Here is a 72,089-nt window from a genome sequence, read left to right on the forward strand (position 1 = left end):
GATTCCTGCAGTTCTCTTTGAGTGTTCTCAGCCTGCTCACGCCATTCCTCCCTTTCTCTTTGAGTATTCTCAAGTTGTTCACGCAAATCCTGTATCAGTTTTTGAGTAGCTTCCTCACGCTTATGATATTCCTGTATAAACTTCTGGGATGCCTCCTCTCTCTCCCTATCACGCTCATAGAGAGTCCTTTGTAAGTTGTCAAGCTTCTCATTTATCATGTTTGCCACCAGTGTTTGTAGAGCTATTTGGGAACTCTCCTCTGGATTGTTCATTATCTGATCTGACCCCTGATTATCAAGATTGGGAATTGAGATGCCCGAATTTGCCATTTTTCTTGTGTTTTTCCGGCTTACTCTGCCCATTTGAGATGAAGATAGTACCAGTTTTGTGCTAGAACACTATCTTAAGGCAACCATCAACCAAAGTTTGTATTTGTACAGTCAATAGTCTACAGATACAATCTAGTTCAACAGATACATCTATTCAACATCAAACAACTATATTTTAAAGGACTTCGAACCGCAGAAAAGAATTTGGAAAACCAGAAATTTTTAGGGTTAGGGAGAGATGTGGGTGAAAAATAGGAATAGATTGGTGTGGGGAGGCACAGGGAGAGTTAACTATGTCCTAATCACAAAGCAGGAAATGGGTTGGGTAGGATGCAAGTAGAGAGAGAGAGAAAAAGAAGAGAGGGATAGGGGAATGAAAAGAGACCAGAAAAAAAATAGAAACGTAAAAATTAATGTTATTGTAGAGATTAAAAGACCATCTATTTAGAGAGGAATGTGAATATGTTGTGAGAAAGGGAGGGACATAGAGGAGATGTGAAAATACTTTAAGGATGGGAAAGGGAGAAGAAAAGATCAGAAGTTCAGTAGAGCTAGACAAAAAACAAAAAGATAATTATGAAAGAAAGAAAAAGAGAAAGAAGATAAGAAAAGAAAGGAAAACGCTCATTTACATATTCCTAAAATAAAAATTATAAGAGGAGAAAAAAAAATTTACTGGAAACCAATTATTTTTTCAGAAGAGGCAAAAATTAAAGATTAATAAAAGTTTTAAAAGAGAAAAAAAATTATATATATATATATATATATATATATATATATATATAAGGTAGCAAAAAACAAAAAACAAACATTAAAAAAGAAAAGAAGAAGAAAAAAAGAAAGAAAAGAAAAAAAAAAAGAAAAAAAAAAGTCCTTTGATTTTTTTTTTTGGGGGGGAGGTGTGGGAAGAATCCTGCATCTCCCTTTTGTCTGTAACCAGCCGTTTGTTGGAGTCTCTGGTCGGCTTGAGGTCCTGCGGCTTGATTGGTTTCTTAAGTCGGTTTGTTGGAAGAGGCAGAAAAATGCTCTGCTTTACCCAAGATTTTGAGATCCCCCTCCCAGGTTAGTTTTCTAGGAGGGTGATCTGCTTTGAGAATCACAAAAGAAGGGGATGCAGTGGTGAGGCTAGGTTCTGGGTAGAGTTGAGGCCTTTCAACAATCAGTAGCTTTTTCCTGGGGCTGTTTGTGCAAAAACAAAACAAAAAAAAAATCTCCCAGAGCCCAGCCTGGAGCCGTTCTCAGGGATTCTGTTTTTCAATTGATTGTTGAGGCTGCTAGAGGGAGGGGCAGCCTCTGTCTCTGGTTACCCAGTGAGTGCCTGAGCTGGGTGACTTTTCCCTGGATGGAGCTGAGTCTGGCAGGTCACTCCGCCGTTAAGTTCTTGTGACCTGCTAAATGACTCGTTTTATTCCAAGGCCTGGGTTGGAGCTGGCAGCTCCTCCGAGCTTTGTCGGTATCCAAGATGGAGATCACCGGTGCTGGGGGGGGAGGGGTGGCCTTCCCTCCTCTGCTCCCTAAGAAGGAGTGAGGAAGTCGGGCTTCTACTCACTCCGAGTCTTGGATCCTGGGTCGTCTCTGGTCTGCAAACTGCAGGGTGAAGATGTCTGCTCTTTGTTGGTTCTTGCTGGTGTTGAGTAGAATCCGCTCGCCTGCTGGGTCTGGCTCCTTCGTCCCGGACTCTCTGTGTGAGCGCTCAGGTATGGCCCCCAGCTGTGGTCTCTGCCGCTTGCGACCCTGCCGCCGCCGCCGCCGCCGCGGCCGCCTTGGCGACTGCTGGCGAGCACTCAGGTGCTTCTTTTTGCCTTGGCTTCCCCTCTCTTGTCTAACTCTCTGTCCTGTGATGGCACACTTGGTGTGATTCTCTGGCTTAGGACTGTTCACTAGAACTCTAAAGCTGCTTTCTATGCGAGAGCTTGTTCAGATTCCAGTTTCTCCTCCGCCATCTTCCCGGAACTCCCTCAATGACTTTTCATGTCTTATAGATTCCACATTTGCTAGTAATTGTAATAATAAACTACCACAGATTGGGTAGGATTAACACTGTAGATACATTGCCTCTAAGTTTGTGGAACTAGAACTCCAAGATCAGAGTTGGCTTCTTCTGAATCCTCTTTCCTTGGCATACCCATGGCCTTCTGCTTTTCTTGCAGGCGACTTCGATTTAAATGCTGCCTTTGAGATTCTGTTTCCAAATCCATTCATTTTCTAAGGCAATGGGTTGTTGAAGTTTAGTATGATTTCAGTGGGACAGTATCGAACAGATAACATATTACTTAACGGATAGAAGAAAATCTAGAATTAGAAATTATTTGAATTGGGCGTGGAAGTTATGGCTATACCTTAAAAAATAGGAAAAGAGATAAAGATTTTATTAGAGCTTGTAAAACCAGTATGAAGTCTTTACCTTAGACAAGCCAAATTCTTACCCTGTCACACTTAAATTCCTAGTGATACTGGGGGATTGAACCCAAAACCCTATACTTGTAAACAGCATCTCTAGTACTGCCATACCTGCATATTGTAATTGGATTGTTTATTTTGAAGTAGTATCACTATGCCTGGGCCTGATTAGACTGCAGTACTCCTAACACAAACATAATTCATTGCATCCAGCAAATGGTTAGAATTTCTGAAACTTCTTTTATTGTCTGTGCTTTCCTGGAACTGAAATTCTGTAATCTCTGTTTCCCAAGTAGATAAGATTACAGGTTTGAGCCACTTTATAGAGTAAAAGTATACAATTTAGGGCTGGGAAGGTGGCTCAGTGGTTAAAGCGCTTGCCTTGCATGCCTGAGGCCCTGGGTTCGATTCCTCAGCACCACATAAGCAAAAAGAAAAAAAGCCGGAAGTGGCGCTGTGGCTCAAGTGGTAGAGCACTAGCTTTGAGCTGAAGAGCTGAGGGACAGTGCCCAGGCCCAGAGTTCAGGCCCCATGACCGGACCCAAAAAAAAAAACAAAAAACCTTGATATTGCCTATATTTGTGCTTAATGTATATAGTCTACCTTAATTTTTGTTTAGTACTCTGAATTGAAAACATTGATTTTCTTGGTATGCATGGCTTTGTTTTGGATGGAATCCCATAACAATAAAAATATCTCCCAAAAGTCTATGTCAAAAATCATGGAAAGGAAGGCTTCAGTTGGAAACAAAACACTGATCCTTAAGTTATAAATGCAATATATTTATTATGTTAGTCAATGCTTTCTTAAATATTAGAAGAGAAGGAAGGCAGAAATGTGAAATATGTAAGGTATAATTTTGATAACCTACTGGGCATCTATAGAAATTCTGTAGTTTTCACTTTATGTTATCTTCCTTTCTTAAAGGTTGCTTTATTAGAACCCTCTGGGTGGATCATGGTTGGACTGATTGGTAACCTTCTCCAGGAAATTAAGCTGATTTTAGAAGGCTGATGGTGTGGGAAATAAAGGAATGATCAGAATGAGCACAGATATTGTCACAGAATGAGCCAACCAGGTTCAACTGCTGAACAGCAAAACATAGCAAAGGTTCAAGTCTGATGATCCACATTGGAAAATATATAGATAAACATACATATACATATACATATACATATATATGTACATATACATACAAATATATATTTACATATGCATATACATATACATACACATACATACTTGAAAAAGTAAATATCTGGTATAATATAGGGAATCTTGGCCTGACAAGTATTAAATTATATCAAACTGGTTGCACGAAAGGTACAGTAAAATATCAACTGTTTAGTATAGATTTTACATAGATTTTGTAAAGGAAGAAAATTCTTCTTTCATTTTATACTTTACAAATATCCATAGTTTTTTTTACGTTTTTTTTACATTGGACTAGGAGCATCTATACAATAGTGAGAATTGGAATTACACGAAATATGCAACATGTTGGTTCAAGGATGTAATCTTAGCTAGTTAAGAAACGATCAGATAAGTTTATGTCATGCGAAATGAACCCCAATATAAGAATTCAATTTGTTTTTCTTTCTTGCGATTGTTTCTAACATATTTATAAGATGATTTACTTGTTGCTTTGTATGTCCCTCCCCCATGGTATAAGCCCTGTTTTCTTTTTTTCAATTTAATTTTATTTTATTTGTGAAAATACTGTACAGAGGAGTTACAATTACATGGGCAGGATAATACGTACATTTCTTACCAAGCATTGCAGCATCCTCCTTTGTTTACCCTTCACATCCCTTCCCAGCATCCTCCCTCCCCCCCCAATCAAAATCCTTCTCCTTCCCCCCCTTCCACACCCCCCCCCCCGCACCGACATTGTAAAGCTCGTTTTGGACATGACAACTTGTACTTCTCATTGTGGCAACAGGTCCACCTGTATAGATAAACAACTGGTTTTTCCCCATCTCCTCCAAAAGTTATACTGACATCAAATATAGTGAAAACAGGGGTTATACTGTGGGGGAGGGACATACAAAGCAACAAAGAGATAATCTTATAAATGTGTTAGAAATACATGCATGAAAGAAAAAAACATTAAAATACAAATCTAAGGGTTCATTTTCCTGACATCACATTATCTGAACTTTTCCGCTTGACTCATACATCTACTAGATATTACAAATAAGGGAAACCATGGGACCTATGTTTCTTTGGGCCTGGCTGACTTCACTTAATATAATTTTTTCCAAGTTTTTCCATTTCCTAAAAAATGGGGCAATGTCATTCTTTCTGATGGAGGCATAGAATTCCATTGTGTATATATACCACATTTTCTTGATCCAATCATCTACTGAGGGGCATCAGGGTAGGTTCCATATCTTAGCTATGGTAAATAATGCTGCAATAAACATAGTTGTGCTGGTAGCTTTAGTGTGGTCTTGTTTGTAAACATTTGGGTAAATGCCCAAAAGTGGGATTGTTGGGTCATAGGAGAGCTCTATGTGAAGTCTTTTGAGAAACCTCCATACTGCTTTCCAAAGTGGTTGAACAAATTCACATTCCCACCAACAATGAAGTAAGGTTCCTTTCTGTCCACATCCCCTCCAGCATCTGTTGTTGTTAGAGTTCTTGATTTTTGTCATTCTAACTGGGGTGAGGTGATATCTCAATGTTGTTTTGATTTGCATTTCTTTTATGGCTAGGGAGTTTGAGTATTTCTCCATGTGTCTATTGGCCATCCTTCTTTCTTCATCAGAGAAGTTACTCTTTAACTCTTTCGCACACTTATTTATTGGGCAGTTGTTTCTTTGAGGATTTGTTGTTGGGGGGTTTAATATTTTGAGTTCCAAGTATATTTGAGATATGAGACCCTTGTCCGTTGTATGGCTAGTAAAGATATTCTCCCAATCCGTGGGCTTTCTATTGATCTTGCTAGCTATGTCATTTGCCCTGCAGAAACTCTGAAACTTTATGCAATCCCATTTGTCCAACCTTTCTTTGATTTGTTGTGTTTCCGGGTCTCTATTCAGAAAATTTCGGCCTGAGCCAAGGAGACCTAGGGTTTCTCCTATTCCATCCTTTAATGTTTTCAGAGTGTCTGCTTTGAGTTCAAGGTCTTTGATCCATTTGGAGTTGATTCTGGTGCAGGGTGATATAAATGGATCTAGATTTGGTTTTCTACATGTAGTTAACCAATTTTGCCAGCACCATTTACTGAAGAGGCTGTCTTTCTTCCATTCTATTGTTTTAGCTTCCTTATCGAAGATTAGATGGCTATAGGTCTGTAGGTTCATTTATGGGATTTCAATTGTATTCCATTGGTCCTGAGGTCTATTCTTATGCCAATACCAAGCTGTTTTGATTACTATGGCTTTATAGTAGAGTTTGAAATTTGGTATTGATATTCCTCCATCAGTGTTCTTTCCATTGAGGAGCGTTTTTGCTATTCGGGGTCTTTTATTGTTCCATATGAATTTTTGGATTACCTCTTCTATTTCCTTGAAAGAAGTTGGAATTTTGATAGGTATTGCGCTGAATTTGTAGATAGCCTTGGGAAGTATTGCCATTTTCATGATGTTAATCTTTCCAATCCAGGAGCATGAGAGGTTTTGCCATTTTTTCAGTTCTGTGGTGATTTCCTTTTTTAAGATTTTATAGTTTTCATCATAGAGGTCCTTCACTTCTTTAGTTAAGTTAATTCCTAGGTATTTTATTTTTTGAGGGGTTATTATAAATGGAGTTGCTTTCCTAATTTCAGCCACACTTTTCTCATTGTTGGCATACAGAGAATCCATTGATTATTGGGGGTTAATTTTATAACTTGCTACTTTGCCAAAGTTTTGAATCAGCTTGAGTAATTTGGGAGTGGAGTCTAATGGATTCTTTAAGTACAAGATCATGTCATCTGAAAAGAGGGAGAGTTTTATTTCTTCCTTCCTTATTTGGATCTGCTTTATGTCTGCATCTTGTCTTATTGCTGTAGCTAGGGCATTCTAATACTAGATAGAAGAGAAGTGGAGAGAGTGGGCATCCTTGTCTTGTTCCTGAGTTAAGAGGAAATGGCTTCAGTTTTTCACCATTGAGTATAATGCTGGCTGTAGGTTTGTCATATACAGCCTTTATTGTATTGGGGAATGTTCTATGGATTCCTAATTTTTCCAAAACCTTCATCATAAAGGGGTGTTGGATCTTGTCGAATGCTTTTTCTGCATCTATTGAGATAACCATGTGGTTTTCTTTCTTGCTCCTGTTGATGTGATGAATAATATTAATTGATTTGCGTATATTGAACCAGCTTTGCATCCCTGAAATGAATCCTGTTTTATTCTGGTGCATGATTTTTTGGATGAGTTGTTGATGTCGATTGGCCAAAATTTCGTTGAGAAGTTTTGCATCAATGTTCATCAAAGAAATGGGTCTATAGTTCTCTTTCTTTGATGAATCCCTGCCTGGTTTTGGTATAAGGGTTATGATGGCATCATAGAATGTGTTCGGTAGTGAGCTTTCTCTTTCAATTCCATTGAAAAGTTGGAGGAGTATTGGTGTGAGCTCTTCATTGAAGGCCTTGTAAAATTCCGCTCTAACACCATCTGGTCCTGGACTTTTCTTAGCTGGGAGGACTCCTATTGCTGTTTCTATTTCAATGCTTGATATGGGCCTGTTAAGATAGTTTAACTCATCTTGGTTTAGTTTTGGCATGTCAATATTTGCTAGGAAAAGGTCCATTTCTGTCAAGTTTTCAAATTTATTAGCATAAAGTATTGAGAAGTATTCCCTTATAATGTTCTGAATCTTGGTTTTTCTGTGGTGATGTTTCCATTCTCATCTCTGAGTTTATTAATTTGGGTGTGTTCTCTTCTTTTTCTGATAAGATTTGCTAAGGGTCTGTCAATTTGTTAAGTTTTTCGAAGAACCAACTCTTTGTTTTTTTGATTCTTTCTATAGAATTTTTGGATTCTAATGCATTTAATTCTGATTTAATTTTGATTATTTCTTCCCGTCTACTGGATTGGGGTTTATCTTGCTGCTCTTTTTCAAGGAGGTTTAGATGTGTCATTAAATTTCTAGTTTCAGAAGTCTCCAATTTGTTGATGTAGGAGCTCAGAGCTATAAACTTTCCTCTGAGTATCGCCTTTGCTGTGTCCAAGAGAAGCTGGTAATTTGCGGGTTCATTTTTGTTGAATAGCATGAACATTTGAATTTCCTTTCTAATCTCTTCAATGACCCACCCATGATTCAGCAGTGTGTTGTTCAGCCTCCATGTGATACCGGACTTTCTTAGGTGGCTTTTGGTGTTGAGTTCTAATTTTATTCCCTTGTTGTCAGAGAGAATACAGGGTATAACTTCAATGTTTCTGAATTTAGACAAGTTTGCTTTGTGGCCTAGAATGTGGTCTATTTTAGAAAACGTTCCTTGTGCTGCAGAGAAAAACGTGTATTCTGATGCTGCTGGGTGAAATGTTTGGTAGATGTCTGTTAAGTTTAGTTGATCTATGCAGATGTGTAGATCTGCGGTTTCTCTGTTGAGTTTTTGCCGAGTTGATCTATCTAGTAGGGAGAGTGGTATGGTAAAATCCCCAACAATTAATGTCTTTGGATCTATATGGAATTTGAGCGAAAGTTGGGTTTCTTTGATAAATTTGGGTGCTCCATTTTTTGGCGAATAGATATTTAGAATTGTAATATCCTCGTGAAGGAGAGATACTTTAATTAGTATGTAGCGATCTTCTTTATCTCTTCTCACGAATTTTACTTTGAAGTCTATTTTATCTGATATTAGGATTGCAACTCCCGCCTGTTCATGGGGGACGTTTGCTTGGTAGATTTTGTTCCAGCCTTTAACATTGAAAATGTGTTTGTTTTTACGGGCAAGATGTGACTCCTGCAGGCAGCAGATACAAAAGTCTTGTTTTTTAATCCAACTAGACAGTCTATGTCGCTTAATTGGAGAGTTCAGTCTGTTAACGTTAAGAGATTGGACTGATATGTATTTGGGAGTTCCTGCCATGTTATCCACCTTCTTGGGGGCTGCGAAACCTGGGTTCTTCCTATGGTTCTTGGATTCTTAGTTTGGGTGCAATATCTTGGCCTTTGTTGCAGTCTTGTTGGTTTACTATGTGTAGGACATCTTTAAGAATCTTTTGTAGGGCTGGTTTGGTGGAGATGTATTGTTTCAATTTTTCTTTGCTGTGGAAGGTTTTTATTTGGCCTTCAGTTATAAAGGAGAGTTTAGCTGGGTACAGTATTCTTGGTTGATAGTTGTTTGTTTTTAGGGCATGGCATACATCATTCCAGGCTCTTCTTGCTTTGATTGTCTCTGCTGAGATATCTGAGATGATTCTAATTGGTTTCCCTTCATAGGTGATTATCGTTTTCTCCTTGACAGCCTTAAGGATCTTTTCCTTGGTCTGAGTTGATCCTGTGTGTATTATAATGTGATGGTGTGATGTCCTATTCTGGTCTGGTCTATTTGGGGTTCTAAAAGCTTCTTATATCTGAATAGGCCTATCTTTTTGTAGGTTTGGGAAGTTCTCTGCTAGGATCCTGTTAAACAAATTTCCTAGACCGTTAACTTCTGTTTCTACGTGCTCCTCTACACCCATTATCCTTAAGTTAGGCCTTCTGATGGTGTCTTCCAGGTGTTGGATAGATCTATCATATTTCTTGGACTTGTCTTGGATGGTTGTATGTTCTTTCTCTATAATATCTAGGCTGTCTTCAATCCCTGAGATTCGATCTTCTGCATGGTCTAACCTGCTGTCAAGACTCTCTACTTTGTTTTATATCTCTTTTCCTTCTACTTGGTCAGCTTTGATGGCTTCAAGTTCTTTGTTGAAACTCTGTTTTAGGTCTTGTATGAATCTCTTTACTTCCTTAATTTGGTATTCAGTGTTTGTCCTCAAATCACTTAGTTGATTGGATATGGTTTCTTTGGACTCCCATTCCATCTGTTGGGTTCCATTCAGCATTCCCTTTGTGGTCTCCCTGACTTCCTTCAGCTCTTTCTAAAAGGATTCCATGAATGCGTTTAGTGATCTTTGTGTATTCTCTACCTGATCTCTCAATTCCTGTATTACTCTTGATTAGCTTCCTCCCGTTCGTGGGATTCCTGCAGTTCTCTTTGAGTGTTCTCAGCCTGCTCACGCCATTCCTCACTTTCTCTTTGAGTACTCTCAAGTTGTTCACGCAAATCCTGTATCAGTTTTTGAGTAGCTTCCTCACGCTTATGATATTCCTGTATAAATTTTGGGGTTGCCTCCTCTCTCTCCCTATCATGCTCATAGAGAGTCCTTTGTAAGTTATCAAACTTCTCATTTATCATGTTTGCCAGCAGTGTTTGTAGGGCTATTTGGGAACTCTCTTCTGGATTATTCATTATCTGATCTGACCCCTGATTATCAAGATTGGGAATTGAGATACCCGGATTTGCCATTTTTCTTGTGTTTTTTCCGGCTTACTCTGCCCATTTGAGATGAAAATAGCACCAGTTTTGTGCTAGAATACTATCTTAAGGCAACCATCAACCAAAGTTTGCATTTGTACAGTCAATAGTCTACAGATACAATCTAGTTCAACAGATACATCTATTCAACATCAAACAACTATATGTTAATGGTCTTTGAACCGCAGAGAAAAATTTGGAAAACCAGAAATTTTTAGGGTTAGGGAGAGATGTGGGTAAAAAATAGGAATAGATTGGTGTGGGGAGGCACAGGGAGAGTTAACTATGTCCTAATCTCAATGCAGTAAATAGGTTGGGTAGGATGCAAGTAGAGAGAGATAGAAAAAGAAGAAAGGGAAAGGGAAATGAAAAGAGACCAGAAAAAAACAGAAACGTAAAAGTTAATATAGTTATGGAGATTAAAAGACCATCTATTTAGAGAGGAATGTGTATATATTGGGAGAAGGGGAGGGACATTGAGGAGATGTGAAAAATTTTAAAAAAATGCTTAAAATATTATATAGGTATAAAAAGGTAGTACTGCTATTAAGGAATTTAAGTCTCAGAGGTTTTGAATTGAGTTATAAATTTGTGGATTAAGTGTTTACACAATAGGGGATAGGGTCTACTAGTTAACTACAGATTTATCTGAGGATGTGCAGGACAAGAGTTAAGTCACATAAAGAAAAAAAGAGAGGAAAAGGTGAAAAGGATACGAAAGGGAGAAAAAAAGATCAGAAGTTCAGTAGAGCTAGACAAAAAAACAAAAAGATAATTAAGAAATAAAGAAAGAGAGAAGACAAGAAAAAAAAGGAAAATGCACATTCACGTATTCCTCAAATAAAAATTATGAGAGAAAAAATAGTTACTGGAAAACAGTTTTTTTTCAAAAAAGGCAAAAATTAAAGATTAATAAAAGTTTTAGAAAAGGAAAAAATATTTATATATACATATATACCAAAAAAAAAAAGAAAAAAAGGAGAAGAAAGAAGAAAAAAAAAAGTTCTTTGATTTTTTTTTAATTTTTTTTGGTTGGGGTTGGAAGAATCCTGTATCTCCCTTTTGTCTGTAACCAGCCTCTTGTTGGAGTCTCTGGTCAGCTTGACATCCTGTGGCTTGATTGGTTTCTTAAGTAGGTTTGTTCGCACAGGCAGAAAAATGCTCTTCTTTACCCAAGATTTTGAGATCCCCCTCCCAGGTTAGTTTAATGGGAGGGTGATCTGCTTTGAGAATCACAAAAGAGGGGGATGTAGTGATGAGGCTAGGTTCTGGGTAGAGTTGAGGCCTTTCAGCAAACAGTAGCTTTTCCCTGGGGCTGTTTTGTGAAACACTCACAGAGCCCAGCCTCGAGCCATTCTCAGGGTTTCTGTTTTTCAATTGATTATGGAGGCTGCTAGATGGAGGGGCAGCCTCTGGCTCTGGTTACCCTGTGAGGAAAGCCACTCCAATGGCTGGCGCCTGAGCTGGGTGACTTTTCCCTGGATGGAGCTGAGTCTGGCATGTCACTTCACCGTTAAGTTCTTGTGACCTGCTAAATGACTCATTTTATTCCAAGGCCTGAGTTGGAGCTGGCAGCTCCTCCGAGCTTTGTCTGTATCCAAGATGGAGTTCAGCAGTGCTGGGGGGGAGGGGTCACCTTCCCTGGGAAGGAGTGAGGACATCAGTGTTCTACTCATGCCGAGTCTTGGATCCTGGGTCGTCTCTGGTCTGCAAACTGTAGGATGAAGATGTCCGCTCCTTGTCGGTTCTTGTTGGTGTTGAGTAGAATCCGCTTGCCCTCTGCGTCTGGCTCCTTCGTCCTGGACTCTGTGGCTCAGGTATGGCTGCGGTCTCAGCTGCTGGCAAGCCTTCGGATGTGTCTCCTTGCCTTGGCTTCCCCTCTCTTGTCTAACTCTCTGTCCTGTGATGGCACACTTGGTGTGATTCTCTGGCTTAGGACTGCTCATTGGAACTCTAAAACTGCTTTCTATGCGAAAGCTTGTTCAGATTCCAGCTTCTCCTCCGCCGTCTTCCCGGAACTCCTAAGCCTTGTTTTCACTGTATTTGATGTTGGTATAATTTGTGGAGGGGAAGGGAAAAAACAAATTGTTTAAATAGGGATACAGGTGGACTCATTGCAACAATGAGATGTACAAGAGGTTATGTCAAAAAACAAACTTCACAATTATGGCGGGAGGTGGGGGCTTGGAAGAGCGGGAGGATGGGAAGGGTTGGGAAGGGGAAACAAAGGAGGAGGCAACAATGCTTGATAAGTAATGTACTCATTACCTTCCCCATGTAATTGTATATTGACAATTTAAAAAATGACAGAAACGGGAAAAAAAGAGATTGAGATCTGAAGATCACAGTTCAAAGCCAGCCTGAGTAAGAAAGTTCATTAGATTCTTATCTCCAATTAACTACCACTTCAAATTGTATGTAAAGCACTGGGCTTAGCCACAAAAGCACCAACCAGGCCCTGAGATTAAGCTCTATGATCAACAGAAAAAAACACAAAAAACAACATGGAATTAGATATTTTATAAGGAAGCACATTTTAGTATACTCTATGAAAGACCCTAGTCCCCTAGGATACTTTCGTCAACAGGAGGGCACCCCAGAAAACTCAGACTCCAGGCCGGGAGATGCAATAAGCAAGAGAAGTTTATTTGACGTTTGCGCAAACGGACTCTATGTCCTGAGCAGACAGGGAGCCCCGAGCAGCGGTTACAAGCCTTCTTTTAAAGGCAAAAACCACAAGATTAATGCATAACACAAAGCATCCCATGATTGGTCCATTTAAAGGTCACCATATACACCAACAATCACTTTGCCAGGTGGGAAATTTTGTAACACTCTTTGTAAAATGACTGGCCCATGGTTGGTTTAAGGGGGGGTTTACATGGTTACAGGCCTATGATTGGTTGACACTTGGCTTAGCTTGTGGTCTTGCCAGGTGGTCGTTATCTCAAGGTCCTGTCTGGGGAATTTCTAAATGCGAACTGAGGAACACGTACTTTCTGTTCTTTATCTACGACCACTGACCTTGTCCTGGGGCAGACATCTGGGCTTTGAGACTTTACCCAATTCCTTATTTCCAGGGGGGGGAGGTTGGTGTTACCTCAAGCAAGCAAGTTTACAGAAGCAGAGTCAGCAGTTAGTAAATTGTAAAATGGATGCAGCCCTAATTTTTCTAATACTTCATTCCCCACTTCTTCTCTGGAGTAATTTTAATCTTAAAATTTAGGGTGTCTCTATATTATTTTGTGGGGTGTCAGTTGTTTTTAGTGCTTGGTAATGAGACCTCAGAACTAATAGATGGACTGCGCTGATTTTTTTTTACAAAAGACACCAGTCTGTTAAGTATACAAGGTCCGATTTTAACAAAAGTAACAGTACCATAGCCCCTTACTTTTTTTTTTTACCAGTCCTGCCTCCGTGTATCACAGTTAACTTAATTTTATACCAGCTGTACTTGTAAGCTCCAAATTTAAGACTTACTCATACCATTTGCAACATACTCATACCATTTGCGATATACTTAAACTTTCTGAGGTTTGTCTTTTTTCCCTTTTTTTTTTCCAAACAATTAAAGACAATCCTTACTTTTTAAATCCTTTCTTATCTTAAGGGGATACCAATTTTTCCCCAATTCCCTTCCCAAGGCTTTCTTTACTACCCCCCTCTCCTTTACAATTTTCATTGATAACACACTCAGGTTATTACCATTCTAGAGCCAAACTAGCCTGTGATCATAGAGTGGATTTTCAGTCACTATGCACTGAAGTGCCTAAGACAAGCAAGCCAGTGATGTCCTTGTCCTCAATATCCACTGTGGGAAGAGAGGGTTTCTGGATATTACCCAAAAGAATGTCCCACAAGATCTTAGATTTAGCAGCAGTCAACCAGGAATCAGACTCAGGCAGGAGTTTCTCCAGGTGGCTGTCAGGCCGTCTTTGAACTTTACCCATTAGGGTATGCAGCAGCAGCAGCAGCAGCAGCAGCAGCAGCAGCAGCAGCAGCAGCAGCAGCAGCAGCAGCAGCAGCAGGATCTCTCAGTGTCTCCAAGGGACTGTCACACCTCATGCACGGCTGTAAATTCCTACACAGACTGGTTAAAAATACATTGCATAGGCTTGGCAGGCTTTGATCCTGCTGATTTTTAAGATCTTTAAACAATAGTCCAGGACAATTTACCAAAATCACAACTTTTTACTAACCAGATATTTTTGTAAATAGACACAGAAGGCTCAGAAGGCTTAGTCTTGTAGCCATCTCTGACAGATGCAGTTGTACACCGACAACTGTTAACACTATTTTTTATGCCTTTTTTTAAAAATTATTTTATCTATTTTGCCTCATTTCTCCAAAACTGACTCTGGACCCTTGATCTTAAAAAGGGGGTAGAAGGGCGAAGGTCCATCTTCTGTAACTTCTTCAAGCTGACTTCAGGGGCGTTGATCCTACCTAGCCAGGAACCTATAACCTTAGCCTATTTTACAAAGAGGCCATCAGGGTTAGATGTCATTTAGAACAATGTTTAACTTTTGACAACTGCACAGACCTTTTCTCCGGCTACAGCAGTGTAGCTTGTTTAGCACCCTGGTTTGCAAAAACATCTTTCTAGATGGCTTAGGAATGTGATCTCTAAAGATCCCAACAATGCCTAAATTACCTTTGCAGGCCTTTAGACAGATATCAATAGAAACACACTCTCGGGTTTATAAACTTTTTTCTGAGCAGATGAACTTCATGTAGCTGATGTCAGCTCAATAGTTACTGTCAATTAAAGCACATAAAGGGGTTGAGATTTAAACTATCCCCCACATTTTATAACATTAGCTTTTTATTATCACAGAGGACTGGCAAGTTCCTGTCCCTTACAAGGTAGTCATGAACATTAGGCATGCTTTTAAACTATCTTCCTATGACCTCCCGGCTCTGACCAGTTTTGAAGGGCCACGCACAAATGACTCTAGGATCTGACATTTCTGCCATCCAAGCAGTGGCTTACTGCCTCTGGATGCTCCTCCATTGCTTTTGTCCCAGGAGTGTCTTCTCCACATTTGGATAAATGCCTCATCGGCATTTCCCTTAGCTGGTCGCTGGACTTGAACTTGAGGCCTGAGCACTGTCCCTCAGCTCTACAGCTCAAGGCTAGAACTCTGCCACTTTGAGTCCCAGACTCGGGGCTTGAATGCTGTCCCCTAACTCTTCAGTCCAGGGCTAGTACTCTGCCACTGTGAGTCTTGAGCTTGGGGCTTGAGTACTGTCCCCTGACTCTTCAGTCCAGGGCTACTCTGCTGGCTGAATAGAGGTGACAGTCTCACAGGAACCTTTTTGTGCCCTGGCTGGCTTTGAACCAGTTTGCAGATTAGTGAGTCTTATAAAAGGCCATTTTACTCCAATTAAAAGCAACAAGGTGGGCAACATAGAAGTAGCTTTTAAGCATGCTCTTATCTGAAACTTGTTAAGAGCCAAAATTACATCTGACAAACTGTTAAGAATCCTCTGTGCTTTGCTCTGGGCTTGCTGGAAACTTAAAAAAAACCTATAAGAGCAAACTGGAATAGCAATCATTTTGATAATCCTAATTTTTTTTTCTTCTTTGTGCACATTGAGGCCAATGTTAAGAACAATTTTACATTTAAACTTTATACCCAAAAATCCATTCCCTATTTTTTTAAAAACCTATTAATCACCTTTAATATTTTATACTTTAGTTTTCATTTGCATTCTGAAAAGATCCCTTGAAATCTTGAGGCCAAGTGTCACTCATTGCCTCTTGGTGGCTTGTTTTAAAACAGACACACATTAAAAATTTTAAACTCAAATGACAATTTTTCCTTAATGCAAGAATTACAGTCACCATCACTATACCACAAAGCTAGACTTAACACCTTTATAACTTTTAAAAACATCCTAATTGTAGAACATAATTGAAAGTAAGCCACATTATATAAATAACTTTTAACTCTCTTTTTAAGTCCTTCCTAATTTTAATGTTGACACATCCAAGGGGAAGTTTTAGCAATACTAATCAGATCATCACAGCACTCAATTTTAACCATCATGTTTTCAGTGTCTGTCTGCAGGGAAAAGAGAGAACAAAGATGGGCCACTCAGCCCCTTCTATGGAATGGGCATACACCCAATCTGACTCTTTAGGGTTAGATGAACTGTGTTTGTGCCAGCTTGCCCTCTTTTACCATGTGTGGACTCCTCCCAGGGCCTGTCCCACCATGCATGTCCAGCTGAACTGCACTTCTGCCTGTTCACCCCTCACCCCTAAAGATAGGTCTTCTGTTGGCTTCTAGTTTTTCCTTTTCTTATCTCTTGGTTCTTGAATGAAATACACAGTTTTTATACAGACCGAACAGGTAACATCTTTGACAGTGTTAAACTAACCTTTACATTTAAAATTTTAATATTTATCCCAAATTTTAGCCAAGGGAACTAAATCCCAAACAGCCAATGCATTTTTGTTAAGCCAGATAACTTGATTACAGTATAAACAGTCTTATGCATTTTAAAACATTAGTTTTTTTAAAATACAAGATTTCCTAATTTGCAAGTTAAAGAATCTTTAAAAAGCCATTTAAAACAATGTGAAGATTTTTTTTTTTTAGAATTTTTGGTAATGTCCAAACCTCATAACCTTTTGAATTTTAAATTTAAACTCACCCAATTGTTACAGCATGCTGACAATTTTGATCTTTGAACACATTTACAGACACACATACAAAATACTCACACAGATCTTAAAGCGCACAAAAATCAAAATCAGTCGTACGTACACCTTTTAAAGTTTTTAAACAAAAATTTAAGACAGTATTTCTTTTAAACTAGGTACCTTTGTTGGGCTTTATTTTTCCAGAGCTTGCTTATCTAGCAAGGCAATTCACTAATTACTCTTTTGAATCCCTTCTGTTGGAGGAGGGCTGGGGGAGGGGGTCACCTGAAACTAAACTAGCCAGATTTTTTTTAATCCAATTTTAGACAAGAGCACTTTACAAATTGTTACATTGTCAGGACTAGCTGAAAAAGTCCAAACCAGGCACACAGCCTTCTACACCCTCCCTGCTGGCAGCCTCCACAAGGAGAAAATGCAGCCTGAGGCTTGAAGGGAACCAAACTAGCCCAGTAACCTTCCATGCCTCAAAGGATGGTGGGCATAGCAGGTCTGTGACTGAGCCCAGCTGGAACTTTTATTTCCCCAGAGATGTTCAAATAAATAACAAAAACACAGATAAACACAAAAACCAAGGATCCACATTTAAAACTGGTACCAATTTTAAAACAGAACTAGACAAGAACTGAAGGCTGAGTTGGGGACTAATGGGCCCCAGTTTATCCCTATCGGAACTCTGTGCTGTTCTCACTCAGCAAGCTGAATCCAGAGTCTGCTGGGTGAGCCTGCCACACTCACCCAGAACTTCCCTACCCCAGAAAACATAAAACAAACACACACACTAAAGTTAACAAGAGAAACAAGTGGCCACAAAGACAAAATCAAGTCTCAGTGAATGGGATGACATCTCACCACCATTCACTTACCAGGGAACTCAACACCCCTACTCACCTCCGGAGGATTTTTCTCTTAGATTCCTGCAGACGTTGACCCAGGGTCCTTCCAAGGCAGAGGAGAATTGCCAGTCATCTTGGGGCAAGGGAAAGAAGTCCCTAGCGGCCATCCCCTCAGACTGACAGGTTCTCCCTCACGTTTAGACCCCCCCCAGCCAAGGCCCGAGGCTGAGATCTAAGTGAGGCCACTCGCAGGTGGTCAGTGGCAGCTTTATAATTGACAAACAAGCAAGTTACAAAAGCAGAACCAGCGGTTTTTGTTTTTAAACCAACTAGGAAAAGGTCTCAGGTGTCCTAGGAGTGGACTCGCTTGTTGACCCATTTCCTTGAAAGTTACAAAACAAACACCAAAGACAATTAATGTCAGACAGACTCAGACAAGACTAGACAAACGCCGCGCGGTCCCCGAGTGAGCACAAATGAGGAGAGAAACTTCAGAAGGGAGAGACCGGCCGTGCCTTAACTCCCCCAAACACAGAGACACTCGGATCTCGTCCCCCCTCCACGCGACCCTGGAGTAGGACTCCAGGGCGGGACTAGGGTAGTGGGCACGTCTGCTTTTCCCTCTAGTCCACCACAAATTCACGCACCCTGGGGTAGAAGGCCAGGGCGGGACCAGGGTAGTGGGCACGTCTGCTTTTCCCTCTGGTCCACCACACACGTCCTGTACAGGCACTTTTGGATCCCCAAAACATAAAATGAACACGACAAACACGAAAGACAAGAGCTCTATCTTACCTCCTGCAGGTCCTGGAATCTGGGGTTTGGGGGCGCCTGGTTCCCGGCCAAAGCACCAAATGAAAGACCCTAGTCCCCTAGGATACTTTCGTCAACAGGAGGGCACCCCAGAAAACTCAGACTCCAGGCCGGGAGATGCAATAAGCAAGAGAAGTTTATTTGACGTTTGCGCAAACGAACTCTATGTCCCGAGCAGACAGGGAGCCCCGAGCAGCGGTTACAAGCCTTCTTTTAAAGGCAAAAACCACAAGATTAATGCATAACACAAAGCATCCCATGATTGGTCCATTTAAAGGTCACCATATACACCAACAATCACTTTGCCACGTGGGAAATTTTGTAACACTCTTTGTAAAATGACTGGCCCATGGTTGGTTTAAGGGGGGGTTTACATGGTTACAGGCCTATGATTGGTTGACACTTGGCTTAGCTTGTGGTCTTGTCAGGTGGTCGTTATCTCAAGGTCCTGTCTGGGGAATTTCTAAATGCGAACTGAGGAACACGTACTTTCTGTTCTTTATCTACGACCACTGACTTTGTCCTGGGGCAGACATCTGGGCTTTGAGACTTTACCCAATTCCTTATTTCCGGGGGGGGGAGGTTGGTGTTACCTCAAGCAAGCAAGTTTACAGAAGCAGAGTCAGCAGTTAGTAAATTGTAAAATGGATGCAGCCCTAATTTTTCTAATTATTCACTCTACATTGTTAGAAAGACTAGATTCCTGAGTTAGAGTTATAACCTACCATACTAAGTGATATTGTCCATTTATTAAGCAGAAAGGCTTTTTTCAGATTTACAAGTTTGAAGGTTTCAGTGTATGTTCATTCAGTTGCTTATGTTGCTTTGGGGGCCTACGACAAGACAATGTGGATGTGTGGGGTGTGTCAAAGAGAAATGATTTTGACCTAGAATGATTAAAAGATAAAATAAGAAAGAAGATGAGAGTCTATGTTTTCATGGGTTTCACTCTGAAGAACTTAATCTCCAGAAGAACTATTCAGGTATTCTCTTCAGTCTGGGAGGAAATCGAAAGTCATTTTTCTTTTACACATAGCTCTTTCTGGGGCATTCTAAATCAAATGGCAACATCTTCTCCAATGATAATGACTTGTCCAGGGGTGGACGCAAATAGATATTTCTATAAATTCTAATCAGATCTCAGGAGACTAAATATTTTATGGAATTTCTATTAAAATATTTTCCTTGCACACTGACTGGGTCTTCTTTCTACATGATTGTATATCTGTGTGCTTGTGTGTAAATTTGTGTTTGAATAAACTAATATAACAACGTAGAGATAAAAGTATTAGTATGGCCTTTTGTTTTTCTTCTCATATCATGAAAACCTGCCACAATTCCCAAAAAATTCCCATCCAACATTCAAACATTAATGCTGTCCCAAAAGTTCTGGTACATCCACCTCATTTAAAACATCCATGCTATATGAAAAATTTAAGTCTTCCAATTACATTGTCAACAAAGAAACAACGTACAATATTTGTTTTAAAAATAGCTAGATTGTAGAACACGTTAGCCAGAAAATTGAAGGAATATATTATGGGATTTCATTTAAATATTTAGTCACTTAAATGGATATTCTATATGCACTACTCAAAACCCTTTTGAGCTACATAATTGCAAAACTCATCTATTACCATCTTCTATGAAGACAGACCTTGCTGAAAACAATCCAAATGTGGTAAACAAATTTACACGTATGCCATTGTCAAACGCTGCAGTTCTAAATCATGGAACTGACAGAACAATTAATGCCTGTGAAAAGCTAGTTCTAAGGAGTATGGAAATGGAATACATTGCATCGTAAGTGGAAAAATCCACAGATGTTTCAGGTTGGGCTTCGTTATTGGCATTTGTGAGATATATTTTGGAAAGCACAATGAATGAAAGCATGCCGTTTGTAAAACTTTGCTGGGAAAGAAAACTTTTTGAAATGTTTGAAATGAGAATACAGACAATAGAGTGGCTAATATGTTGGATGCAGCTTTAAATACAGACTGAAACAAGGCAAAGAATGGGAATAAAGTTTTTCCTTATCAAATGTTTTCTGGGTATATTGTGCGATACACTATAATAATGAAATGATCATTTCTTTAAAAAAAAAAGGAAAAATTACTGTCACCTGTTGAATTTCTTTTTTTAAATTTAATTTAATTTAATGTTTTTATTGGGAAAATACCATACAGAAGGTTTACAATTACATGGGCAAGATAATGAGTACATTTCTTATCAAGCACTGTAGCCTCCTCTTTTGTTTCCCCTTCCCATCCCTGCCCATCCTCCCCTCGCCCCCCAACATATATCTCCCCCCGCACAAAAGTTGTAAAGTTCGTTTTCGACATAAAGACTTGTACATCTCATTGTTGCAATGGATGCACCTATATCCCTATTTAAACGATTTCTTTTTCCCCTTCCCCTCCAGAAATTACACCGACATCAAATACAGTGAAAGCAGGGGTTATACTGTGGGGGAGGGACATACAAAGCAACAAAGAAATACTCATAAATGTGTTAGAAACAATCATATGAAAGAAAAAACATTTGAATACATATCTTAAGGTTCATTTCCCTAACATCACCTTATCTGACCTTTTCTGCTTGACTCAGACATATACTAGATATTGCAAATAAGGGAAACCATGGGACTTATGTTTCTTTGGACCTGGCTTACTTCACTTAATATAGTTTTTTCCAAACCTTTCCATTCCCGAACAAATGGGGCAATGTCATTCTTTCTGATGGAGGCATAGAATTCCATTGTGTATATATACCACATTTTCTTGATCCATTCATCTACTCAGGGGCATCTGGGTTGGTTCCATATCTTCTTATCAAGCATTGTTGCCTCCTCCTTTGTTTCCCATTCCCATCTCTTCCCATCTCTCTCCCCCCTCCCCCGCCCCCTTCCTCTCTCCCCTCCCCTCTGCCAAAGTTGTAAAGTTCATTTTTCGACATGTAAATATTCAAATATTTTTGCTTTTTTGCAATGTTGCTAACATATTTATCAGATGATTTCTTTGTTGCTTTGTATGTCCCTCCCCCACAGTATAACCCCTGCTTTCACTGTATTTGATGTTAATATAATTTGTGGAGGGGAAGGGAAAAACAAATTGTTTAAATAGGGATAGAGGTGGATCCATTGCAACAATGAGATGGACCTGTTGAATTTCTTTTTAAAGTGAATTTTAAATGAAAAGAATGAAGAAATTTAGATGGTTAATAAAATATTATCAAGAATTTTTTTATTTTTTCTTAAAAGTTAAACTGAAAGACTAATAGTCCATTAAGACTATTATATAGTAAGTTTCCTGTCATTTATTTTCCTTTTGTCCCTCATTTTTGGAGGTGATATAAATTTGTTTTTTCAGAAAGACAATCTGGTCTTAACCACTACACACAAAATTTATGCTGTCCTAGAATCAGAGAGAATTTTTTAAAATTAAATTAAGACAATAGTAGGCTCATTTTATGCTAACACAAAATATAAACACCAATGACATTTTTCACTGAACAACCACTCATAAATAATCATGAAACAATAAAGTTAAAATCCATGTAATTTTTTTTTGTCAGTCGTGGGGCTTGAACTGTTGGCCTGGGCACTCTCTCTCAGTTCTTCTGCTAAAGACTACCACTGTATCACTCAGCCACAATGCCAATTCTGGTTTTCAGATGTTTTATGGGAGATGAGTCCGGTGTCCTTTTCTGCCCAGGCTGGCTTTGAATCCCTATCCTCAGATCTCAGATTCCTGAGTAGCTAGATCCAAGCCCAGAACCAAGTCCATTTTAAAAAAGCAAGTTTATTGAAATTTCAGCCTTTTTTTCCAATAAACAATGTTATTTTCAGCATTAATTTATAGCTATGAGTTATTTTTAGGTGTAAATTTCATTTTTTTAAATATAATTTTTACTATTTCTCATTTTCTCACAAAATACACTGTAATTGACTTTCCAAAAAGTCAATTATTACATATTATTTTACACACTATCATTATTACACTGTATATTACATATAGTGTGAAGTGAAAATAGTTTGGCCCATTTCATATAAATGTGTAGATTTTATTTTATTTAATTTTAGCATTATAAATTCACATCTGTGTTTTAAAACTGAGGAAAGAAGAATTTAGAGTTAAAATCAAATATGAATGTGTAGTGTGTCTCAATTGAACCAAAAATTCTGAGTTCACACAGACAAAATTATTTTCTTTCCACTAAAGAGTTTGAAGTAATACCATTGGAAACAGTGAGGCAAGAGGAAGAAGAATTCAAATCATGTCAAACATTGTCTCTGTTATTCTGCTACTCCCTCCATTAAGAAGACCTGCTCATTCCCAGTTGTCACAAAACTTCAAATATCTTAGAATTCTATTTGGAAAAGATCTGAATCACTGATGCTTTTTATGCTTTATGTTATATGAAAAAAAAATAAAGACACAAAACAATTAAAATAAAATGCACACATGTGTTGAAGTCACCACAGCTGAAAAAACAACCAACAAAGTAGAACTCCAGCAGGAACAAACATATGTTGTGCCTCACTTTTTTGTAAATACTAAAACCTAAAATACATGTTAATTTGAGTAGAGCCATAAATATAACTCTGTCTCAGAAATAAGGTTGTGTTAATTTGAAATTAAATTCATCTAGATGAACCTAATATATCAAATCCCTTGAATGGATCGAATTGTTTAAAACAAATGTAACAAATGTGAAGTATGATCTGCACATATGTAGAAGAATAAAATGTGACAATATCAAATCACAAAAATCATGACATACTTAAAAATTCAGAAATTCAATGAATAAGTCCAATAGTATCCATATTGAGAACTAAATACTACTGATTTAAGAAGAACAAAATATCCAAATAATAGAATTTGAGCAGTGTACATGACTGTACATAATTTAAACTACTCCAAATTACATGATTGTAGAAGACTGGATGTGGATTATGTAAAGGAAAACATCAGCACATTATATAAATGAAATTAAAATTTCATGAAAGGAGAGAAGTACTTTCTAGAAAATAATATTTTAAGAAATGGTGGTCAAAATCTTTCTAGTACTGACAATATTGCATACCTTTTAGTTAGATACAAAAAAGACCCAAGTTACATGAGCTGATTTGAAACTTTGGCAAAGTAGCAGGATACAACTGTAACAATATTATGGATATTTAGTCTGGCATGGAATTCATTTCCTCTTTGATCTGACAAATGAATATATGAAAGAACATAATTTCTCCAACTAAATATCAAGATCTAACTAAACGTATAATCAGAAAACTCATCATGCAAGGCATAGTGCAACTGGGGTAAAAGAAAAATCAGTCATACAGATTCTGTATTTATTTTCAATGTTGATTTTTTCATAAATTATTTCCATTAGTTTGCATTTTAAAAACATTGTATTAAATGATGATACCTTGGTAATTTTGGATGGCTCCTTAAATTTTGTTCTGAATATAATGTATCACTATAGTTCCTAACCCATGAAATGATGTTGATTACAAAACAAATGCTAATAACCAATGTTTATAACACACAAAATCTCATAAGCATGATACCAGTAAGCATGGGTTAACTTTGTGATATCATAGTCTCATGACTGATGAGATCGATCCGCATGAGTATTGTTGTACCTAGATTCCTCAGCCTAAATTTAGCCACTGTTAAATATGTTTATATCTACTTATCTATATATACGGATATATATATATATATATATATATGTATATATATATATATATATGTAGGTATGTCTGTCACCATCAGATATTAAGCCTGAGTATAAAGCCTAAGGAAAATGATAAGGGAAAAATTTAGCTTTTCTGGATATATACAAAAATGCATTGGTTTAAAGTCAACCTATTTCTCCAAAACATTTTCAGCATTTCCTTTCTATATGTATTATTCTCAAGAAGGGAATGGGGAATGTGAGAAGAGGACTAAAAAAGCATTGTCTTCAAATATACATAATTTGGAATTACCTCTTTATTTTGTTATAGGCATTTTTGATAAAAAATTTTGTGTAATCGATTTCCTGGTCAGGTATAATATATCCTAATTGCATACACCAAAGTACATTCAGAAAATGGAATATAGAAATTAAGTAAAGAAAATATATTCAATAAATATCAAAACGTATATGCCTATAGAGATAATATTTTTAAGATTACAATGGAAATATTCTAATATAATAATTAATTTGATTGAACAATTAAATATTGACAGTATTTAACTAGAATACTTTAATGCTACTTGGACAAGATTGTCTTTCTAAATTAGCAAAACCAGTTTCTCCTTTTAATTCATCACAGAAATATCTGAACAAATGAACTTATAACAACTAGAATGAATTTTTGTCTTTTTATTAGCAAATATTAATTTCCCAAAATATTTTTATTGTGTTATACACATATGTCTACATAATATAGCTTGCTAAATTTTATTCTTTTCATTAATTTGATTATCCTGTTTTTATATGTTTTATTATGTCATCATACTAACTTATACAGTATTTGAATATATTTACTGCACACTATTTCTCTTCATGTCCTCACTCATTTCCCAAACTTAAATAGTTCCATCTTTTACACCTAGCTCAGGCATTTTATTTTCTGGGTCTAGTGTCTGCACATGAGAAATCTAGTATTTGATTTTCAGGGTATAGCTTATTGCTTTAATGTGAAGTTTTCCAGTTCCTTCTCTTTTGTTGAATATGGTATGATTTCATTATTATGTGTGGCTAAATAATACATCATTGTGTATATATGTATATATATATATATATATATATATATATATATATATTTTACAATTTATTCAGTCAGTGATTAAGGAACATGTAGGTGAATTCTGTAGTTATTTAAATTTTTATGGGAAGAAAGAAGGATGTAAATAATGATGCTTGGAAAGAGAAACATGCTCTTTAGGAGGGCACATTAGTATTTCCTCTCAGCTGCTCTTTCATCAGTATTTCAATAATACATTATATTTAAAATATAAATTACATTTGCAAAGGTGTTCTGTTTCAGTATCTATAATATTTTTATTACAGTGTTACATTTAGTATGTCATGTGAGTATGGAAATGATGTGAGCATGACTATGTATGCATGTTTGTATATGTAGCTGACTCTAAGAAAACTGAGTATATGTGAGATACAGGATTCAAATAATAGTTTCAGACCTATAAATTGCTAAATTGATGTACATGTCCTGTTCGTGGAGTGTGATTTCAAGATCACATTTTGGTAGGTTTCATACCAAGTAAGTAGATGTTTCTAATCCAAAATTATAAGGAATAAAACAACTACTCTGTTTCATAATCATTTAGTCTTAGTACTCAAGACAATGTAATAAGTGTAAAAAATTATTGAGAGTATGATGGGTCAGTGGTAAGTCTTTAGAAACTCTACATTTTTCCCCAAAATCTTCAGATGTACTCTTTGGATATAAATTACAAATATATTTCGAAACATACAGATACAATGTGAACATATTATATATGAAAATATATGTACATAATGTAAATATATTTTATATGTTGTTATATTTTGAAGGTGAATCACATATATCTATTTATATTTAAATGTAATTCCTCTCGTCATATACATATACATATATATATACACACACACACACACATACACACATATTGTTTTCTTGTTTTGTTTTTTTTTTTTTTTGTCAGTCTTGGACCTTAAACTCTGAGCTTTTGTGCTGTCCCTGTGCTCTTCACCTCAAGGTGAGGGCTCTACCGCTTGAGACATAGTCCCACTTCTGGTTTACTGATGGTTGTATTGTAGATAAGAATCTCATGGACTTTCCAGCCAGGGCTGGCACTGAACCGTGATCCTCAGATCTCAGCCTTCTGAGTTGCTGGGATTACAGGCATGAGCCACCAGCACCTGGCTATATTTATATGTAAGATTTGTCAGTGGAACAAAGGGTACAGAAACTATTATTCTTATCACGAAAGGACTTCATATTGGCAGGTATAATTACAAGAAGACAAATGATGAATATTCACAGTGGCACAAAAATCCCTTAGGTGCCTAGAAAGACAGCACCTTTTTCAAGACACTTTATGTAGTATTAGAGGTTTGCAAACTAAGCAACTGTAGAAGAGAGTGAACCCTAAGCATAACTGACAATTGCAGGAACCCAGTCTTCGGTGACAGATTTAGCAAGGCCTCTCTTGGAGATTCTTGTTAGGGACATGATGAACAATTTATAGTTTAGTTTTGATTACAGGACTCTTTTACATCTGTCACTCAGATATTAACTTAGATATAACTTAGATATTAACTCAGATATAAATTTAATATAGTTCCTTTTGCTCTAACTTATATTTTCATGGCTCAGGAAAGTGTTTTTGTTTGTGAAAACTTGGTTGTTCACAACATAGGCATGGGTTTTTAATCCTTTTGAAATTACTTTTTGCAGAGTATTCTCTGAGATGAGCTTCTCTTTATCATATCATAGGAATAAACTTACTCTGATTCAAGCTAGCTTGTTCTCTTTCATTTGAAAAGACTTCTTTACATGTCAACAAACCCTCATTTACTTGCAAAAGTCTGTCAGTGAGTCAAACCTACCTCACCCAAGTGAGGTGAATTCCTCTCCCATGTTTCCTTTACATTGAAAAATGGTAAGAACTGTTTAGCAATGCTCATACTTTATAATGTGAAGTGTGACTCCTATTTTCCATAAGGTTAATCAAGCAGAGAAATGGATTAATGTGTAAAAAATAGCCTTTGAAATAATCTTGAACCTTGAAAATTGTCCTGGGAATGACTTTTTGGAGAAATCTCCCTATTCAAAGATGAACGACTCATTTTTTTTATTGGGCTCGTATTGGGGTTTTGACTCCAGGCCTTGAATTCTATCTAGGCTTTAATTCTCAATGTTTGCACTATACCACCAGAGCCACACCTTCACTTCTTCCTTTTTACTACAAGTGTAGAAAAGAATCTCTTAGGTTTATCTACTTCAAATAGCTTCGAATTGCAGTTGTCAAATCTGAACCTAACTAGTAGCTAGGTGTAAGTCATTGGTGCTCCTCTAGAACTCACTTCTTAAGAATAAACTCAAAAAAAGAGAATAAATTGTTCAATTATTCATGTATCGTCTGATAATCCAAATCACTTGCTACTGAAAGATAAAAAGAGAGAAGTTACAGATGAATATTGAGGAGAGAGACACAAAAAAAAGAAGGAGGTACGGGAGGATCTATGTGGGGAGGGAAAAGGAGGAGAAGAAAGGTGGGGCGAGCTGAATGGAATTGCCTATTCCTCACTAAGGTATTGTTGGACAGTCAGTGCCTTTGCATTTATGTAGCCAAAGCTTTATATTTTTTGTAGTAGTAAGTTGAGATATAAAATACCAATTTCCAAGTAATAACCTATTAGTGTGTTTCCTCCTGCACCCAGGGCACCACAGTTAGGTTACTGTTACAAGGAAGACAAGAGTAATCAGTTTATATGATTCTAAGAAACAATAATTGACATGCCAGGAATGCTCCCTTGTATGATGAAGTCAAGCATCACTCTTGTTCCCTGCTCCAGTCTTCCTCTCAACAGAATAGGAGAAACAGAAGAGGAAGGAGATATCTGAGTAATGATCATGTCTCTGTTTACCCTCTTCCCTTGGACTCTCAAACCATAAATCCAAAGGAGACATAACCTGAACTAGTGGGGGAAAGAGGGGGAAAATTCAGTCTAGCTAAACATGAAAATTTTAAAATAATTGGGGCAGCATTTCAAATACTGAAATAAAACTTTTTAAATTATTAATAAAAAGTAACTAAATTTATTTAAAATTTAGAAGACTACAAAGCTTACTATATAATGGAATCTGCATAATTAAACTGAATCCTGATTCTATCATCTGAAATTAAGACCATTCCTAAAATTCCAATACTAGATAAATTACCCTTGATATTCACTTAAACTGTGTGAATATGATGCAGAAAACATTACTTTAAATTCAGACTGCTGAAATAGTAAGTGATGGAAATTCATGAAGGATAGCATCATGGTGAGAGCATGGAAAAGATTTTCCTTCCATCTTCAGTGTGTAGAGAAGAAAAAAGCTGTAGTGGATGGTCCTGAAGGTCCAATTCTGAATTTAGGACAGAAGGTGAATAGTAAGAATACCTATCTCAGCCACTTAGAGATTAGAAATGTGGAGAAATATCCTCATTAATGTAGGTCAAACATAGAAGAGAAAATGTGGCAATACCAAAGCCAAGTGCCAAAGGCAGAGATATTGAACAAAATACCATGAACTTGAAACAAATCTTAAAAGGGAGGTCTGGGCTTAAGGGGAGTAGGACAGAAGAATAGAGAGGGAGATGGTGGATTAATACAGTCATAACACTCAAAGTATATATGCCAGAGTATAAATAGGAAACTTGAAGGGATAAGAAGGAAGCAAAATGGAAAGTTGAACAATGATCCAGATGTATCGTAGTTTGAAATGTACATACACTCTATTCAACACTGACGTGATGAAGTGAAACCCCTTTGCACAACTATCTAAACACTACATTTTTTGAAGTTTAAATAGTAAGAGACCAGAAGCACAAACCTTTACAGATAAATAAGAGGACAGCATTGACACATTTTTGAGGATTTTGTTCCTTTCAATATACAAAATTTAATGTGTCAAGTCTGCTGCAAGTGTAAATTTTATTTTGTACATTCTTTTTGCAAATTGCTTAAAATATACAGAACCATATTCAACTATCAAGCACATCAATTCCAATAAAATATTATAAACCTTTAGGTTTCTCAGTTGTTTCTAAATATCTTAATGTAATTCATTGGAACTAATTTCATTCTAAATTTAAGTTTAAATTTTAAAATCCTTTTAATGGGACACAGGTATGGCTAGATAACTGATGTTAGCAGAATCAGAATTATTCAGAAGGCTGTAAATGGATGTTTACCTAATTTTCTCTCTTCTGGATCATGGAATACAGATTGTCCTTGTTAGGAAAAGGGAGGAGAATGGAAAAGGAATAGGCTGGAGTGGATCATCAACAGGTGAGGACTGTTTATTGAGGAACAGCGAGGGGCAGAACCCTTCCAGTGGGTTTGGAGCTTGTGCAAGGGAGCTGGGACAGGATCTGGGTTTTGTAGGAAGTATGAACAAGGAGGTAGAGGTTAATGAAAAGCCCCTAGGTCAAGGAAGGTGGGGGGCCTTTCAGTTGGGCCCCAAATGGGATGTTTACACCTGGGCTTAGGTGGATTGCCCTGCCTGCACTTCAAAAGAGTTTACACATACCTGGGATTTTGCCTGCAGTCTGTATGGGCCTGGGACAACAGAGTGGGGGTCAACCCTTCATACTCCACCCTTAGATACATGAAATGAGAGGGCCAAAAAGGGAGAGGGAAGTTCTTCTTATAGGATCTTTGGGTACATAAAAATAATTGGGCTGAGATGGAAGTAGCATGGTGTTATGAGAACAAAGCAGATTCCCATCATTTAGAACCCTGAAGGAGTATAAAGTAGGAGGGGCCTCGTGGTCTTTTCTGGTTACTTCCTGCTGGCATTGGGATGTGGAGAAGTCAATGGGGCTTGGGTTTTCAGTTCCCCGTCTGTGCTGGGTCCAGGGCAGTGTATGCAAACCCTCTGGTTGCCTGTAATAGGATGGCCTTGGCTTGGTCACAGGTCCTGATTGAGGGCTTTTATCCTGTTAGAGAGAAACTTGTAAATGCTGAGATCAGGCAAAAGACTGCAAGGTGGCAGGAGTTGCTGATGTCAGTGACACAGGAAAACACAACCTGAGCACAATCCAGAACATTTCCAATTAGGTCATGAGCCCATAACTAGTCAGAAGCTAGGGCTAGATTGAAATAGTTAAGGGCTTGGTGAGAGACCTTGATCATTTCCTATAATAGCAGGTAACAAAGGCAAGAATATAAATACTGTCCAGTTAGAAGTTAGACAGATATCGATACTAGATGGACAAGCTTCTCAACTTATTTCTATTGACCTCCTGGCTCTGGTTAAATTTGAAACGGCAGGCAAAGAGTAGCTGATGTGACATCATCTCCTCTTACTCTTTTCCACCTTTTCCTGGGGGTCTAGGTGCTTGTGCATGGCATATGGGCTTTGAACTCAAGGCCTGAGCACTTTCCCTGAGCACTTCTGCTCGAGGCTAGTGCCCTACCACTTTGAATCATGGGGCGACTTTTAGCATTTGGCTGGTTAATTTTTGAGCCAACTTCCAGCCTGGCTCTTTGGTGGTGGTTAGTTGGGAGATAGAGTCTCAGAGCGATTTTTCTTCCCTGCCTGGCTTTGAACTGCAATCTTTGCCACAAAAACCCTTTATTACATCCAATTAAATCAACAAGGAGATCTATGGGATCAAGTAGAGCTTACATTCACACTATCAAGAATTGATCAAAAATACATTCTAGAACTGATGACAAAACTCAATAGATGGGATGAGAGTTTGAGCACAGCTTGGCTGCCTGGAAAACCTGATAACCAAAATTTACAGGAGCACTCCTGGCCTACACATGCTTCAATAGCATAACAACATAGCTGACTTTTTCAGATCTAGCTGGGTAAGGTTGACAGAGAGCGTCCCGCAAGAGTCTTTGTTTTTGTAAATCTGAAGAAGTCTTTTACCAAGAATCATCTGTGTGTGATGGAGTCAAACAGGAGTCCAGTGTACCATGATGGAGGTAGGATGGTCCCAGGCAGGATCAGGGCTAGACTAGATTCCTCGGATGAATTGTCAAATTTCCTGTTTAGTTGCTTACAAATTTATACACAGACTTGTTAAAGACACTTAAATTTAGATGGACATATAGAATTACATGCTAGTTTTAATGTAAATCACAGCCAACTATTACATAATGACTTAAAAGCTGTCTTTTTTTATAATTTAATTTTATTTTATTTGTGAACATACTGTACAGAGGAGTAAAAGCTGTCTTTTAAGGCATACTCATACCATCTGCTACATACTCGAACTTTCTGAAGACAGAAACAAATATGTGGAACAAATATTTTAAGACAATTCTTAACTCTTTACTGGTGTTTTTTCCTCACAGCTGGCTAGGAGCTGAGCTGGGTTTCATTCCTTTTACTACTACCTCGATAAAAATGTTTTCTTTTAACAAATGGCACATTTGATAGGAAATATCAGTACTAAGAAATAGAAGAAGATTACTTTTTACACAGTTTTTATGTACTATGAGATTATATTGAACATGCTCACACACACACACACACACACACACACACACACACACACACACACACACACACACGCACGCACTTAAACCAATGTTTTTGTTTAAAAAAAATTGGCCATAAGTTTTATGGAATTCCAGTGGCAAAGTGATATTGTTTTGCCCAATATGATAAAACCTCGTGGTCAATGTCAGAAAAGTAGGCAATACCAAAAAATGCAGGGCAAATTTTGACAAATAATTTCCACCCTTAAATAAACATTGAAAAAAGCAGAAAATCTTTAAATCAATTTTGGTGATGAGGCAGATTAGTATATGAATTGAATATATTAACCCATAGAAGAGTGAAGAGGAGAGAGCAGTAAGGTTGATGGAAGAGTGGGGGTTATAGAAAAACCCATCATTTGGCCTTTGTCTCTTCCTAGGTGTCAGCTTCCAGGGCTTGTAGACAGAATTGGGGGAGGGGGTGACTGAACAGGTTTGTAAGGAGAATAGGTAGAACTTTTAACCTGAAGACATTTAAAGGAATATGTGGCTTCATCATGAAGGTATTGAAATGTGTGTTTGAGTAATTGAATAGAGAGAGTTATTGGAAGAAGTGAGAGGGTGGGATTTCTCTTCTGAAGTCTCCTTGAGGAGAAATCAAGAATCTAGACTTTGAACTGAGTTGTCTCAGGAAAGAGAAAAGGATTGGATTATTGTTTAAGTCCCCAAAAGTACAAGGACTGGTTTGTTCCGATTATGGGATTTCAGGGTGGTAAATGGATAGAGAAGTGTCCTCAGTGTGTTTGCCAGCTATCCACTGTCAGTGACAATTAGCGAAAGGTCCAGAGTAGAGGACCCATTTAATTAGGGTCTGGAAGGGAAAAAGGTGTACTAGATATAGAAAAGGGTTGAGAAATGTATACATATGGAGTAGTTTGTTTACAGTGATATTTAACAGGGCTGTTAGCTTGTTGTTTTACCTTTGGAGGCCTAAGTCCACCCCTACCTTGTGTCAGCTACACAGGCAGGCAGACAGGCGAGCAAAGGGACAGGGATTAGCAGAAAGAGTTTGCTTGAAACAGATAGTTTTAGCCTAGAAAATCTGGACCAACTGCAAATAGCAAGAGTGTAGTTAGAAGAGCAGGGAAGGAGATAAGGATCTTTGGTGCTGGAGGTCATCAAAGAAAAGAGATAGAGAGAAAGGGAGGGGGTGAGAGAAGTGGGTGAGAGACAGACTGAGCTGCGATAAGATGAGGAGTTACATTTTTAGAGGAGATGATTGTGAGGCCATTGGCAGAGAAGTGCTGGGTTAGTAAGGCAGGAGAGTAGGGAGGGGGACCTCTGGAGTAGAGGTCAGAGAAGGACTTGGTGGACAGAACAGAACAAGCAGAGGGCAAGTTTTCTGGAGCAGAGGTAGAGGAGGGCTTATGTTTAAGGTACCTTGGATTCCTCATCATTTCGTTGGAGAATTGTTTAAATCATTAAAATTAAAACCTAAAGTTACAAATTTAGGCCAGTGGTGGCCATGGTAAGAAGACCAGATTTTGGTAGAAAAACAAGTCATTTAAAAAAAATAATTTTTATTGTGAAATTAACATACAGAGGGGTTAAAATTAAATGAGAAAGGTAATGAGTATATTTCTTACCTAGCATAGTTGCGTCTTCCTTTTTTCCCCCTACAATCCCTGCCCTCCCAAATCCATGTTTCTCCCCCCCCCCTCCGCAAAGTTGTAAAGTTCATTTTTTGACATAGCATTTTGTACATGTCATTGTGCAATGGGTACACATGTATTCTTATTAAAATTATTTCCCTTCCCCAGCCCAAATTACACCAACATCAAATGCAGTGAAAACAGTGGTTATACCATGGGGGAGGGATATATGAAGCATTTTTTTACTGTAAATTAGTCAGCCCAGAGTCTTAAGATTAAACTGCAGGCATGCTAATGAGGTGTCTCTGGGAGACAATTTGGAAAATTTGGTAGGATTTTGGAGCCTGTCCCATTTCTCCAGGCATCCTTGGTGTTTTGAGAAGGCAGACGGATGGAACCCAATAATTAATCGAGTGCATGCCCAAAGGTCCTAATTAATGGTGGTCAGTCAGGGAGTCAGGAAAGTGGAGACTCCTGGAGTCTCCACAGACAGGAAGAGATCCCCACAGACAGGAAGGAAGGGAGGCATTCCTGGAGTCCTGCAGTCCTTGTCGGGGCCCCTGTTCCACAGACTAGGCTGGTTACCTTGTCCTGAAGGCTTTCAGGTGGTGGGTGAAGTTGGTCAAGTGGCAAAAAGCCTCCTGCCTAGAGATCAGAGTCCAGTGACAGGGTAAAGGAGAGAGAATAGGGGGTTTATGCAGGGGTCAATAATACTGCAAGCCACAGCAGAATGGCCCTCCCCTGCTTGCACCAATTACAAAGGCCAAGGCCAAGAGGTCTTTCATGAGGCTGTTTAGCCCAAAGTAAGCTCATGGGGCTCTGAACTCCCGATGCAGAAAGGCCTTGGAAGGAGGAGGAAAATAGCAGAGAAGCTCCATGAGAGGTGACAAAGAGGTGGGTTGCCCCTCCGTAGAGGGCATGCAGTTTATTCCTCGCACTTTTCCATTCCTGGATGTAGGAACCATATGTTAGAAAAATGGAGTAGAATGGAAAAGGAATAGGCCAGACTCGATCAGACTCAACAGGCGAGAACTGTTCATTGACAGACAGCGAGGGGCACAGCCCTTCCTGCAGGATTGAGGTTGTGTGAGGAGCTGGGACAGGATCTGGTTTTTTATAGGAGGTCTGAACAAGAAGGTAGAGTTTAATGTAAAGCTCCTGGGTCAAGGAAGGTGGGGGACTTTCACGTGGGCCCATAATGGAATATTTACAGCTGGACTTAGGTGGATTGTCCTGCCTGTACTTCAATGGAGTTCACACATACCTGGGATTTTGCCTGGAGTCTGTACGGGCCTGGGAAAATAGGATGGGGGTCAATCTTTCAGTCTTAATTGGAAAAAGATAGTCTTCCCAGCTTTTCTGCATATAAACACTCCATCATCGTTTTCTTATTAGAGGATTATTCCAGATTAGCTATATGTTGATTTATAATGACTGAGCCTGACATAAAGGTGAGGGAAACTGTCTACACTTCAGTGAGGTTCTGACTTGTGTTTCACAAAGTGTTATGAAAGCTCTCCATGAGAAATCTAGCAGCATTTCTAAAAAGTCCTTGCGTGCTTATACTTTCTGATAATATCTCAATTCAAGTATTTCTCCTCAGAGTTCCATACCATTCAATAATGCTGTATTAGATCCCTGTTGTATTTTGCAGACAGATCTTGGTGATGAAATTTGTGTTTTTCAAAATTACTGTCCCAATTCCATCCACAAAATGAAGACAAAAATTATCTGAAAAAATTTGTATATGTTGATAGTGCATATAATTTTTTAAAGTATTATTTTATTTTGTTAAATTTTTAATTGTGAAAATACCATACAGAGGGGTTACAATTACATGGGCAAGGTACTGAGTATATTTCTTATCAAGTATTGTTGTCTCCTCCTTTGTTTCCCCTTCCCATCCCTATCCATCTCTCCCCCACGCCCTCTCCTACCCCCACCAAATTTGTAAAGTTCATTTTTCGTCATAATGACTTGTACATCTCATTGTTGCAATGGGTTCACCTCTATCCCTATTTAAACTATTTGTTTTTCCCTTCACCTCCACAAATTATACCAACATCAAATACAGTGAAAACGGGTTATACCATGGGGAGGGACATACAAAGCAAAAAATATATCATCTTATAAATATATTAGAAATGATTGCAAGAAAGAAAAAACATTTGAATCTTTATCTTGTGGTTCATTTTGCCTAACATCAACTTATCTGACTGTTTCTGCTTATCTCAAACACATACAAGTTATTGCAAATAAGGGAAACCATGGGACCTATGTTTCTTTGGACCTGGCTTACTTCACTTAATATAATTCTTTCCAAGTTTTTCCATTTCCATGTAGACAGAAGGGAACCCTCCTGCATTGTTGGTGGGAGTGCATATACTTTTATTTTCTATTACAAACATAGAATGTAGCAAAATTTTTCATAGCAATTACACTGCACTAGGTGCTGGGCATATTCTAATGTAAATAAAATACTGTGTTTATGCAGAGATTTTGAGCATCCAAAATTTTAATATGCCTCTGGTCCTAATACCATTACCTTACTGATATTGAGTGACAAATACAACTTCTTATAAGTACAGAAGTTTTCCTTGTATCTTTTTAATATATATGTTTTTACTGTGAATATACTATACAGAGGGGTTACAGTTACGTAAGTTAATGAGTACATTTCTTATTGAGCACTGTTACCCCCCTCCTTTGTTTTTCCCCTATCAACCCTTCCCCTCACACCTCCCCACCTCCTCCCTCCACCCCTCCTCTGATAGAGTGTTTTGTCCATCTCATTGTTACAATGGGTCAACCTGTATCCTTTTCTTGTATCTTAAATGAAAAAACGCTGGCTTGTTTCATGCTGATTCTACTTGTGTAGACACACCTAAAGTCACCCACCAAGCCCAAAAGCACATAAATGAAAGGCATATCATCTTTTGTCAGTTGGTATAATTGTGTTCTACACATTTATTGACAGGTTGCAAATTATTTTCAAACTTTAATGCATTAAAATGTTTTCTGCCGCGGAACGGCTCTGTCAGGACGACGGAGGACACCTTGTGGAGGTAACTGGAATAGGTGGGGAGATGGCAAACAGACAACTCACACACAAGAGGAGTGAATTCTGAGTGTGATTTATTGCAGAGGATAACATGCTTTTATAGAAAAAGTCTCCATGAGAAAGGGTAAAAGGCTACACAAAGCTGCAAGGCTTTGTTCTGGGGTGGTCACCAGCTGGTCACCTGATCTTGTTTTTTGGATGACGAGCTATGATGATAGGCACTTGTTTTCGGCTTTACCTCTATTTTTAAGAAATACAATTGGTTTCGATATTTATCACCTATTAACCATTAACCAGAGCATATGGGCAAGGTGCTGAACAGAAAGGCATGAACTCTAGTACTTCATAGTTACTTTTGTTTAGTTTTGTACTTTATGCGTTTCAAATCTTTTCTAAGCAATTGTGCTTCTTTGCCATTCTTTAGAGGGTTCCCAATTTGTGGCCCAAAATCATGATAGTAAGTATACTTAGTTAAATCTGGCCATATATCAAATTCAAGCTCATAGTGTCTTTTCTGTAACCCTTTCACATAATCGTTTACTCTTCTCCATAGAGGCCTTAACTGTCTCATAAGATCTTTCTTGTTCCTTCTTTCATAGTAAGCACAAAGGAGGCCTAGATCTAGCAAGTCTCTCAGTAAATGAAAGATAGTAATAGGAAGTTCTTTCTCCTAAGTTGTTTTCCCAATGTTTGCCATCCTTATCGTACACACCTGTAAAAGGCTATGGATCTGGGGGAAGTCTTTGGGGTCCTCTAGATAATGGAGGATCCCACCATTTTCTTCTGATAAGCTATTGCCACCTTCCATCTACCAACTTTTAAGAATCTTATTTAGCTTTTGGTCTATATATCCCTCTACATCTTTTTTATCCACACGATATCTATATGAGTCTATTTGTGGCGAACGCCTTCTCGGCCAGTGAGAAAAAACGACCACCACACCAGGAGTCTTCTCAGATCACGCTTTATTGGAGAGCCTTTCAATTGATGGGAGAGCTTGAGCGCGAGAGAGCGTGCACCCAAAACATGGCCACTTATATAGGGAATAGGAACACGGGTCTTTCTATCATTGGTCATCTGCCTTTCACCGTCACCAGGTGCCACGGGATTGGCTGGGGACTCTACGTGGCTCGCGCACGCGCAAAGCCTAGGACCCACCGTCCCGCCAAGCACTGTCTAATATGGACCTCAAAGCTGCAAGGGAGTGGGTGGCGCCTTGTAATGGCGTTCGCCCCGGCTCCCTGCATCTATTGTATATGCTTTAGGATTAAAGGGAAGTCTCCAATAGCCATACACTCTTTCTGCTCTAGCCGTGCCTACAGCTTCTTGTAAATCTCTTACAAACAATTCCTTCTGCTGAAGTGATGTCATGAAACCCCCAATACGTTTCTATTTCCATATGACTTGTCTAATAGCATCCATAAGAGGGGCTTTTAGGGTAGCACTTAACTCTGGTGAATTAGTCATGTTCTCAGGACACTCATCAGATGTTGGAGTCGTCAACACTTCCAAGAAAGAGCCTTGAATAAGGGAACGTTGAGCATGAGTAAGTAGAACAAGCAGCAGGAACAGTAAAATATTAATAGGCACTCCTATACAGCAAAGAAAAGAAAAACAGGAACACATCTTTCCCAGGGGCTTGCTAGCCTTTTCAGGAGGTAGGCCTCTTTGAAGCCCAATTCTCAGATCTGAAAGCAGGTTTCCCATGCTAAGCAGACTCCACCGGAGTACGTGTGGCAGCTTTCTTTCTTATTTTCTTGACCAATAAATCAGCAAGACCTCAGTCAGCATTTCTCACATAGGACTTTTCAAATGGGTTGGTTAAATATTGACATGAGCTCCAGTCTTCTGAGGATTCACTCATCTGCTTAGGAATTGATGCTAGCTGTTGGAAACTAGCTCAAAGAAGGATGCCATTTAAAGCCTTATAACGTTATTCTTTACCAGAGTATTCTCCAGCTACTTTGGTTGTTGAGAATGTCTACAAGAGCAAGCATTCTGTGGGAAACATGGAGACACCTTATGACCATTACTTAATGAGATTTCCAAGTGGCTTGCTATCACTTGTACTGCACAAGTCGAATCTGTCAAAACCTATCAGTTTTAAGAGATAAGAGGAGTGGTAAAAATACTTCTAGAGAAAAATGCATCTTCAACATATTTGGTTCCAAGCATTCCGTCTAAGGCATATTCATCAAGTAGTGAAACTTTTGTTGTCTGTAACTATGTGTCTTTCTCCAGGTATACATGTGTGTATGTATGTGTGTATTCATGTGTATAGGAGCATACATGTGTACATATATAAGGGCATATACACACATATATGCAAATATAAAAAATATACATACATAACATATGTGCGTATATATCAACTGTTCAGTGATTTAATCTCTAGTTCCTGCACATTGTCATTCACACAAAGTGTACATGATAAACTGCTCTGAGGATCTTTGCTCTATGATGGTTATCCTTTGTACTCACTTCTGCCACTACTTTGTTTTTCATCCCTGTGAACAGGGATGAAAATCTATCCATAGGATAGCTTTATTTTCATTACATGTATTTACTTACTGATAATAAAAGAAATGGGTTATCTATAAAAGAAAAAATATCTTTTAGGTAAAAGGATAAAGTATCTTTCCATCCCCATGATTCCTATGAGATAAAATTTATAATAATAGTAAAAGTGAAAAGGAATTTTTAGATCTGTTGTTTTGCCATTTAGCATTGCAAAGAATAATATCACATCACTGCTATAACTCTTAAAGAATGCCATTGTAACTGATGGTCCCTATCATGTTCTCCCAAAACCAGTGGATCCTGAAAGATAATAGTACACCAGCAGAAATGCTAAGTAGCAGACATGGAGCATGAACGAGAAAGCAAGTGAATGAGATAGAGTGAAAGATAGAGAGAAATATCATAATACTGAAAGTGCATAACAGATAAATAAGAGCTGTATGAGAATATTCATACAGCTATTTTTAGATTCTACATGTACATTTGAAGGTATTTAATGTACAATAACCCACCAACATAAAATATAAAGTGCTTTTGATAAAAAACTAAAAATTACTCAAGAAATTATAACTGCAAAAACAATTTTCACAGATGCAATTTCTCAGAGATATTTCATGACTTTGAGAATAATAAAGTGGCTGAAGTTAATATAAATTAAGTAGTATGATAATTCACAAAACTATAAAAAGATATTCATATATTTCAATATATAACCCAAAGATAAAACAAATGTTCTTTAGATGATTTTTTAAAACACAGTTTCTCAGGAACTGGGAAAGTGGCTCAATGGTATAGTGCTTGCCTTGCATGCATGAGGCCCTGAGTTTGATTCCTCTGTACAACATATCAGAAAAAGATGGAAGTGGTGCTGTGACAAAAGTGGTAACGCTAGCCTTGAGCTGAGTAGCTGAGGGACAGCACACATGCTCTAGATTTCAAACCTCATGACGAACAAAAACAGAAACAAAACAAAATAGAGTCTCTCATTTTTGTAGCCTCAACTCTGTAATACGTCTGCTTCAACCTAGGGCTAAGATTTTAGGTGTGGACATTTATCAACACTCCTGATTCAGATTCTACTTGATAAAATTTTTAATCAATATTTTTTTCTTAAATTTGCTATTTGTAAACTCACATGCACCTATAAAAATGGTTGAACATCCCAGTAACTTTCTCAAAGTACCTCCAAAAGACAATTTACAAAACTTTGTATTATATTACTACAAGGAAAACTGTAGGGAGCCAGGGTAAACGCCATTACAAGATGGCGCCCACTCCCTTGCAGCTTTGAGGTAACCACTCCATTTGAGGCGGCGCTTGGCGGGACGGTGGGTCCTGAGCTTTGCGCATGCGCGAGCCACGTAGAGTCCCCAGCCAATCCCGTGGCACCTGGTGATGGTAAAAGGCAGACGACCAATGATAGCGCTCTCTCCCACTCAAGCTCTCCCATCAACTAAAAGGCTCTCCAATAAAGCGTGATCTGAGAAGACTCCTGGTGTGGTGGTCGTTCTTTCTCGCTGGTCGAGAAGGCGCACACCGCAAAGTGGTGACAAAACCCGGGACCCGCACGAGAGGCCGAACTGGAGCCAGAACTCAACACGCGGAGAGGGGACGTCGGTAAGTATCCCCCAGTATGCTGTTCACTGTAGATTTAGATATTTATTGGTTGCTTGCATTGCTTCTTCCTTTGTGGCTTGTCTTTTTGATGGTGCGCACTTGCCTCGAGGAGGGAGGGTTTGATTTAATCCAGGAAGGATGCAAAGTACTAACACGGCATCAGGATAGTCTATCAGAGTCAGCATCCAGTAAAGGGGAGGAAAATAGGCCTAAAAGAAAAAGGGAAAAAAGACAAAAGGATCCTAAAGAATTAAAGCAGGAGGGACTGCAGCCCTCACAAAAGGAGAAGGATCTTAGGGAGGAGGGGGTCTCAAGGACACCCCTATGCCCTTCTTTAAAAGCAAACCGGTTCTCAGCCCTACATGTGGAAGGGCGGGACCAAGAATGCAGTGATCTTGTGAGTGACTCAGAGGAAGAACTGTTAGAGGAGGAGGGAGAGCAGCTCGATCCAGCTGATAGTGAAGACTTAGAAGAGGCTGCGGCGGAGTATGAGGCAGACAGATATGGGGGGTGGCGCCCCCTAGGGGTGGGAGTACCGCAGCAGCCAGGAAGAGGAAACAGAGCTGGCCCTCACCCGTCGGCCCCCTGGGCGTGCCTGCCGGCGGGGCAGAGTCACTTTATAAAAGGAAGCACCTGGTCGCGGCTGGCGGCCACTTTTCCAGTTTTTGAAAATCCAATTACTAATGAAAGAAATTTTGAGCCGGTTTCCTACTCCCAGTTAAAAGATTTAGTTGAGGCAGTCAGGACTTATGGGGTGACGGCCAATTATACCACTGCCTTGCTTCGAAGGCTAACTATTAATGCTATGATTCTGTGGGAGCAAAAACTGTTCAATATTTTCCTGAATTAGTGGCTAAACAGGCAATTTTGGTCTGAAAAAAAAAAGGCAATTTTGGGTATAAAGTATTGTTTGATGCACTTTGCAAAAATTCCAGATAAATTAATTATTCCATACACCCGTGAGCAAGTTGAAATTTTAGCAGCCACAGTGGATATGTGGGCAATTCTTGTTTGTTCATTTCCAAATGTAATTGATAACCATTATCCTAAGCATCCTCTGCTTGCCATAGTTAACAAAAATTTAGTGTATTTTCCTGTTGTCACTCAAAGGAGCCCTTGGTTAATGCTCTGACCATCTTTACGGATGGATCAAAATCTGGACAAGGTGCCTTTTTTGTTCAAGGACACAAACAGCCGGTAGTCTTTAATTTTCGGCCGAATGTCCCACAGGCTGTTGAATGTTTAATTGTGCTTGAAGTTTTTAAAAGATTTAATCAACCTTTTAATTTATTTTCTTATTCATTATATGTTGTAAATGCCATCGCTTCTCTTAAAGTTGCTGCTTCAATTAAGCAGGCCAGTACAATTTCTAATGTTTTGTTACAGATTCAATCCCTTATCTTAAACAGAAAACACTCTTTTTATATTGGACATATTCGCGCCCACTCTATGCTGCCGGGCCCGATGGCAAGGTGTAATGATTTGGTGGACCAGGTAACTCGGGCTGTGGCTCTGGTCGCTGCTGATCCTGTAGAATTGGCAAAAGACTTTCATAGATTGTATCATGTACCTGCTAATACCCTTAGGAAAAGATATAATTTGTCCAGGCATGTGGCAAGAGATATTGTTAAAGCCTGTAAATCCTGTGTTACCTTTCTTCATCCTCCCCATGTGGGGGTAAACCCCAGGGGGTTGAGACCAAACGCCCTATGGCAAATGGATGTTACTCATCTGACAGAATTTGGTAAGTTGAAATATTTACATGTGTCTGTGGACACCTTTTCTGGTGTCATTCATGCCACACCTCTGGCAGGAGAAAAGGTGTCTCACGTCAGAATACACTGTTTAGAAGCTTGGGCAGCTTGGGGAAAGCCCCTTAGATTTAAGACAGATAATGGCCCTGCTTATACTTCCCATGGTTTTCGCGCCTTTTGCGCACAAATGCAGGTTGCCCACACCACCGGACTGCCCTACCATCCTCAAGGACAAGGTATAGTGGAAAGAGCTAATAGAAGCATAAAAGAAATGCTTCAAAAACAAAAAGGGGGAATTACTGAGTCAGCGTCCCCCAGGGAAAGACTTTCTCTTGGGCTCTTTACCCTTAATTTTTTAATTCTAAATGACAACGATCAGTCTGCCGCAGATCGGCATTTGACAAGAGACCCCATGGATACTAAAGACATGGTTATGTGGCAGGATGTTATTAATAATAAATGGTATGGACCGGATCCGGTAATAACGAGATCCAGGGGAGCTGTTTGTGTTTTTCCACAGAGTCAAGAAGTACCTCACTGGGTGCCAACGAGACTGACCAGGCTGGTGGAGACTGCAGCAGAACCCCCTCTTGAAGATGCCATCCACTCGTCTCCTGATGCAGCTGATCTTCCTGCTGTTAGCAACAGTGCTAATAGCAACCCCTGTGATAGCTAAACCAATGGCTGTGGGCTGTCACCAGGGCCTGGCCAGTTCCTATGCCCCTGCATGCAGACTCCCTTTTTCTCCCCACCTTATTTTCCACAGATTGTGGGATGGAATACTGGATTGCCTCTGCGGTGTCCTTTTTCAAATAGTGGGTGGGAGTCGGAATGTTTTTAGCCTGCTGCCTGGGAGGATGCGTGGTTTGCCTATGGTTGGTCTGTCGCCTTCGAGCCCAAACCAGAAGGGACAAGGTTGTTATCTTGCAAGCATTAGCCGCTTTGGAGAGTGGATCCTCACCCCAGATTGGGCTGTCGGCCCTGAGAGGCAATTAAACCTTACCATCCTGCATAGCCTTAGCACCCCGAGGGATCAGGGGATCCCATTGCACCGGGACAGGTATGCAACTTGCAATTTGGGACAGGGTGCTAGGCAAGTGCACTGCACTTGAGGGTACCATCTCCTCAAAAAGAGCATGCTGGGTTGCAAGTGGGTTGATGCCCAAGATCCCACCTCTGCAAAAAAGGCATCGGACGGGCCTGGTCATCACTGGGGAAGGCGTCCCTCAGGCGAAGGCCAGTGCAAGGTCCTAATGTTTTAGACAGAGGCCCAACCTCTACTCTTACCTGTTGCCAAAAAACAAAAAAGGGGGAACTGTAGGGAGCCAGGGTAAACGCCATTACAAGATGGCGCCCACTCCCTTGCAGCTTTGAGGTAACCACTCCATTTCAGGCGGTGCTTGGCGGGATGGTGGATCCTGGGCTTTGCGCATGCGCGAGCCACGTAGAGTCCCCAGCCAATCCCGTGGCACTTGGTGATGGTAAAAGGCAGACGACCAATGATAGAGCGACCTGTGTTCCTATTCCCTATATAAGCGGCCATGTTTCGGGTGCACGCTCTCTCGCGCTCAAGCTCTCCCATCAACTAAAAGGCTCTCCAATAAAGCATGATCTGAGAAGACTCCTGGTGTGGTGGTCGTTCTTTCTCGCTGGTCGAGAAGGCGAGCGCCGCAGAAAACAATGCTACAAATAAATAAAAACAACAATTAAATATTCATGATTAATAAAATGAAAAATAAACCAGTTACGTGTTTCCAGTATTTGAAGTGTACTACATATTAGATTTTACTATATTCTCATATTCCTGTACATTTAAAACTGGCTAAGATTATGATGTTCAACAAGAGTTTTATAGGCTATGAGTAGTCTTTAAAGTTACCCACTAAGATTACTATTTATGGCTCATCTCGTCATTTGTATATGGCTTATATCATCACTTGTTGCTCGCTAACATATAAAGTAAGGAAGCTCTAAATTGTAGTTAACAAATTCTTAACTCTTTACTCTGCTTCTTTAAACAAAGGCTTTGCAACTTCTCATTAGTAAAGTTTCTATAAATTCTGAAATATAAATACTTAGTAATATATGTCTGCTACCATAAATCTTAACTACTTCATGGAAAATTTTTATGACCTGCCAAACAGTCCCTATTTTGGCATATTTAAGCAAATTCCCAAAATTAAACCCATTTAAAGCATTAAAAGTTTAACAACCTTAACCCTTGCTGCAATGTTCATTATGACAGGTGCCTTGTAGAGAATAATTGAACTCCTCCTTCTACACATCTCTTGAACCACAAATATTTGTAATACTTTGTTTTTGACATATCAATTTTGAGTTTCTTCTTAAATATGTGCTTATGTAAGAAATAAATATTTCATGACCATTCTTTTGCATTTACTTTTTGTTGAAGTGTCTAATTTAAGAAAATCAATTACACTTTATATATAAAAAAAAGTTCTGTGCTCAATTTGGCAGCACATACCCTAAACCTGGAATGATACAGAGATGATGAGCATAGCTCCTTCGAAGGATGACACACAAATTCCTGAAGCGTTCAATATTTTTACAATGACAGACGCTGGAGGGAATGTGGCCAGAAGTAAACACTACTGAATTCTTGGTGAGAGTGTAAACTTGTCAACCCCTTTGAAAAGCAGAATGGAGGTTCTTCAAAAGATTCCACATAGAGATCCTCTATGACGCAGCAATCCTTCTTTTGGGCATTCACCCAAATGATCAGAAACAAGACCATACTAAAACTACAAGCACAACTATGTTTATTGCAGCATTATTTACCATAGGTAAGATATGGAACCAACCCGATGCCCCTCAGTACATGAATGGATCAAGAAAATGTGTGTGTGTGTGTGTGTGTGTGTGTGTGTGTGTGTGTGTGTGTGTGTGTGTAACTGTGACCCCTCTGTACAGTACTTTTACAACTAAAAACATATAAAAGTGTTCTGAAATGGAAGAGTTTATTTCCCCAATTTTATCCATATAATATTGTTAACAAAGCAGATTTTTAAATACTACGTAGAATGTGATACGTATTACAGAAACCATTACATGTAATGAGCAACCAGAAATAATGTTATCAATTGACTATGCACTGCTTCCAAGGAAGCCAGATGGATAATTTCTCATGCTCTAAATCAAACTGGTGATCTTATGTCTTGATAGTGTAAAAATATCAGGGACAGAATAATGAAGGAATTACAACTGAGGTGAAATCCATATGAAAATATACAAACCTGATAAAACATATAAGTATCTGAGCAGTATATTGCGTTTTAAATCATTTACGCTACATTGTAAAGATAATGAAGACCTATTAGAATGAATTAACTTTTTGATATCCTATCGTAGCTCCTTAGAAGGATGAACTCTTTCCTCATTCTTGTAGAGGCTTCATCAGATGAGAGGAACTGTATTTTTTTGTTTGCTTCCTTCCATTTATTCTTCACTCTGAAATATGAGCTACATGATACTGAAATACACCAAGGAAAATTAAACACACAGGCTTTGGAAAGATCAATCAATGTAAAATAAATAAAATACATATAACCTTGTAAAAGGTCCAAATAAATTAATTTATATAATCTCAAGTGTAAACAGAAAATGATTTAAGCAATGTCACGTAATTGAAAAATGAAAATTTTTAGGAGATACTTAATTTTTTCCTTTCTACTACATTGAATTAATTATTGATTTTGTATAGAGAGATTAAAGATGAGATTAACAAGAAACTTGCTTAAAACTGGGCACAAATTCTGAATAGACATGTATTCCAAAATCCATGAAAATCGCCAGTGGGTTTACAAAGTTGTGTTTAATGCTACTTCTATGCTGGCTTAAGCTTTGGGAACAGAAGTCATTAGAGAAATGCAATTCAAAATTACTATGATACTCCTTCATAACTATTACAACTCTTATTTTAAAAAAATCAAAGGAACCAGTTGTGGTGGGAGTCAATTTGGCCTAGAAACCCTCTAAGGAGAGAGCAAGATGAGGCATTGGCTTAAGTGAGCTGCTCGATGTCTGCCATCCCCAAAAGAAAAACATTGGAGTGAAGCTCAAGGCCATAATGCCTTTGGGCTTGGGTCCTTCCCTTGACGATAGCATCTGCAAGTTGATCTGCCTGAGATTATACCTGAGGTGTGCCCCCAGGGGAGTGTGAACCCACTCTAATGGCTCCCCCCTTTGAATTAAAACTGCAGAAATCAATGTAACACCTCCAAACCACCAAAGGGAAATGGGCTCAAAAATAGAATTCCTCTTCAGGAAAACTTCATCGAGGCCTTTTTGGAACTGCAAAAATATTGCCCAATGGCTGTCTGTAATTGTAATAACTTCTTGGTGCATCCTGCCTTTTAATAGGGCAAATAAGGCACACACTATCTTTAGGGACAGGCACCCATGGCAACAGCCAATTGATTTCCCCTAAAAGGCTCTGAAGTTGGGTTAAGGTCAGAGAGGTTGGAATATCCAGCAAAGGCTTAAGGAGACTGTCCTGAGTCAAGGTAAGGTGGAACCAGAGCACCTTAAAAGGAGGTAACTTTTGAATCATATTGAGTGCTATGGTGAAGCCCTCCTTTCTTAATATGGTGCGAATCTGGGCCAGTAGGCCCTCCAGGTGTCCTAGGTCTTGGTGCCCCACGATTATATCATCCGGGTAGGCAAACACAAGGGAGGTATCTGAACCCAACACAGGCCCTAGAAGTGTGGCGAAGTATTGTTGGCAAAAGGCCAGGTTATTTGCCATTCCCTCTGGCAGCACCGTCCATTCAAACCTCTAATCAGGCAGGGAAAACTTAAGAGAAGGGATGGAGAAAGCAAACTTTTTGCAGTCATCCGGATGCAGGAGGATTGAAAAAAACAATCTTTAATATCAATCACACCGAGTTATATTCTGAAGGTATAGCAGGAGTCCAGGGCATACCTCTTAGGGATGCCTACTAGCTCCATCCGTTCATTTACCTTTCATAGATCTTGGAGCATACACCTAGCCCCAGAGGCCTTTTGAATAACAAATATGGGTGTGTTCCAAGGACTCATAGAAGGGCATATGTACCCAAGGTTTATCTCCACCAGAAGGTGGAGGGCTACAAGTTTAGGTTTTATCAATGGCCACCACTCCACCCAGGTAGGGCTTCCTATCTAAATCAAACTTGGATCCACAATTCTTTTTCCAATGGTATCCCTTAGTGCCCCTGGGTCAGGGTGTAGGGGGAGGTTAGGACCCCTCGGGCCAGTTGGCAGAGGATTGTTGTGAATAGTCCCTCTTAAAGTGCCTCTCCTGCCCACATTTAAAACAAGTCCCTCTCCCCGATGGTCTTGGGGTTCCTTGGCCCTGGGCTGCCAGTGCCTGAGTAATAGCCACAGTCATTGCAGATGTCTGAGCATGTAAAGCTAAAGCTTATGATTGGGACTGGTGCTGTTGCATTCCCACATCCTGTGAGGCCACCAGCCATCTTCTCAGAAAACACTCTCTCAATCCCATGCAGGCCATGTGGTGGTCTGCATTCATCTCTTCCCAGACCAGCAGCTTTACAAACTGATCTTGGAGGTTCCCTGCTGGCAGCTTGTGGTTAATACTCTGTTCAACTCCATCTACAAACTCAACTAGAGGCTCACCAGGTTTTTGTGTAACTCGTGCTATGAGGGACTCAGTGGGCCCATCATCCAGTTTGAACCATGTGGCAAGTCCTGCCTGCATCACCTGGTCACGGTATGGGCCAGGTATTGCGGCATGTTGGATGCCAGTGGAGTACCACTCCCCATCCCTTTTAACATGGTATAAGTAATAGGTATCACAGATTGAGCCTGCCAGTTATTCTCCACTTGCACTCTGCATTCCTCCTTAAAGAAAGCTCACCATTTAATAAACTGAGAACAAGTGAGGAAGGCTTTGGCCACATCCAGCCAGTCCTTGGGGACACATGGGTGATAAGCAATGTCCTGTAATAAAGTCTGGGCCCAAGGAGAGTTTGGACCATCCTCCACCACTGCCTTGTGGAGCTCTTTTAGATCTTTAGCTTCCCATGGATACCATTCCAAGGGCCAGATTTACCAGATACACTTGGGGAAGCAAATCCTGTGGCCCAGGGTCCGGGGTCCTGGGTGGCCCTTCCTTTCCAGGGTAGGCCTCCAATTAGGTTACTTCCCCACCCCTCAACCCCTCCATGGAAGGTTGGTAGGGGTCCGGATCTTGCAGTTCCTTCTCACAGGTTGCGTAGGATGCTGTACCTCTCCCTCAATCGGGGAAATAGGGTGGGGACCTAGGACCATCCGGGGAACCTGAGTCAGAGGGGGTAACTTTCACCCTCATTTTGATTTCCACTGTGCATGTTTCAGTGCATTCTTGGATGAATTTTACCCATTCCTTTTCCTTCTCACTTCTCAAGTCCTCCTTTATTCCTGCTAGGCCTAATGCTGCCTTTCCTCTTACTTCTGTGAAATAGCATTACCCATACTAAGGGTTTCACTTACCCTGTGAGACTGCTTAGCCTCTGCCGGTATCTTTTCCTTTCAAGCCCCACGTTGGGTGACAGATGTTGGGTCTTCGTCCATCCCACAAAAGACGGATGGGGTCCAAGGAAAGGTAAGTGCGGCTGCTCCCCTGTTCCGCGGCCTCACTTAGCCAGGGAGACAAACAGACACAGCAGTGAGTCAAGTGAAGCAGGAAATTCATTTATTAACTCAGAGCAAGCTCTTTTTCAAAGCAAAAAAGACCAGGTGTGCATGGGAGGGGAGGAAGAACCTTATCATGCACCTAAGCTTCCACGGGATGGTTAGTCATGGAATGCAAAGCAAATTGGGCTCTTCCCACACAACTCCCCCTCAGCGCCATCTTTACTGCCCATGTGCTCCACAATCAAAGACCTCGGAGTCAAAGCTGACACTCTAAAAAATTCAAAGGATGAAATAAGTGAAACCCTAGGTCTCCTTGGCACAGGCCAAAATTTTCTTAAAAGAGACACAGAAACACAACAAATTAAAGAAAGGTTGGACAAATGGGATTGCATAGAATTGCAGAGCTTCTGCATGGCAAAGGACATAGCTAGCAAGATCACCAGAAAGCCCACAGATTGGGAGAAGATCTTCACTAAACATACAATGGACAAGGGTCTCATATCTACAATATACCTGGAACTAAGAAAATTAAATGCCCTAACAATAAATCGTCAAAGAAACAACTGCCCAATAAATAAGTGGGCTATAGACTAACAGAGGAACTTTGCTGAAGAAGAAAGAAGGATGGCCAATAGACACATTAAGAAATGCTCAACTTCCCTAACCATAAGAGAAATGCCAAACAACATTGTGATACCACCTCACTCCAATTAGAATGGCTATAATGAAGAACTCTAATAACAACAGATGCTAGAGGGGATGTGGACAGAAGGGAACCCTACTGCATTGTTGGTGGGAGTGTAAACTTGTTCAGCCACTTTGGATAGTAGTATGGAGGGTCCTCAAAAGACTCCACATAGTGCTCCCCTATGAACCACCAATCCCACTTTTGGGCATTTACCCAAATGATCACAAACAAGAGCACACTAATGGTACCGTTTACCACAGCTCTAAGATTTGGAACCAACCCAGATGTCCCACCATAGATGAATGGACCAAGAAAATGTGGTATATATACACAATGGAATTCTATGCCTTCATCAGAAAGAATGGCATTGCCCATTTATTAAGAAATGGAAAGACTTGGAAAAATTATATTAAGTGAAGTAAGCTGTGCCCAAACAAACATAGGTACCATGGTTTCCTTTATTTGCATAAACTAGTATGCCTGACACAAGCAGAAAAGGTCAGATAAGTTGATGGTAGGCGAAATAAACTCCAAGATAAGGAATCAAATGGTTTTTCTTTCTTGCAATTGTTTCTAACATACTTATGAGATGATTTCTTTGTTGCTTTGTATGTCCTTCCCCCACGGTAAAACCCCTGCTTTCATTGTATTTGAGGTTGATATAATTTGTGGAGGGCTAAGGCAAAAACAAACTGTTTAAATAGGGATACAGCTGGACCCATTGCAACAATAAGATGTACAAGATGTTACATCAAAAAAACAACTTTAAAACTTTGGCTGGGAGGTGGATTAGGAAGGAGGGTGATTTGAAGGGATTCGAAGGGGAAACAAAGGAGCAGGCAACAATGCTTGATAAGAAATATACTCATGAATGTTGAATGAAGACTGTGGAAATGAAGCTGGAGGTTGTCAATTTTTCGTATAGATAGCAGTTTAGTGTTCCAGTGAACAGTCTTAGCCTAGAGAATCACACCAAGTGTGCTATCACTGTACAGAGAGTTTGGCCAGAGAGTAAAAATTGAGTCAATGAGACAGACCTGAGCACTTGCTTGCAGCTGTGCCAAGGCGGTGGTGGTGGCGGCCATAGCCACACTACCTAAACACAGAGAGTCCGGGACAAAGGCACCAGACCCAGAGAGCTAGTGGATTCTACTCAACACCAGCAAGAAGTGACAAGGAGCAAATATCTTCATCCTGCAGATCACAGACTAAAGATGACCACGGAACCAACACTCCAGCGTGAGTAGAACCCTGACATCCTCACTCCTTCTCAGGAAGCAGAGGAGGGAAGTCCACCTCTCCCCACCCCCAGCAGCAGAGATCTCCATTTTTGATACTGACAGAGGCCTGGCTGAGGAGCTAGCAACAACTCAGGCCTTGGAAGAAAGCTGGAGTCATTTAGCAGGTCACAGGAACCTGACCTGACATTCCAGGCGTAGCTCCACCCAAGGGAAAGTCACCAAGCCCAAGCAGAGGATCCTTGGTCCCTACAGGTGTGGCTTTCTTCTGGGTAAACAGAGCCAGAGGCTGCCCCTCCCTACAGCAGCCTAGAAAAACAATTGAAATTCAGTATACATAAACCCTGAGAATGGCTGTAGGCTGGGCTTTGTGAGTATATCAGAAGCTATCCCCTTAGGGAAAAGCTACTGTTTGGTGAAAGGCCTCAACTCTACCCAGAACCTAGCCTCATCACACCATCTCCAAACTAGAAGAAACAGCCATCTCCTTCTTTGCCATCTCCTTCTTTTGTGATAATCAAAGCAGATCTCTCTCCCACTGAACTAGCAAGGAGGAGGATCACAAAATCCTGGGTAAAGCAGAGCATTTTTCTGCCTGCTCAAACAAACTGACTTAAGTAACCAATCAAGACAGACCAGACAGTAACCACAAGCAGACCTGAGACTCCACAAAGAGATTCCTTAGGACACAAGGGAGATAAAAGATCTTCCCATGCACGCAGCCCCCCCCCTCCCCAATCAAAGAACTCTTTTTTATACCTTTTTTAATTTTTACTTTTAAAAAATTTTTAAATTATATTTTAAAAATTGTTTTCTATTAATCTTTTTTGTCCTCGCATAATTTTTATTTTAGGTGTGTGTGTGTGTGTGTGTGTGTGTCTGTGTGTCTGTGTGTCTGTGTGTGTCTGTGTGTGTTTTAATCTCTACTGAGTTTTTGGTCATTTTTTTCTTTTTTCTTTTTCTCTTCTTTTTTTTCTTTTTCATTTTTTTCTTCCCTTTCTTCTTTTTGGGTGACTGAATTGCTGTTTTGCTCATCCTCAGATACATACCTGTCATCGATTATTAGACTTTATCTCCCCTGTGTACATATTTAACCCAGAAATTTATTACTCAATTCAAAACCTCTTAGGCTTAAAGTCTTTAAAAGTAGTATTATCTCCTTCTACCTATATAATTTTAAGAACTTTTATTTTTTAGCTTTTCTTCTCTCAATATCACTTCTTTACCCTTTCATAATTTTTGTGTTTCACTTTTTATATTTAAATTTTTGTTTTTCCATTTTCTCTTGTTTTTTTAAGTCTCTCAAATAATTCTTCCCAAGCTATTTCTCTCTCTGAAATTAGGACTTGGTCAAATACACTCTCTTTTTACCTACCACATCCCTCTAATCCTACTTTTCCCCACATTTCTCTCTAAATCTAATAACTTCTCGTTTGCAAAATTCTTCTTTTCTGTTCTTAACCCATTAGTACATAGTTGTTTGATGTTGAATAGATTGTATCTATTGAAGTATGGAGGTTCCTCTAATGACTTCACATTGAGCTCCCCCATGACCCAGCAATCCCAATTTTTGGCATTTACCCAAATGGTAACAAACAAGACCATACTAAAGCTACCAACATAACTGTTTATTGCAGCATTCTTTAAGAGAGCTATGATGTGGAACCAATCCAGATGCCCCTCCGCAGATGACTGGATTAAGAAAATGTGGTATATATACACAATGGAATTAATTCTATGCCTCCATCAGAAAGGATGACATTGACCCATTTGTTAAGAACTGGAAATACTTGGAAAAAAGTATATTAAGTGAAGAAAGCCAGGCCCAAAGAAACATAGGTCCCATGGTTTCCCTTATTTGCAATAACTAGTGTATGTCTGAAACAAGCAGAAAAGGTCAGATAAGTTGATTTTACGTGAAATGAACCCCAATATAGATATTCCTATTTTTTTCCTTCTTGCACTTGTTTCAAACATATTCATAAGATGATTGCTTTTTTGTGTTCTATGTCCCTCCCCCACGGTATAACCCCAGCTTTCATTGTATTTGATATTGATATAGTTTGTGGATGGGAAGGGCAAAAGCAAATAGGGATACCGGTGGACCCATTGCAGCAATGAGATGTACAAGTCGTTATGCTGAAATTCGAACTTTACAACTTCGGGCAGGTCGGGGAGGGGGTGGGGGGTGGTGGAAGATATGAAGGGAAGGGGAAACCAAGGATGAAGCAATAATGCTTGATAAAAATGTACTCATTACATTTCCTCTGTAATTGTAACAACTCTGTATGGTATTTTCATGATAAAAAATTTTTTAAAAGGATGTAAAATATTTTGATTATAAAACATTATATATATATGTATATGTATATATGTATATATATGAATATACATATATGTATATATATTCATTACCTTGCCCATGTAATAAAATCCCCTCAGTACGATATTTTCACAATAAATAAATTATCTGAAAAAAATGGTATCAGTCAATAGTGCATATAATTTTATTTTTCATTACAAACATAGAATGTAGTAAAAATTTTCTTAGCAATTACCCTGCACTAGGTTGTGGGAAGATTCTAATGGAAATAATATACTGTGTTTATGTAGAGAATTTGAGCATCCAAAATTTTAATATGCTTGTGGTCCTAAAACCAATACCTTGCTGATATTGTGTGACAAATACAACTTCCTATAAGTACAGAAGTTTTCCTTGTATCTTTTCAATTTATATTTTTATTGTAAAGTTCCTGTGCAGAGGGGTTACAGTTACGTAAGTAAGGTAATTAGTCCATTTCTTATTGAGCATTGTTACCCTCTCCTTTGTCTTTCCCCTACCATTCCGCCCCTTCATACCTCCCCAACATGTCGCTCCACCCCCCCCCCATAGAGTGTCTTGTATATTTCATTGTTACAATGTGGCAACCTGTGTCCTTTCCTTGTATCTTCAATGAAGAAATGCTGGCTTGATTTATGCTGATTCTACTGTTGTAGACACACCTAAAATCACTCGCCAAGTTCAGGAGTACAAAATGAAATGCATAGCAGAAACATTGGAACATTTCAGAGAAGATTAGCATGGCTCATGTACAAGGATGACAGACAAATTTCTGAAGCATTCCATACTTTTACAACAGATGCTGGAGGGGATGTGGCCACCAGGGAACCATACTGCATTCTTGGTGGAAGTACAAAACTTGTTCAACCACTTTGGAAAGTAGTATGGAGGTTCCTCAAAAAACTCCACATAGAGCTCCCCTATGACCCAGCAATCCCACTTTGGGACATTTACCCAAATGATCACAAACAAGACCATACTAAAGCTACCAGCACAACTATGTTTATTGCTGCATTCTTTAAGATAGCTAATATATGGAACCAACCCCAATACCTTAGCAGATGAATGGATCAAGAAAATGTGGTATATATACACAATGGAATTCTATGCCTCCATCAGAAAGAATAACGTTTCCCCATTTGTTAGTAACTGGAAAGTCTTGGAAAAACTTATATTAAGTGAAGTAAGCCACGTCCAAATTAACATTGGTCCCATGGTTTCCCTAATTTTCAATAACTAATATTTGTCTGGGTTAAGAAGAAAAGGTCAAAAGCTATCTGCATATGACCAGATAGGATGATGTTAAGGGACATGAACCCCAAGATAGGGACACAAGTGGTTTTTTCTTTCTTGCTATTGTTTCTAACATACGTATAATGTGCGATGTGATTTTTTTGTTTCTTTATATGTTCCTCTCTCCTGCTATAACTCCTGTTTTCACTGTATTTGAAGTTGGTGCGCCTACATCTTCTATATACGCTCCTCTAATTTGTGGAGGGGAAAGAAAGAAAACAAAATGTTTAAATAGGGGTACAGGTTGACACATTGTAACCATGAGATACACAAGACACTATGTTGAAAAATGAACTTTACAATTTAGGTGGGGTAAGGGAGGAGGGTTGTGTACTTATGGAGCTGGGAGGGAAAGGATGGTAGGGGAAAAATAAAGGAGGAGGTAACAATTTTTTTTACCTTGCTCATTACCTTGCTCACGCAAATGTGACTCCTCTGTACATTATTTAGCTAATAACTAATATTATGAGGCAGACTGAAATGAGACTCCAGAGAAAAAGTCAGAAAGACTGATCAGAGAGACTAAAATTGGTCACACAAAGATTGGAAAATAGAATTCCTTGTAGAACATACAAATCATTGAAACCCTGCACATGTAAGGACAAGAGAGCAAAGTCCAGAAATGCACATTTTCTTAGAGGTCAGCTATTGAATTATCAATGGAAATATTTGTATTCTTAAATATTTGACCACATGTGAGAGAAGGCTGAAGAGAAATAAAATGCCATCACTCTGTTTGGACGTCCAATATCACACTAGGAAGTAATCAATCACTGATTTGTAATAAAAAGAGAAAACAATTATTCCAAATGAGGGTTTCATTTCTTTTCCTGTAACAGTTCTTGATTTAGATGCTAGCAATTACCATACAATTGATCCAGTACCACAGCTGAAATGATATTGACCGCAGTATTCCCACATGAAGGAAAAGAGAAAATTAACAGATATCTGAAGAAATGACTTGAGGATGAAATGTTCTAATAGTGATATCTGAGGTTTTGACACAGGTGAAGAAGTGGATTTTCTTTTCTAAAAAATCCCCATTTTTAGCATGGTGCCAGTGGCTTACATCTGTAATCCTAGCTACTCAGGAAGCTGAGATCTGAGGACTGCTATTCAAAGCCAGCCTGGGCATTCCACAGTGGTTGAACAAGTTTAATTTCCCACCAACAGTGTAATAGAGTTCCCAATTGGCTACATCCATGCCAGCATTTACTATTGTTAGTTTCTTGATAAACGCCATTCTAACTGGGACGAGGAATAATCTGTCTTGTTTACTTGTAGATTTGTGGGCACCTTCTAGCTACTATGAATGAATCCATGAAACCTATATTGCTCGGAGTCTGCATTCCTTTCTCTTTTCTCTTAGTATCATTTTCCCCAACCTTTCATTTTCCTTAAGACTAGTGAAAAGTCATCTTTTCAGATGAGTGAATAGAATTCCATTATGTGTGTGTGTGTGTGTGTGTGTGTGTGTGTGTGTGTGTGTGTGTGTGTGTGTGTAAGATGAATATAGGCCCATGAGTTCATTTCTAAGTCTTCTGTTTCATCTGTAATTTAGTAGTTCCATACTAAAGTTGAATTGTTTTCTCTACTGAATTGAAGAATATTGTTGGGATTTTGATGAGTATTTCATTTTCAATTTTTGGGGGTCAGTATTGCAGTTTTTGCCATGTTAATTTTTTTTTCAGGCTTCATGAGCATATGTATATTATGTTCAGAAAACACACATTGCAATTTTGAACAAACAGAAGGAAAAGTGTCTGGCAGTAGTTCCAGAAAATTTACCCTCTTAGGCTGCAGGAAGCCTGTCTCCCCCTAGGCCTTTTACTATTATTATTACTACTAATTATTATTATTATTATCTTTAAGTAGTTGTTCAAAGCAGTTTATGAATACAACACATCTTGATTAATGTCACTGCTTTTTAAACTAGAAATATTCTTTTTTATTTAGTTACAAGAGTTTTCAGATTCAATTCTTTTTAAGAATCTTAACAACTAGGTTATGAATAGCCTTTTATAATTACCAAGTCTATTTTTGTCCTTGGCCTAGGCAAGTTCGACATAAGTCATCCAGCCCCCACCTCATCATTAGAGAATGAATGATATTTCCAAATGCCTGAGAAGTTTAGCATGCTTTTATTTTCTTACTTTTTAAAATGGGACTTGAACCAAGGACCAGGGCATTCTCCCTTTGCTTCTTCACTCAAGACTATAATTCTAACACTGGAGTTACACCTCCACTTATGCTTTCTGGTGGTTAACCAGAAATAAGTTTCCTGAACTTTCCTGCCCCAGCTGGCTTCAAACTATGAGCCTCAGATCTCAGGCTTCTGAGTAGCTAAGATTATAGGCATGAACAACTGATGCTCAGCTTTTGTTTTTGTTTTTTTTATTGTGATTAAGTGATTACATAATTTCCCAAATTTCAAACTATTGTGGGATCGTGATGCTCAGTTAAACTCACAAACACATTCTATCTTTCCTGGAGCAAATTGTCTATCATGGTCTATAACATTTATGAGTTCTATGAGCTTTGCAATACAGTTATTTCTTCCACATTGGGTGGTATGTACATTTCTTTTGTTTTGCATAGCATCAGCTGTTCCCTCTTTCTCATTTGTTCCCTCCCTCCCATTGCTGCCATTAAGTTGCTTAGTTCATTTTGGTCAATGTCCTGTGCAGCTAATTGGTCCCGTTGTTGTATGTTTTTCCCTGATTCCCTCTAGTTCTGTGTTGTCTTCCTGGATCCCCTCCAGTGTACATATATATACCATACATGTGATCAGCAGCATGGAGTTATTTACTTGTGATTCAACCAGATGAGTGGAAGCTCTCTGTTTCTTAAGTCCTGTTAATTTTGTCGTATCACTTAACATTTTGGATTTAACATCCACTTATCAGGGAGACCATGTACCATTTGTCTCTTTGATCTTGGCTTACCTCGCTCAACATGATTTCTTCTAACTCCATCCATTTCCATGCAAATGCCATTATTATTTTGTCCTTTCTAATGTCTGCATAATATTCCATTGTGTATAGATACCACAATTTTTGGATCCATTCATCTATGATGGGACATCTGGGTTTTTTCCATATCCTGGCTATTGTGAACAATGCTGCAATAAACATGGAGGTGCATGTGTCCTTGTATACTGGTTCCTGTTGTTCAGGATAGATGCCTAGAAGTGGTATGACTGGGTCCTATAGGAGGTCAATAATTAGCTTTTTGAGGAACCTCCAGACTGCTTTCCAAAGAGGTTGTATATGTGTACATTCCCACCAGCAGTGTAATAGGGTTCCTCTTTCTCTGTATCTCCTCCAGCATTTGTCGTTGGCTGACTTGTGGGCCATTCTGACTGGGGTAAGGTAGTATCTCAGGGTTGTCTTTATTTGCATTTCCTTCACAACCAGGGATGCTGAACATTTCCTCATGTGTTTCTTTGTCATTTTTATCTCCTCATCTGAGAAGTCTCTTTAGTTCCCTTGCCCATTTAGTAATTTTTTTGTTAGTCTTGGGAGAGATCAGTTTCTTGAATTCCCTGTATATACTGGATATTAACCCATTGTCTGTTATATTGCTGATAAATATTTTATCTCAATTAGTTGGTTGTCTTTCTAGCACGGTTGTGATAGCTTTAGCTGTTCAGAAGCTTTTTATTTTAAGGTAGTCCCATTTGAAGAGTCTCTCTCCAATTTGTTGTGACCCTGGGACTCTGTGCAGGAAGTTCCTTCCTGTGCCTATAAGTTCAAGTGTCCCTTTTACTCTGTCCTGCAGTAGTTTCACAGATTCAGGTTTGATGTTAAGGTCTTTAATACATTTTGAGTTGATGTTGGTGCATGGTGATAGGCTGGGGCCCAATTTTAGTCTTCTGCATGTGGCCGCCCATTTTTCCCAGCACAAGTGGTTGAAGAGGCTGTGTTTCTTCCATTGTATGTCTTTTGTTCCTTTGTCAAATATCAGCTGACTGTAGGCATGTGTATTTATTTCTGGATCTTCTATTCTATTCTACTTGTCTTCGGGTTTTTGTGCCAGTAACATGCAGTCTTTGTTATTATAATTCTATAGTAGTGTTTGAAGTTCGGCATGGATATCTATCCCATGTTGTCTTTATTTCCTAGAACTGTTTTGGCTATTCTAGTTCTTTTGTTATTCCATATGAAATTTGAGACTGTTTTCTGTATTTCACAGATGTACATCTTTGGTATTTTAATAGGAATTGCATTGAATTTGTATATAAATTTTTGCAGTATTGCCATTTTCACTATATTAAGTCTGTCTATCCAAGAGCATAGGAAGTTTTTCCATTTCCTAGTGTCTTCTGTAATTTTTTTCTTTAACTTTTCATACTTTTCATTAAATAGTTCTTTTACATCTTTGGTTAGGTTAATTCCTAAATATTTAATTTTTTGGGAGGTTATTGTGAATGGGGTTGCTTCCTTTATTTCCTTTTCTGCTTGTACATTGTAAGTGGACAGGAAGGCAACTGATTTTGTGGGTTGATTTTGTATCCTGCTTCTTTGCCGAAGTGATATATGATTTCTAAGAGTTTGGGGATGGAGTTTTGGGATATTGAAGGTATAGTATCATGTCATCTGCAAAAAGGGATAGTTTAACTTCTTCTTTCCCTATGTGGATCCCGTTAATGTCTTTTTCTTGCCTTGTTGCCCTGGCTAAAGATTCCACAACTATGTTGAAGAGGAGTGGAGACAGTGGGAATCCTTGACTTTTTCTGGATTTTAAGAGAATTGGTTGAAGCTTTTCCCCATTAAATATAATATTGGCTATTGGTCTGTCGTAAATGGATTTTATTATTTAAAGAAATGTTCCTTCTATTCCTATTTTCTCTGGAACTTTTAGCATGAATGAATGTTGAATTTTATCAAAAGGCCTTTTCTGAATCTGTGGAGATAATCATGTGATTCTTGACCTTGGCTCTGTTGATGTGTTGGGTACATGTTGTGATTTTTCCCATGGCATCCTTAATCCTGTTAATATGGTTTTCTTGTCTTCTTTTTTTAATTAAACTTGCCAATGGTCCATCAATTTTATTTATTTTTTTCAAAGAACCAGCTTATTTGGTTAATTTTGGCTATGATTCTCTGATTCTCTAATTCATTAATCTCTGCTCTTAGTTTGGTTATCTGGCTCCATGTACTAACTTTAGGTTCTATTTTGTCATGTTTTCTAGCTGTTTTAATTGCAACATGAGATTATTTACGTGGTCTGTCTCTATTTTCTTGATGTGGGCACTGAGGGCAATAAATTTGCCCCTCAGGATTGCTTTTGCTGTGTCCCAAAAGTTTCTTTTAGAGGTGTTTTCATTTTCATTGAGTTGTAGGAATTTTTTAATTTCTTCTTTAATCTCTTCCATTACCCAGGCATTGTTTAGAAGTGTATTGTTCAATTTCCATGTTTTTGAGTAATTTCTGCAATATACTTTGTTATTGAGAACTAGCTTCATTCCACTGTGGTTAGATAGGATACAGGGGATTATGTCAATCCCCTTGTATTTGCTTAAATTCCTTGCATGAACTATGATATGGTCTATTTTGGAGAAAGTTCTTTGAGCTGCTGAGAAAAATGTGTACTGTGTTTTTTAGGTTGAAATACTCAGTAGATATCAGTTAGTTGCGCTTGAAGTATGGCCTCATTTAATTCAGTAGCTTCTTTGCTAATCCTCTGGTTGGCAGACCTGTCCTTTGGAGAAAGTTGGGTGTTAATGTGTACTAGTATTATCGTATTGGGATCTATTTTATTCTGTAAGTTTGAGAGTATTTGCTTAACATATCTGGGTGCACTAATGTAAGTTGATGGTAGTAATATCCACCTCTTTGATTGTTCACTGTATTAATATGTAAAGTCTGTCGTTGTCTTTTTGTATTGATTATAATGAAAAATTTATTTTGTTAGATATCAGGATTGCTACACCTGCTTTCTTCCTGGGTCAATTTGACTGATAGATCAGTTTCCAGCCGTTCACTCTGAATTTGTTTGTATGTTTGGCTGAGAGGTGGGTCTCCTGAAGGTAACAGTTTGTATGTTTGGCTGAGAGGTGGGTCTCCTGAAGTCAACAGATTGATGGGTCATGTTTTCTGAGCCAATCTGCAGTTCTTTTTCTTTTGATTGGTGAAGTAAGCCCGTTATTATTAAGAGATAGTATAGAGAGATGCATTGTGGTCCCTGTGATTCCCTATTTTCCTAAGGTTTTCTTCTTTCCTTTCCTCCTGTGCTTCCTCAGTTACAGTTTTATTGATGGCTGTCTGGGTCTAGGTCCCTGTTTCTGGTTGCTTTCTTCAGGTTGTGTCCCCCCTCTTAGAATTCTTTGTAATGCTGGCTTAATGTTTATGTATTCATTTAGTTTTTCTTTGCTATTAAAATTTTTCAGTTCTCCATCAAATGTGAATGCTAGCTTTGCTGTGTATATCAGTCTGGGTTGACAGTTATTGGCTGTCAGGGATCGTATGTTACTTTCCCAGGCCTTTCTTGCATTCAGTGTTTCTGTGGAGAAATCTGCAGTGATCCTAATTTTTTTCCCATTGTAGTATAGCTCCTTTTTCATTTTTGTTGCATGCAAGTTTGTTTCCTTATTATTCAGATCTACCATTTTTACTATAATTTGTCTACAAGTGTTTCTCCTGGGATCCTGCTTGCTAGGTGTTCTATAGGCTTCTGTTATGTAGGTAAGATGTTATTTTTTGAGATGGGGAAAATTTTCACTGATTATTTTGTTGAATAGGTGTAACATTTCCTTGCTTTGATATTCCTCACCTTCGTCCATTCCAATTATACCAAGGTTAAATTTCTTGACCCTATCTGCTTGCTCTTGAATTTCCCTTTGGCATAATTTAAGTGATTTTTCCACATCTGTAATGTTTTGGTCCAGTTGGTGTATGCTGTCTTCTGTATCTGACACTCTACGTTCCATTTCGTTCACTCCGTTAACTGTGGCTTCCATTGTGGTTTGCATGGAAGAAATGGACTCATTTATGGATTTGATGTTCGCTCTCAAAGTACTGATCTCACCTTTTAATGAAGTGTATACTGCCTCTATTTTTGCACTGATATCACTTCTCAGTGAGGTGTGTGCTGCCTCTATTTTTGCGCGTACCTCCTGTTTTAGATCCTGCATCTCTTTTGATAGTTCATCCCTGTGATCTTTAATTTTCTGGTCTATTTCTCACTTTATTTCCTGAGTCATTGCCTCCAGCATATTTTGGATGTAGCTTTTGTCTTCCATTCCTGCTTTGCTCCCACTAGGGCTCTCCCCAGGGTGGCTGCTGGCTTTTGGGGATAGCTTGCTATCCTGGGTCATGATAACCCTTGTAATTTTTCTGATTTTCGCATGGGGATTCAGGGATTATTGGAGACTAATCTGAAAATTTGTTTTGGTCAATAGGTGTCTGTCTTTTCTTGGTTGCTGTTTCTGTGCTGCTAGAGAGAATCTGTATCTGATCTCGGTTCTGTTGAGGGCCGGCCTCCAGCTGCTGGTCTGACACATATAGGGTTCTCAGTTCTCTGTTTTAGATCACTGGCAATTCCTGTCTTTGGAAGAGTTGAGCAGCCCAGAGTGCTCCTACAGGTGCTCTTGGCGAGTTTGGATGTGCTGGATGCACTGTCCCAGATGCTGGAGTTTGCTATGGGCTCCTGATAATTTTTGGTGGGTTGTGGGCTTGAACTCTGGGTTTGGGCACTGTCCCTCAGCTCTTCAGCTCAAGACTGATACCCTACCATTTAAGCCAAAGCTCTTCTATCTCTTTCTGCTTATGTGGTGCTGAGGAATCAGATCCAGGGCCTCATGCACCCAAGACAAGTACTCTACTGCTGAGCAACCTTACCAGCAGAGCTCCTGACTATTATCAGGTGCTGGTGGCTTGTGTTGTTCAATTTCCAGCCTAGAATATATGGGTTGGGTTCTGGTAGGGTTTAGGCTTCTCCTTTCCTGAGCCCCCAGGTCTTTGCTGTCACAGAATTGCTTCCCAGGTGATGCAGTTCCCTGTTTTTCTCCCCTCTGCTGAGGCACATGCAGCTTCTTACTTCAGTTGGGAGGAGTTGGTTGTGTTGCCCAGTCACCGGATCCCCAGACCTGGTGCCAGTGCCTGGCCTGGGACATGCCGGTTGGACCTATGCTGCTGTGTATCCTGCCTAGTTTATGCAGCCTGGGGTACTCAAATTTCTTCCACTGTTGGGTGTCTGGACCCAGAGGTGCTGTTCCTGGCTTGGGCATTTAAGCTCCCTACCAGGGGTGCGCTTGCTCTAGCCTGGCGAGCTGAGTGTGCTTCACAGTCTAGTAGAGCTCTAGAACATTTCCCAGTTTTAGTGGGTCCTGTGGTCCAGGTGTTGGGATAGGGTGTCTGAGTCAGGGCCGCGGGATTCCCGCCAGCTCTGTTCTCTCTTAAGGCATACACTGTCTACTGTGGGATACTCACCGAGGTGCTAATTGTTCTTTTTGTGTGATGTACATCATTGGTTGCCGTTGAAATCAAGAATTCAATTAAGGTGGTTGTGGGCTGGGCTGGGTGGTGGTGGCTCTGTGAGTTTCTCTTTTGTCTCTGCCTCAATTGATGCTGTTAGGGTCCAAGCTGCAGGATGGGCCTCTGTCCTCCACCCGACGGATGGGGGAAGGGCCTCCATGCAGGTTCTGAGAGCTGGGGTATGTCTCTGTTTGTACTCTCTGGATCAGCATCAGTTCTTTGCAGGTCTTCTGCCTTGTTTTCTGTGGGCATCCCATGTAGCTCTGGCACTCCCGCCGAGAGGCTGAGTTCCCAGCTCAGAGGTTTCTCTGTTCATTGCGGTTGGAGGGTCTGACACCGGTACTTCAGACGACTTCTGCACAGGTGATCTGCAGGTACTGAGCACTGCGGTTTGTCTCCAATTGCGTTCTCTGGATCACCACCATTTCCTTGCAGGATTCTGCTCTGGTGTTCTGTGGCTCTGCGTAGCTCTGTAATTCTTGCCGTGGGGCCGAGTCGCTTTGGCAGGATGGAGCCTCTCTGCTCGGATAGAGAGTGAGGGGTGGGGTTGGGATCTTTGTGCAAGCTCTGGGCTTGGCGGTTTCTTCAGTTCCTCGCGATCAGCGGGTCTGACACCGGTACCTCAGGCTGCTTCTGAGCAGGTGATCTGCAGACAAACCCCTGTGTCTCTGGGAGTCTGGCAGCCCCTGTCGTGCTGGCTGGGTGTGGTTTGGTGCATTGCTGCATGGCCAGTAGAGGTTGGGGAAGGGGTCTTCGCACTTCTCTTCTGAAATTCTTTTTCTCTCTTTTTTTTTTTCCTGCCTTCTGTTTTTCTCTCAGTGTTCATCTTTTTGTTCTTGTCGGTTTCTTGGGGAGATTAAGCATTGGAACACGACTCTCTTTTTGGTGGGGGAGAGCTGTGGCATTTCCCTACTGCCCCTTGCCATCTTGCTCATCCATCCAATTTTTATATTTTCAAATATCTATTTCATTATAAAGATGCTGTACAGAGCGGTTACATTTACACGAGTAAGTTACAGTTCTCATTGAACATTGTTACGTACTGCAGTTTTTTTTTCTCCCCCTGACTCTTCCCTCCATTTCGCCCACACACATTACATTGTAAAGTTAATTTCTGCCATAGTGTCCTGTGAGTATCATTGTTGCAATGGGTCACCTTTTGTACTTCTTTCAGTATTTTGTTATTTCCCTTCCCTTTCCCCAATCAGATAAATGCATATACAGGATGCAGAGTACCAGAATCAAAGACAGGAATTGCAATGAATAAAACCAATAGGAAAAGAAAAATGATATAAAGTAAGAAGAAAGAACTAGCTACAGTATATTGGCTACATCAAGCTTGACAACTAAACAAAAGAAGACCTGTTGTTTCTATGTCTTCATTTCAGTTAGCATCATTTTGTATGGTCACATATACATTCACACCTCCTGAGCTATAATGATCCACTTTCAGGAGTAACAGGCTAATGTTAATAATTTCAAGTGAGAGAAATCATAGAGCTCAAGTCATTTTGCATGTGCTAGGAATTGATACAATGCACAAAAATTACATGCTTTAATAACTACCAGTTTATCAGTGCAGTACTAGGTGTCCCTTGGCTGGAATCCCTCCTGAGGAAACCTAAGGCAGTTGGTGCACCTCTCTTCTGGGCTGGACTGAGGGCCTTGCTGGGCAAACAGCAATCCATTCCTGGATCCCACTTACAACTTTTTTTAGTAGACCCCCTACAAATCTCTCTCATCCCAATAACAGCCTTCTGGCTTTCAAGTGAGGTTATCTTTCATATCTCTTAGAGCTCTCCACACCTTTGTCTAGAAGAGCTTTGTTCCAGGGCCCACATTCAGCAGCTTGTTCTAAGAATAGTAGTAGCTATTTTGCTAGCCAAATATATTCTCTGCCATCTCTTCCTCAAATTAGTCTTTGGTGTCAGTATGAGTCTGCTCAGAGGGTAGAGCCAGCCTGGGATGGCTTTGAACCATGATCCTAAGTCTCCTGAATAACTAAGTCTCCTGAATAGCTGGGATAACAGGCGTGAGCCACCTGCACCCGGACATCATTTCTTTCTTTTTTTTTTTTTGTCAGTCGTGGGGCTTGAACTCTGTACCTGGGCGCTGTCCCTCAGCTCTTCAGCTCAAGGCGAGCGCTCTACCACTTGAGCTACAGTGCCACTTCCCGGACATCATTGCTTAATTCCAGGAACATTTCAGGGGGTGGAATAGCACAGCACCACATACATTTGTTAGCAACTGCCCCAGGTTGAGCCAGATGCTCAGACCAAAACCACTGACCTTGATATTGCCTTTGGTGTCCAACAGGATGTTGTTGGACTTAAGGTCTTCGTGTGTGATTCTGTTTTGGTGTAGGTAGTGAGCAGCACTTAGAATTTGTGTGATGAGCCTCCTGGTTTCATCCTCATACAGGCGGCACGATATTCAGATCCACCCCAGGAGGTATCCCCTAGTGGCCAGTTCCACGATGATACATACATACTCTTCCTTCTCCAACAACTGGTACAACCTGATGATGTGTTTGTGCCATACCGTCTTAAAAATGTCCACCTCATTCTTTATCTAATGATGATGACTCTCACTTCCAGGCTATTTTAAATGCCACGTCCTTTTCTGTGACATGGGGATGGGCCACCTTCACTTGTCCATAGGTACCTTTGTCGATGAGCTCATTCATCTGGTATTGTTTGATGATCTCCTCCTTCAAGAAGCTTGAGGATGATTCTTTGTGTCCTTCCATCCTCCCACTATGATGGCAGGTAGCAAGTCTACCTAAAATAAACTTAATAAAATAATGGCAAACCAGAAAGAGTAAAAGAAATACCAAAATCCAAACGACAACCAGTCCCCACAACCAAAAATTCATTTAGCCTTGAATCAGTCCAGCGGGTCATCAAGCAAGAGCTCCCAGCTCTGTTAACTGACAGAGGTTGGAGCACAGTGTCTTCCTATATATCTGCATGGACTCACACAATGGAGCAATCACAACCAGGCATTGTAATCTCATGGAGGAAATGGACCAATCAGAGTCTGGGCCAGTGAAGTCAAAGAAAAAGTGGACCAATCACAGCCTGCCAGCATTGACATTCTAGCTCAGAGGCCTCAACGACTGCTGCTAAGGACTCCAGGTGGGCTTGAGGTTGCTCTGGTCATTATCATGGCATTTTTGAAACCACTAGGACAGTGCTCAATATCCTCTGTTTTTCTAGAGGACCACTGCATCTTATAAATTGCTTCTCTACCTAATAGCCTCCATTCTTGATTGTCAACTTATTGTCTGGTTCCAACAATGGCATTGCACAAAGGCCTCCCACCTTCTCAAGGACAGTTAAGTCCTACAACTTCCTCTTGAGGGTACAAGCTGGCTTTGAGCCACAATCCTCACAATTCACCTTCCTGAGTAGTTAGGATTATAGTTCTGAGCCATTGGTAGGTATTTAGCTCATCTCTTACATTTGGAGACAGTATATTTGTTAGAAAGGTAGGTTTCAATATGTCCTTTTAGCACTTTAAATTTCTTGCCCTTGCTGTCTAATAGATAATTTAGTTTATGATGAGAAATTAGTCATAATATCATTGAAGATCACTTGGGTGTGATGAATTGTATCTCTGCGTTTTGGGAGGATTTCTGTCTTTGTTTAATTCGAATTTGTCTTAGTGTGGACTTAGGTAATTATGTTAATTTTTTGACCTTGTAGATACCTGCATAGAAGGGTTCATGCTTTAATCAAAACTGGGAAGCTATTGGTTATTATTCCTTCAAATACTATGTATTTCTTTTTTTCCCTCTGTACATTATACATATATATATATTATACATACATATTCAAATTGTATATGTGAATATACATATATATACCTACATATTTGTATTATATATGTCTTTATATATATATTTATTTTCACATAGCTTCCACTTTTGTGGTTGTTTATGGTAGGAAGGTTAGATTGATCGTAGCTACTCCATCAAAGAGTTAGAAGTTTTCCTATTTATTTCTTGATAAAAATATGCATTTCTTGGCAAGGATATTGAAACACATAAAAAGCAGAGTTAGCCCCTCGCCTCCATATCTCTCTAATTTCCTGCCTCTGTCAGGTCTCTGAGCACAGCACCATTACCTATCGGGTTCTTCTAGTGTGTGGTGTGATCTTTTGCAATGTCATGTGCTGCTTCAAAGGCCAACAGGTCTGCACCTGGAGGAGGAGCTGCTCCAAAGTCAGCCTGCATGAGTGTACCTGCCTGCCTCTGTCTTGGTGTCAGAGCCCCAGCAGCTACTGGGGTGACCTTAGCAGATGTGCGTGTGCCAGGATTGCAGATTGGTGACTGCATGAGGCACAGGCACAGCCTCTATTTTTATCCATCAGAGGTCTACGGTGGAGCCTGGGGGTGTTCCCCTGTTGGAAGCTATGCTTGGAGCATGGCTGGGGGCTGCAGAAGCCCCACTTTGGCCTCACATCTGGGGTACAACAGATGCCAAGGATTTTTTGGGCTCTTTTCAGAATATATGGGCAGGTTCAAGAGCAGATGAGTTCAGTGGACCCCTAAACACAGGTTGGGCAATGGAGCTGGGAGGGGCAAGGCTGTCCAGGTTGGCAGGGGTCAGATGATGAGCCTATATTAGTAGTCTGCTGGCTTCCAAATGAAAAGCTAGACTTGCTTGCTACACAGAAATATCCCTCTAAGAATGGTTGCACCAGAGCATCCCATGGTGGGGGGGGGAAAACTGCTAAAGACTGCAGTAGATGGACCAGGGGCACTTGGTGTTCTCTGTAGGCAATTCAATGCTGGCTCTGGCAGGAGGGATCTGAAGGTTCCCTAACACTGCAGATCCAGGGAAGCCAGAGCCCAAGAAGACACCAGGCTTTGCCAGCTGGGCACTGGGCAGGCTGGTAGGTGAAACCTTGCTGGATGGCTTTGCAGAGTCCTCAACCTGGCCCACCTACCAGCACAATAACCTGCCTAGGATCTCCTCAACTGTAGAACTTGGAGGCAGCAGTTCTTCCAACTTAGACATTCAGTGTCTAGCTTTCTTGAGGCTGATGTGCTCAGGGCCAGTGTGGAGGAGCGGCAGGCCTCCTGCTGGGGGAAACAGATGTCCCTTCCAAGGCATCTTGGGAAAGGGATGCCCCTGGAAGTGGACTCATGGAAAGGCTGGTCTGTCCTGCTCAAAGAGAACACCTCCAGTTTGTTTGACTGTTTGGTTGAGTTGGGGGGGTCTCCCCTTGGAGGCAGTGATATTAGGGGACTGTATTGGTGAGATTATCTCAAAATTAAACCAACTGTTGATCAAGCAAAAGAGTAAAGCTTGCTGAACTGCCCATGGTTGGTGTAGTTGAGGTCATGGCTGCTTTTGCCTTGAATGTCCTCAAGGATTTGTCACCAGAAGACAAATGACTGGATGCTGACATGAAGTCCAATGGTTTTAGGAAATTTATCAGAGAGCAATACTTGGCTTGTATGTCATTCAATAGGGCTAACACTGGGTGCGGAGTTTGAGCTTTAGAGCTGGGAATCACAGCTTGATATTTTTGGAGGACTATGGATACCTTCTGGATGGTGTTGGACCTTTAAGGGGTCTCAGTACATTTTGAGATTAAGTGTGATCCTCAGAGCTTCATCCTAGGTTTGTGACAGGGCTGAGTTCTCCCTCCCTGCTGTCCTGATGCCTTTAGGGTGTGGGCTGGTTTCTGGCAAGAGGAAAAGTTTAATGTGTCTTCTATTGCCTGAGCCTCACTAGGAAGGGCTGTTGTTGGCAAGGAGGATTGTGTAATTGGGAAGTCTTTGTGTTCTTTGAATAAGGGAATCAGAGCACATCTTAGCTTTCTTTTTGAATGTTTAGTTTCTGTGGAAGTCTAAAGACCTAAGAGTTTAAGGCTCCAGAGGCTTTCTAGTTTTCCAGACATATCCAGCATTTTTTTTTCACCTTACAAAGACACTTCTAACTTCCTCCCTTAGTTATACTCTCCTGAGCCTTTTGGCTATGGCATAAATGAGGAAAGACAGGCAGGGATGTCCTGTTGCTAAGGAAGGCAGTCAGGACTGCCTTGTTGCTGAGAAAAAGCAGGCAGGCCTGTCTTGTTACATAGTTTCATTTTATTCACCAGTGTTGGTAAATAAAGTCTCCAGATTGGAATTCAGGGGCTACCCATGATCATTGCTCATTCTTTTTCCCTGCTCTTACCATACTGACTTTCCATTTAAATTCATTTTTACTTTTCATTTTTTGTCAGAAGTAAAGAGGCGATTAAAAATCTATATGCAATACTAGTTTTTATCCTTGAATTACTAAAATACACGAAGAACATATCAATTCAAGAAGCATAAAATGGCAGATAGGGGCTGGGAAGGTGGCTCAGTGGTAGAGTGCTTGCCTTGTATGTATGAGACCCTGGGTTCTATTCCTCAGCACCACATAAACAAAAAGAAAAAAGCCGGAAGTGGTGTTGTGGCTCAAGTGATAGAGTGCTAGCCTTGAGCTGACGAGCTGAGGGACAGCAGCCAGGCCCAGAGTTCAGGCCCCACGACTGGACCAAAAAAAATAAAAATAAATAATAAAATAAAATGGAAAATGGCATGAGTTTGATCTCTGTCCCTCTACTGTGACTCTCTTCCTCTACTCTGGGGTGACCACTGCGACTAGTTAGATGTGTATCCTTGCATTCAAACCAAATGTGCACAAAGGAGAGGCTATTAAAAAGAGACTTGACCACAGCTACCCAAGGTATCCCAAACCTATCTTAGTAGGAGGACAAATTTCCAATTCACACTATGGAGATTCAAACTTCTATATTCAGGTTCACAGACCTTAGCCAAGTCTGTGCTGGAACCACATGACTGAAGATGGTAGCTGATTGTTCACTAAAAAAAAGAAGTCTGCAATAACTGTAAATCTCCCCCCTGCCTTTCTCACTAAGTAACAGTATGAGGTATGAGGACTAAGGAGTTAACAGGCCTTTTAGAGATTACTAGACTTTGGGTTTTAACTTTTGTATTTCCATGTTTCGCTTTAGATCAAATATTGGGTCTGTAAAGCAGCAGCCCAAGAGAAAGTGATGTCCAGAACTTGTTTAAGTGTCTTGTAGCGACCGTCTACTCGACCAGCGAGAAAAAACGACCACCACACCAGGAGTCTTCTCAGATCATGCTTTATTGGAGAGCCTTTTAATTGTAGGAGAGCTTGGGCGGGAGAGAGCGTGCACCTGAAACATGGCCGCTTATATAGGGAATAGGAACACGGGTCTTTCTATCATTGGTCGTCTGCCTTTCACCGTCACCAGGTGCCACGGGATTGGCTGGGGACTCTACATGGCTCGCGCATGCGCAAAGCCCAGGACCTGCCATCCCGCCAAGCACCGCCTGAAAGGGAGTGGTTACCTCAAAGCTGCAAGGGAGTGGGTGCCATCTTGTAATGGCGTTTACCCTGGCTCCCTAGAGTTCCCCCTTCTTTGTTTTTTGGCAACAGGTAAGAGTAGAGGTTGGGCCTCTGTCTAAAACATTAGGACCTTGCACTGGCCTTCGCCTGAGGGGCGCGCCTTCCCCAGTGATGACCAGGCCCGTCCGATGCCTTTTTTGCAGAGGTGGGATCTTGGGCATCAACCCACTTGAGACCCAGCATGCTCTTCTTGAGGAGATGAGAACCATCTCCTCAAGTGCAGTGCACTTAGCTTGCACCCTGTCCCAAATTGCAAATTGCATACCTGTCCCGGTGCAATGGGTTCCCCTGATCCCTCGGGGTGCTAAGGCTATGCAGAATGGTAAGGCTTAACTGCCTCTTAGGGCCGACAGCCAAATCTGTGGTGAGGATCCACTCTCCAAAGCGGCTAATGCTTGCAAGATAACAACCTTGTCCCTTCTGATTTGGGCTCGAAGGCCACAGACCAACCATAGGCAGACCACGCATCCTCCCAAGCAGCAGGCTAAAAACATTCCGACTCCCACCCGCTCTTTGGAAAAGGACACCGCAGAGGCAATCCAGTCAGTAAATTGTAACAGTCCACAGCATCATTGGTTTAGCTATCACAGGGATTGCTATTAGCACTGTTGCTAACAGCAGGAAGATCAGCTGTATCAGGAGACGAGTGGATGGCATCTTCAAGAGGGGGTTCTTCTGCAGTCTCCACCGGCCTGGTCAGTCTCGTTGGCACCCAGTGAGGTACTTCTTGACTCTGGAAAAACACAAACAGCTCCCCTGGATCTCGTTATTACCGGATCCGGTCCATACCATTTATTATTAATAAAAATCTTTCCACATCACCATGTCTTTCGTATCCATGGAGTGTCTTGTCATATGCCAATCTGCGGCAGACTGATCGTTGTCATTTAGAATTAAAAAATTAAGGGTAAAGAGCGCAAGAGAAAGTCTTTCCCTGGGGGACGCTGACTCAGCAATTCCCCCTTTTTGCTTTTGAAGCATTTCTTTTATGCTTCGATTAGCTCTTTCCACTATACCTTGTCCTTGAGGATTGTAGGGCAATCCGGTGGTGTGGGCAACCTGCATTTGTGCGAAAAAGGCGCGAAAACCATGGGAAGTATAAGCAGGGCCATTATCTGTCTTAAATCTAAGGGGCTTTCCCCAAGCTGCCCAAGCTTCTAAACAGTGTATTCTGACGTGAGACACCTTTTCTCCTGCCAGAGGTGTGGCATGAATGACACCAGAAAAGGTGTCCACAGACACATGTAAATATTTCAACTTACCAAATTCTGTCAGATGAGTAACATCCATTTGCCATAGGGCGTTTGGTCTCAACCCCCTGGGGTTTACCCCCACATGGGGAGGATGAAGAAAGGTAACACAGGATATACAGGCTTTAACAATATCTCTTGCCACATGCCTGGACAAATTATATCTTTTCCTAAGGGTATTAGCAGGTACATGATACAATCTATGAAAGTCTTTTGCCAATTCTACAGGATCAGCAGCGACCAGAGCCACAGCCCGAGTTGCCTGGTCCACCAAATCATTACACTTTGCCATCAGGCCCGGCAGCATAGAGTGGGCACGAATATGTCCAATATAAAAAGAGTGTTTTCTGTTTAAGATAAGGGATTGAATCTGTAACAAAACATTAGAAATTGTACTGGCCTGCTTAACTGAA

At 39.9% G+C, this 72,089-nt stretch overlaps 2 non-coding genes across 2 annotated transcripts; both read left to right on the forward strand.

Moving 5' to 3' along the window:
• The first annotated feature begins 44,773 nt into the window (after positions 1-44,773).
• On the forward strand, positions 44,774-44,879 carry LOC138811255 (U6 spliceosomal RNA). The gene has a single exon (XR_011367344.1). It is a non-coding gene; the product is annotated as a U6 spliceosomal RNA (small nuclear RNA).
• Positions 44,880-53,902: 9,023 nt separating this feature from the next.
• On the forward strand, positions 53,903-54,006 carry LOC138811261 (U6 spliceosomal RNA). The gene has a single exon (XR_011367345.1). It is a non-coding gene; the product is annotated as a U6 spliceosomal RNA (small nuclear RNA).
• Positions 54,007-72,089: the final 18,083 nt, after the last annotated feature.

Source organism: Dipodomys merriami, unplaced genomic scaffold (assembly GCF_024711535.1).
Source record: "Dipodomys merriami isolate MVZ:Mamm:240054 unplaced genomic scaffold, mDipMer1.0.p SCAF_1053, whole genome shotgun sequence".
Classification (NCBI taxonomy): Eukaryota; Metazoa; Chordata; class Mammalia; order Rodentia; family Heteromyidae; genus Dipodomys; species Dipodomys merriami.